Here is a 71,553-nt window from a genome sequence, read left to right as displayed (position 1 = left end):
TGCCACCTGTAACTGAAGATTCTGTGAGTTGGGGCTCTCGGATCGGGTGTGTATGCCATCAGGAGAGTCACACTCCCAGCAAAGTGACACTGGAGGATCCCTTGAGCCTCTCCACCACCCACAAGGCACAGTCCACAGCGAAGGGCCTGGGGAGAGGGAATCAGAGGCAACTAGTTGCTGTTCTTCTCTAGTCCTGGAAACTGAGGGGCCTTCACAGGAAGCTACTTCACACAACTCTGACCCATCCAGTTGAAAATAGACAGGCCTCAGCCCAGAAGGGAGCTGAAAACGGCCATGAGCAACCCCTGTGGAGTGCACAGGGGTTTGTAGTTTACCACATATTATTTTCATATCCAGTGTCTGCTGAGGTCCCAAAGCAACTCGATGAGGTTGCCTGGATTGGAATCACTAATGCCCCCATTTTACAAAAAAGGAAACTAAGGCTGGGATAGGGAGATCAATTCTTCCAGACACTCCACAATGTCTAGAGGAGCTGGACTCAGTCACTGCTATCAGGAGCTGGCCTGAGTATTCCCTCTGCCTACTGAAGGAGGGGCTGAGAGCTCTTTTTTTTTATTTTTTCACATCAAGGACATCATTTTCTTCTGGCAGATACCTACTGCTTGATGAAGCAGGCGTATGGTGTGTTCATCAACAATGTTTAAAGACTGCTCCCCATAACTATAAAAGCAATAAAAAGGAGAGAGAGAGGGAGGAGAGAAAACAATACATCACCCAGGAAAAGAGGGGAAAGAGGAAAGCCTTCTTCTGAAGCACTAAGTTCCTGACCCCACTGCAATGCGAGGTGTGTGCATCCGAGGTAGCCAGCAGCAAAGCACCACGCATGTGATCAGAGTCACTGCTGAGTGGACCTGAGGCCAGAGCTGGGAACTAGCAAGGGCCAAGTCCAAAAGGAAAGGCGAAATGTAGCCGGGAGAGTAAGTGCCAGGTCAGGTGGTGGGGAGGAGGATGCTGAGGACAGGTCCGGAAAGCCTGGGGGCACCGGGAGTCCCCATTCTGTGGTGTTTGTGCAAGTTTGAGGACAGGTGTGGTGGCCACAGGGGCCCTGAGGGCAGGGCGTAGTTTCCTCTTCTGGCCGATGAAGGGGTTGACCCTGGCTTCCTCTGCTTGCCCCCAGCTCTGACGTTGAGATGGTTTTTCATGAACCAAAAGCTTTTCGATTCTCGATCTCTAGACCACTGAGGGCTGTGTCACATCCAGACTCAGAGCTAACCAGCAAGCACAGGAACCGTCACTGCGCTGTCCCCTTCATACCTCCTGACCCAGCAAGGAGAACAGTTCATGCCTGCCATACTGATGGGGAAACTGAAGCTTTAAGAGGCGAAGGTTGGCTGGGCGCGGTGGCTCAAGCCTGTAATCCCAGCACTTTGGGAGGCCGAGGCGGGTGGATCATGAGGTCAGGAGATCGAGACTATCCTGGCTAACATGGTGAAACCCCGTCTCTACTAAAAATACAAAAAACTAGCGGGGCGTGGTGGCGGGCGCCTGTAGTCTCAGCTACTTGGGAGGCTGAGGTGGGAGAATGGCGTGAACCTGGGAGGCGGAGCTTGCAGTGAGCCGAGATCACGCCACTGCACTCCAGCCTGGGAGACACAGCGAGACTCTGTCTCAAAAAAAAAAAAAAAAAAAAAAAAAAAAAAAAAAAAGAGGCGAAGGTGCTTCCCGAAGTACCACAACTAGGAAGTGGAGAAATTTGAATGCATTCCCAGCTGACTGCAAATCTCAGGTTATTTCTACTGCATCAAGCTGCTTCCTAAGTTCAGAGTGAAGATCCACCCAGGGCCACAGTCCCCTGGGATCATTTTGCAGAAAGTTAGCCACCTACATGAACGAACTAAAAAAGAGCGGTGATAAGGCTCCATCTCTTCCCTTTCCTTTGCCCAAACAGAATGAGCACTCATATCAAGAGCAGCGGTGCAGAAAGCCATTTGCCCCCGTGCCCTTGCCAGAGACAAACAGATAACCCTTATTTGCAAGCTGGGTAAAATATTAGCTCAGCACCCAAGGGCGCTGTCCAATACAAGCAAGACAAAGTCCTTGGCTTTGGTTTGGGAGCTCAGAACTAAGCATCTACCCTACTGCGGTCCTCCCACCCCTCCCCCCCGGGTGCAGGGTCCCTTTCCCTCACCATTACAGCACTGCAATAAGGCAGCACAATGCCTCCGCAGCCTGGAGAGGCAAGGGAGAGCATAGTCCTCACGTCAAACTAAAGGTTCCCTAAGGTGCAGGGCTGTGTTCGCACCCTCTGCCTGCTCAGACAGCCATTCCAGGAAGTGATTTTGCTACTGCACGTACTCCTATGGGTGCCACCCACCCCCACTTTTGGTCTCACCCACTGTGACCAGGCAGAGACTCCACATCATGATGGCTTTCAAGAGGAACAGCTCCCACTCTCCTGGCTGGCTCAGGAGGGGAGTGGCCTCTCCCAGATGTACCAAAGTGTCTGTTCTCTGGGCCCTCAGTGGCATCTCCACTGCTGTTGTCTGCCCATTGGCTAAGCACCACATGCCCCAAGCCTGTGTCCACCACTGCTGTGGACATGCTCAGGCAACCAACTAGAGGGGAGCAGGCAGTGACAGATCTCAGATGGTGCTGGACAAGGGCTCTGGCCATCTCTTAAATACGCAGACATGTCAATTTTCAGTCACTATAGGGGCCAACTCGCCTTTCCAACTGGTTGATAAAACAAATGACCTACCTGGAAATTGACTTCCCCTCCTTAACTCGACTGATGTTAAAATCTTAGGAAGTAAGACATTGGTGCTGGCAATAAACCTCACCCACCAGAGCACATGAAGAATAAAAACAAACAAACCAAACTCTTAGGTGGTTGGCAGTGTAAGCACAGCAATGACTTTTGGACTGATGGCTCCAACCACAGGACTGGAACCTAAAATAACCCAGGCAATGAGCCCCAAATAAACGAAACAGGCAGAAGATCTCTCTGGTCTGTACTTACTAGTCATGTTTTGAGGCCACCTGGGAATACACTGTCACTCTGTTTGTACTTGTTAGACCCTGGACTAGCAGCCACCCCAATCCCTCCACCCTATGCCTCAGAGCCTTTGTTTATGTTGTTCTCTGTCTAGAAGGACCTTCTCTACCTCATTCATTCCTGCATAAGCTCAATGCCACCCCCTCAGTGAAGCCTCCCGTAACCTACACAGCCCTGAACTTCACAATCACAGTTACTTGTTTTTTCTCTAATCATCTCCTATTTTAAGTGTGGCTATTGGACAGTACTTGCCATGTTTTACTATACTTAGCTCTTTGAAACATCAGATTTCTAGAATACTTCAAATTATTTCTAAGGAGAGAATATATTTTGCAAACCCCAAACCTGTCTTGTTGTAGCTGTTGGGCAGTTTATTGCATAAATTAGTGAGAGTCTGGATAAAATACCTTTATAATTATAAACTACTTGATCCTCAAAGCATCCCTCCAATAGGAAAGGACAACTATTACTACTCCCATTTAACAAATGAGATCCACATCACAGGCTGACACTCATTCACTCAAGTTAAATGTGTGCAAATTTCCAGTCTAGAAAAGTGCTTCTCGATGTGCACACGAATTTCCTGGGGAGCTTGGAAAGATGCAGACTCCGATTCAGCAGCTCTGGTATGGGGCCTGAGATTCTGCATTTCAAACATATCCCCAGGTGACATTACGCTGCTGGCACGGGGGCCACATTGCCAGTCTCACCTCCCTAACAGGGTGGCTGAGAGGAAGAAAAGACCCGGTTAGTGTGAGTACGTAGCTGGAACTGATGTCTCTGAAACCTTAGGAAGGAGGATGGATACACATCATTATATCCACTTCACAGAGGTGAAAACTGAGGGTCTGAGAGACAAAGTGACTCCTCCAAGATCTAACGCACCCTCTGATACCAGTTCAGTACTGTTCAGACTGCCGTCTACTGCTCTGCATTTCAGGGGGATTCCGAAATGAAGGTACCACATCCTGTCCTCAGCAAAGTGACGAGGGTGACACACCTGCACCTGCAGGGACTATAATACAAAATTGAGCGAGAGAAAAACCAAAAGTCCAGAGGCGGGTGAGCACGTGCCAGCCAGATCTTATGCAAATATGTGCCGCATCTTTTGTTTCCTACCCATGGCTCAATTAGACTGGAGATGGGGGTCTTCTTGTATCAACCCAATCCCTTTAAAAAAAAAAAGAAAGAAAAAAATAGTGGCTTTAGGATTTTTCTTTTAAGCACTGAACCTCTTCAGTGGAAAGTGCTGCCCTTCCGACCTGTTGATGTAATTGCCATAATTGAAGATTCCAGGCTCCCATGTGAGTGGACAGGGCCCCATTCATCCATCGGGTCAGCGAAGTGTAAACCTGCTGAGTCCTTCAGATGCCCTGGCCGCAACCGCCCCCCACAGCCCCCTCCAGCCCTGCAGCCTGGGCTCCCCGCAACGCCAGGGCAGCCAGGCCCAGGCCGGTCCCTCCTGCAATCTGGGAATGGTGCCTAATTAAGGGGTCTGTTCTCATCTCCATGGGGCCGACTTAACGCCTTCTGACAGTAATGAGAGCCACACGTGTGGGGGTGGGGGGTGGGAAGGACGGCCCACCTGCTGTCTTAGCACCCTATTAAACAGCAAGTCTAACACACACACACTCACACACTCACACACACAGACACACATTGCAGTCCTGCAGTAACCACCATCAGACCTTTAAAGCTACAAGGAGCTGCTCCAATTCTGAAAGAGGAAGGAACCAAAGAGAAGAAATAAACTGCCCAAGGGCACACAGTGAGTCACTGTCATTGGGACCCAGGTGTCCTGTTGCACCTCACAGCACAGACTTCCCCTGTGGAGGGTGGGGCCCTCCACTGCAACCCCAGGGGAGCACATATGAGTGTTGGGGCCGAGGAGGAGGCAGTCTCGACTACTCTGGAGCAGCCAGTTGCAGAGGGCCGGGCACAGCAGAGCAGAAAGGAGCTCTGAGAGCAGATTCCACCAGGGGCTTCTGTCTCCAGGACACCCTTTGATACAAGACAAAGCCAGCCTCAGAGGGGGACACTCACTGCTGCTGGTGGATCCTTCCGGCATCCAAAAGGAGTTGGTCTTGGTTTCCTTCTTGTGCATGCTTTGTGTCCCTGTCTAGCCTCCTACCAGTTTCCCGTCCTCACAGTCCTCAGTTCCAGCCCCCTCTCCTGTCTGCTTCCCATGAGCAGCTTAAGTAGCTACTCTGTGCCGATTCTCTTCTGTTTTCCCAACAGAGCAACTTTGCACAGTGCTGGGCACATGGTGAACACTCAGTAAATATTTAGCAAATATAATAAAAGTCAAGCTGATGTTAGCTCCAGCTCTAAGACATGTTAGTTCATTGTGTTAGTCATAATTTTGTTTATAGGCAGGGCCAGAGAAGCCTGCTGAGATGCAGGTACAGTAAAAATGCTGAAAATAACATGGACCAAATCTCTGCAATACTGGCCCATTAATAAAGATGGTGAATGAATGAAAGGAATGGAATATTTCAGTTATGTTCAATTCCAATTCTAATTCCAATGGCAAGGTGATGAATCCCAAAAAAGAAGCCAACATATCCTGGTTACTAACGATGTAATCTGGATATGCAGACTCCTCCCAGAAGCTCCGTCACTGGCACCTCTGCTACCATCTTTCCTCTTTGGACCTCCCAGTCCTCTCTGCACACTAGCGCTCAGTATGGTGGATCTCTCTACTTGTATTATGTCACACCCTTGCTCAAAAGCCTTCAGTGGTTCCCTGTTTCCCCCTGCATAAAATCTGCACCACCCGGCTCTCGGGGACCTTGTTGGTCTGGTTTAGCGTCAGCTCAATACCACAGTTTCCCACTTCTCTCCAGAGCACTGCTTCCCTCTGCTTTGGTCAAACTGGTTTCCTTACCCAACTCAGACAGTATACAGTAGGGAGGGGGAGTAACGATAAAATTTGCAGCCAACAAAGCCAGGTATGAGTCTCCCATTCACCATCGGATCTCTCTGAGTCTAGTTCCCCAAGGGTAAAATGGAAATGATAATTATATTCACTTTGTAGAGTCAGCATGAGGATTTTGTGATATAATGGATGTTAAAGGACTTTACAAACTGTAAAGGGCCAAAGGACTGTTGTTCATATCTAGCCATGGATTATTCCCAACTCCAGCACTGTCTTTGATCTCATGACTTACTTTACCTTGCCCTTCTCCGTATCTTACACCCACTTAAACCCAACTCCAGCCCTGCCACCCATAGAAAACCATACCTGATCACTACAGTTCTCACTGATCCTGGCTTTTAAAGTCATCCCCATAAAGCATCTTGATTTGCTCACTGTATCTTATGCATGTTCACCTTAGAACTCCAAGTTTATGATTATTTACCTACAGATGATATAAAAATTCAGGTTGCTTACAGTTAAAAAATAAGTACATTTATAATAGCAATAGCAAAGGTCAAGATAAAAATTAAGCAAAGGTCAAGCAAAAATAAAGTGCTTAGCAAAGGTCAAGATAAAAATAAAGTGAAAAATCAGAAATGTCAATTTTTTGGCTAAGGCGTATTAGTTTGCTAGGGCTGCCATTCCAAAACACTGTAGACTAGGTGGCTTAAACAACAGAAATGGATTTTCTCACAGTTCTGGAGGCTGGAAGTCCAAGATCAGGGTGCCAGCAGGGTGGGTTTCTGGTAAGGGCTTTCTCCCTGGCTTGTAGACAGCTGACTTAACTTCTAGTTATGGCCTCACATGGCAAAGAGAGAGAGTGTGTGTGGGCAAGCTGTCTAATTTCTCTTCTTTCTTCTTACAAAGGTGCTAATCCCATCATGAAGGCACCACCCTTAGGAATTCATCTAAGCCTGATTACCTCCCAAAGGCCTCATCTCTAAATACCATCACATTCGAGGTTCAGGTTTCAACACATGAATTTATGGAGGGGCACAATTCAGTCCATTGCAGGGAAAAAAAGTACAATAGTGCCCCTTTTTAAGAGACAGGTTAAGTGACTACTGCAGCTAAGTATCCTTGGAGGATAAACTTCATTTCCTCTTGCTCACATTTCTACACAGGGGAGACTTGCTCTCCCCAGAATACGAAGTAGGAGGGTTGGAGTGAGCCTTTCCCATCTCTCTCCCCTTGGGGAGGAGGAATAACTAACAATGGGTGACCCGTAGGTGTTCACGGAGTGAGGGACACCAGGAGACAGTCACTGCCTTTTGCTCCTTTGGACTCCTCAGAGCAGAGCAGGCGCCTGCTTTCCAGCCTCTCTTAGAGTTCTGTGATAAGCTGCCTGCTGGGTGAATCACCCCTCTCGGCCACCCACCACCACTACCAGACAGGATGGTCACTATTCTCCTGCTGCTTCTACCCCACTGGTTTTCTAGAAGCAGGCCCATAATCTTTCCCCTGTGGTAGCTTGAAAAAGTGGACTCACGGTCTGCACGGAAGAACACGCAGATCCCAAAGTCTAGCTCAGGGAGGAAGTGTGAGGTCCTACCCCCTCCCCCAACACAGTGGTTAGAAGAGAGCCCTGCCATTTTGGAAGCTTACTTGCCATCTGACATGGTTTGGCTGTGTCCCCACCCAAATCTCATCTTGAGTTGTAGTTTCCAGAATCCCCACATGTCATGGGAGGACCTGGTGGGAGGTAATTGAGTCATGGGGGCCGTTTCCACCATGCTGTTCTCATGACAGTGACTGGGTCCTCATAAGAGATGATGACTTTACAAGGGGCTTCCCCCTTCACCTGACATTCTCCCTCCTGCTGCCCCGGGAGAGCTGCCTTCCACTGTGATTTTAAGTTTCCTGAGGTCTGTCAGCCATGCAGAACTGTGAATAAATTAAACCTCTTCTCTTTATTTTTATTTTTAATTTTTTGAGAAGGAGTCTTGCTCTGTTGCCCAGGCTGGAGTGCAGTGGCGAGATCTTGGCTCACTGAAACCTCTGCTTCCGGGATTCAAGTGATTCTTCTGCCTCAGCCTCCTGAGTAGCTGTGATTACAGGTGCCCACCACCATGCTCGGCTAATTTTTGTATTTTTAGTAGAGACAGGTGTCACCATGTTGGCCAGAGTGGTCTCGAACTCCTGACCTCAGGGGATCGACCCGACTTGACCTCCCAAAGTGCTGGGATTACAGGCATAAGCCACCGTGCCTGGCCCCTCTTTCTTTATAAATGACTCAGTCTCAGGTATCTCTTCATAGCAGTGTGAGAACGGACTAATACACCATCAATCCAGCTGATGCTCTGAAGTGCATTCGGCCAATGGTCTTGAGTCTATTCTCAATCACCCCTAAAGGGAAGGAGAGATGGCTTTAGACAATCCAGCAAGCACCAGTGTGAACTACGAGCTTCTTGATAGCCAAATATCACTGACAAAAAGTAGAAATATGACTAACGTGAAAGAGAAAAACTATGGCCTGATAGAAGGGACATTGAGTAACATCATGAATGAGGTCCTCAATGATGGCTTAGCAGAAGACGCCAAGATGGCCAGCTTTTGTAACAGAGTGGAATAAAAACTAAGGGCAAGGTATTTGTTATTCAGTGTAAGGGATCTAGACTAATACCATTCAAACCTCTTGCTTTCTGTTGACCCAATCAGATATAAGGAAAGGGCTTAATTTATTGTCTCAATCATGTTGGGGGCAGGAAAGAAATACCAGACAATTTAAAATTAACCTTTACACTACCATAACCATGAGAATAAAAACTCTTATGACTCTTTGGAAAGTAATTTTATAATATTTATTGAGAGTCTTAATAATGCCCTTCTCTTTAACTAGAAATTCCACTTCTATAAATTTATCCTGAGAAAAATAAAATGTTAAAAGGTTAGATTCTTAAACATATTAGGAAAATCATGGTACATAAGTGATGAAAAATTATGCAGTCATTTGAAATGAAACATGAGGAATTTATGTTGCTGTAATGTTATATGACAAAAGCATGTAATAAGTTATATACAAGGTATATATTGTACATACAGTGATCATAATCATGTTAAATCATAAAGAAAAGGAAGAAAAAGGGCAAGTAATGAGTAGTTATCTTCTTTCACCTTATCTGTATTTTTCTATTTTTTTCCAGTAAGCATACATTATTTAGAATTGAAAATAAAATAAACCATAAACCATAATTTTATATATATATATCTCATATATATATATATCTCTCTCCTCTTTCTTCTTACAAAGGTGCTAATCCCATCATGAAGGCACCACCCTTAGGAATTCATCTAAACCTGATTACCTCCCAAAGGCCTCATCTCTAAATACCATCACATTCGAGGTTCAGGTTTCAACACATGAATTTATGGAGGGGCACAATTCAGTCCATTGCAGGGAAAAAAAGTACAATTGTGCCCCTTTTTAAGAGACAGGTTAAGTGACTACTGCAGCTAAGTATCCTTGGAGGATAACCTTCATTTCCTCTTGCTCACATTTCTACACAGGGGAGACTTGCTCTCCCCAGAATATGAAGTAGGAGGGTTGGAGTGAGCCTTTCCCATCTCTCTCCCCTTGGGGAGGAGGAATAACTAACAATGGGTGACCTGTAGGTGTTCACGGAGTGAGGGACACCAGGAGACAGTCACTGCCTTTTGCTCCTTTGGGCTCCTCAGAGCAGAGCAGGCTCCTGCTTTCCAGCCTCTCTTAGAGTTCTGTGATAAGCTGCCTGCTGGGTGAATCACCCCTCTCGGCCACCCACCACCACTACCAAACAGGATGGTCACTATTCTCCTGCTGCTTCTACCCCACTGGTTTTCTAGAAGCAGGCCCATAATCTTATATATATATATATATATATCTTATGTATATGATATATATATCTTATGTATATATCTTCATACTTTAGATACCAGCCTGGAAGACAATGGAGCTGTCGTTCTGTTATAAAAATTAAGAGAAGTCCGCAGAACCTGCCTTTTTCTAAATAAGAAGCTTTGGAAGTGACTGGACACTTTTGGCCATTGTAGTTCACAGGTAGCCTCTCTGGGGGCAATAGACAGACTTTTTCACTTCTTCTATTTACTCCCCAAATGCTTGATTATATAGCTTGTCACCTGCCAGTGGGGCCAGCTAGCTAGTTGCTGGGTTGAGTGGTTAATCCAATGATTTGTATAGCTGGCTCACTAAGGAAATCATAGGTACTCGATATATGGCTACTGAATGATTCAATGAATGATTGAATTAGTTATCATTTAACCTATTGGCTGGGAAGTACTGAAAGAATTAAAACACTCTTAATATGCTTCAGGTCCAGCCTGCACTCACTCCCTTCAGGGATCCCTGCTGGACCACTTTGCCCTTGGTCCTTTCTCCAGCAGAAATAATCTCTCCTGTACCCCTGTGTCCACCCCCACATTCCCTTAGGGCCTGGTACAGACCATTATTTGAGTCATTATCATAGCCTTGATGCAATTTGTTTATTTGTCTGACTTCCTCACTTGACTCTGAGCTCTTTGCGACAAGGGTTTGCATGTTGTTCATTTTTAAAAATCTGCCTCTAAGGTTATAAGCAGAGCCCAGGACATATTTATTCAACATGACATTTCATAGGGGTTCAGCAAATGTTTGCAAACAAACAAACAAACAAAATGAATGCAGGACAAGGGTATTTTGAGTACCAATGAGCCATCCAGCCCTGAGCTAGGTTTCAGTCTCTGAGCGCATGAAGAAGGAACCACGGGAGAATTAGCATAACTGTCACCAGCCTTCATGGCCATCCATCGTTTACTTGTTTCTTTTCACTTGTAGATTATAAATGCCATGAAGATAGAGGCTGTCTATCTTCCTGTCTGTCTTATCCACCGAACTAACCCCAGCAACTCACACCATGCCGTGGAAGGCATTCAAAAACTTTATGCTGAAGCAATAAGTGGATGGCAAAGGCACCCCAATTTTCAGTATTGATTTCCTCCAACTGTAGTTACTGAGCAAAACAGCCCAGGCTGGAGTGCAGTGGTGGGATTACGGCTTACTGCAGCCTCGACATCCTGGACTTAAGTGATCCTCTCATCACAACCTCTGGAATAGCTGCAGCTACAGGTGTGTGCCACCACGACTAGTTAATATTTATTTATTTATTTATTTATTTATCTATCTATCTATTTTTTGAGAGAGACAGAGATCTCATTTTGTTGCCCAGATTGATCTCAAACTCCTAGCTTCAAGCAATCCTCCTGCCTTGGCCTCCCAAAGAGCTAGGTGTGAGCCACTGTGCCTGGCCCTCTTGCTTTCTTATTGAGAGCCAAGTATAGTTGGAGACTGGTGGAGGTTTTCTCTCCCCAGTGGAAGGTTGCCTGGAGACTTTGGCAAGAGCCACAGCAGTTCCTAAAAGGAAAAGAAACCTCAAAGGAGAATGCTAATCTCCCCAGTCAGGTGAATGAGCAACAACAGGTAACAAATAATTCACCCCAATGATCCCTCACAATTACATGCCTGTCTTTAAATCTCCTTATACAAGCTGACTTCCTTAGAAAAAACAGGTAAAATCAGAAAGCAAGAAAGCAAGGAAGGGAAGGGAAGGAAGGGAAGGGAAGGGAAGGGAAGGGAAGGGAAGGGAAGGGAAGGGAAGGGAAGGGAAGGGAAGGGAAGGGAAAGGAAGCGAACGGAAGGGAAGGGAAGGGAAGGGAAAAAAAGAATGAGTCCTTAAATTCTTGAGACAAATTCAGTTACAGGACATAGGGCTCTATCCTGACATTTTGCAAAACTACATCCTAGCCTATCCTTTGCTCAGCTCTACATCAGCCAAAGCCTCAGTTATAAATAAATTCACAAATATATGGAACTCTGGGCTACGCCTCAAGGCCAACGTTCCTCATTCATGTGTGCATTCACTGGCTCCAGCTCTCCCTGGAAACATCCTTTTCGATGTAGCAGCCCAAATCATCCTAAAGAGGACATTCTCCAACTTTAGTGCACCTAAGAATCAACAGGCAGATTTCCGGGACCTGTTCCAGAAACACGGATTCAGTAGGTTTAGGGTGGAAGTTTGGAATCTGCATTTTAACCAACTCCCTGCTATGGACTGAATTGTTTCACCCCCAAATTCATATACTGAAGCCCTCACCGGTAATGTGATGGCATTTGGAGATGGGGCCTTTTGGAGGTCATTAGGTTTAGATGAGGTCATGAGGGAGGGGACTCCATGATGGATGGGATTAGTGCCCTTATAAGAGGACATGCCAGAGAGCTCTCTCTGCTCTCAAGTACCCAGGAAAGACCATGACAAGACACAGCCAGACGAGAGTTGTCTGTAAGCCAGGAAGCGCCCTCACCAAACAGACACAGACCCTGCTAGCACCTTACTCTTGGGCATTCAGCCTCCAGAACTGGGAGACGATTGATCCCTGCTGTGAAGGTATTTTGTTAAGGCAGCAAAAGCTGACTGAGATACTCCCCCGATCATTCTAATGTCCAGTGCCAAGGGCCTGTGCTTTGAAAATCTGTATTCTAGTCTTAAGCCAAAACTCTCCTCCCTGCTTCTCCAACCACTACTTGAGCTTTCTTCTTCCTAATGGCTCTCTCAGGCGTCTGGACAGGCTTCTTCTTGGGTACAAGTCACATTCATGTCACTGACCTGTGACTTTGTCTTTGTTTCCCGAATGCATCACACAGTGCATGGACCAGGGCAGGCATTCAGAAAGCGTTCATTTCATGATTGAATAGGTGAATGAATGACTGAGCAAATGAATGAATTTATAACACATAGAATAAGTAACTTCCCTTTTAGTATCTCCCTAATCCTTCCAACTCTAACTTGAGGAAGCTATGACTTGCTTTCAAGATCATTTTCCAGGCCTGGCGTGGTGGCTCATGCCTGTAATCCCAGCACTTTGGGAGGCTGAGGCAGGTGGATCACCTGAGGTCAGGAGTTCAAGACCAGCCTTGCCAACATGGTGAAACCCTGTCTCTACTAAATATACAAAAATTAGGCAGGCTTGGCGGCAGGTGCCTGTAATCCCAGTTACTCGGGAGGCTGGCGCAGGAGAATTGCTTGGACCCAGAAGCAGAGGTTGCAGTGAGCCAAGATCGCACCACTGCACTCCAGCCTGGGCAACAAGAGCAAAACTCTGTCTGAAAAAATTAAATAAATAATAAGATTATTTTGCATTCATTCTATTACTTTGTGGGAATGTTTCAGAGTCATTGCTTGGGAATCCAGCAGTGAAAAGTGGCCCACAAATACAATCTAATGGAGGCCCTCCGGTTGTTCACTAAAACTCAGAGAAGATCATTTTCCAATCAGAGACATGCACAGGTGGAATGGTGCTGGGATCTTCCCTTCCCTGCAGGAAAGCCCTGGTCAGCCAGGTCAGATGTGGGTAGATGGTACGCTCTTCTCCGCCGAGTGCTGAGCGAAGCCTTGGGCTGGAAATCCAGATACGGAGGTTGAGGACACATTTGGAATTAAAACACAATAAGCCCCTTCATTCCTTCCCCATTCACATCTTCCATTCTTAAGGCTGGAAAAAAAAAGACCCCTTACTCCCTCATGCAAGACTGCCCCCAGGCTTAATCAGAGCCTTAACTGCTGTCTCTGGCTGTGTTGTAAGCACCGTGACAATGTTCGGGTTAGGTGTTTAGAACAGTATGATGTCAGTTGGGCTTGTGATGAAAGAGTTGCTGACAGAGAGTGCAAGCCAACACCATGAGAACAGCTCAGGCTATGAGGTCATTCAGTCCAACAGGTAGGCAGTTCTGTTTTCTTAGCCCTGACATTCGATGCCCCGCCAGTTATTCAATAACCAGAAATGAGGCGACTCCTACAAATTCCTGGATCTCCATGGGGATGGCGAAGGAGGGGCTGCGCTTTGTCTGCCAGACTGTGGGTTTGATCAAGGGCACCGGAGGAGAAGCCAGAACTGGCAACCTGCCCCCAGGAAGATGGGTAGATGGAAGAAAACGCAAGAAAGATAATCAGAGGCAAGTGGGATCATTTCTGCAGAGGTGAAAAATGATTCTGCATCCCATTTAATCCAATCATGCCCTGCTCCGAGAGAGGAAAGTGAAACACCCTCAGACCGAACTCAGATAAACGAAGCAGCCAGTTCATAGCAAATTTGCTTTTCAAAAGACTGGGAGATAGGGGAATTGGTGGAGCTTTTTTTCTGTTTGTTGAGGAGGGAGATTATTTATTAACTTGTTTATTTTACTACCCAATACATACCACACATAGGACCCTACATGCAAAGATTTCATAGCTTTAAGAACATGAAATATTTTAATGAGAGACTGTAATTAATGTTTCAAAATGTAAGTTCAAGCCAAACCTACTTTTGTTTGAACATTTCATAGAAGTTAAAGGAAACAGAGGTTGTAGGTTTTGTTTTTTTTATTTTACGTGTTTATTTACTTAGAGACAGAGTCTCACCTTGTCACCCAGGCTGGAGTGCAGTGGCACCATCTCAGTTCACCGCAGCCTCGACCTCCCAGGCTCAAGTGATCCTCCTGCTTCAGCCCCAAGTAGCTGGGACTACAAACGTGCACTGCTATACCTGGATAATTTTGTGTAGTTTTCATAGAGACAGGGTTTCGCCGTGTTGCTCAGGCTGATCTCCAACTCCTGAGCTCAAGCAATCAGCCCACCTCGGCCTTCTGAAGTGCTGGGATTACAGGTGTGAGGCACTGCATCCAGCCTTTAGATTTTGTTTTTAAGCATAACATTGGAGGTGGAGTGATCTTTTCGCTTCTCAGGGGGCTGCCATAACAAAGAACCATAAATTGAGTGGCTGAAAAGACCAAAACTTGGCCAGGCACGGTGGCTCATGCCTGTAGTCCCAGCACTTTGGGAGGCCGAGGGGGTGGATCATCTGAGGTCAGGAGTTCAAGACCAACCTGGCCAACATAGAGAAAACCCGCCTCTACTAAATATACAAAAATTAGCCAGGTGTAGTGGCAGGTGCCAGTAATCCCACCCACTCAGGGGGCTGAGGCAGGAGAATCACTTGAAGCCGGGAGGCAGAGGTTGCAGTGAGCTGAGATCGCACCGTTGCACTGCAGCCTGGGCAACAGAGCGAGGCACTTGTCTCAAAAAAAAAAAAAAAAAGACCAAAAATGTATTATGTCATGGTCTGGAGGCCAGCAATCTAAAACCAAGGAGTCAGCAGTACCATGCTTCCTCCGAACCCTGTAAGGGAAACTCCTTCCTTGCCTCTTCCTAGTCTCTGGTGCTTGCCAGCAATTTGCAGCATTCTTCAGCCAGCAGCTACATCACTCCAACTTCTGCCTCCATCGTCACATGGTCTTCTCGCCTCGTGTGTCTCTGTCTCTGTGTCTCATCTACTTTTATGACACCACTCATACTGGATTAAGGGCCCACCCTATTCCATTATGACCTCATCTTAATTAATTACATCTGCAATGGTCTTATTTCCAAATAAGGTCAATGCTGAGGATCTGGAGGTGAAGACTGAATATCTTTTTAGGGGACACAATGCAACCCCCAACAGCTATAATCAGACCAGCTCATAAAAGAAAAACACAGAGCTCACAGCCTCCAACTAGCTCGTATCAGCACTGGCAAGGCCGTTTTGCATCAGCAAAGTTACTGATACATCAGTGATTCTTTCCAAAGAGGGGAACAAACCATTCATTCATCAATTATTTTTATTAATAGTAGTAGAACTAATATACTAATACTAATAGTACTACTAATAGTAAAAATAATTGAGGACATGCGGTATATGAACAGGTAAAAGCCAAACTGTTGTGGTAGAAGGCTGAGAGGGCTTATAAGAGCCCCTCCTGCTCAGCACCACCCCAGGCCCTAATCCCACATTCCCTGGGGATGAAAGGCCTTGAGGCATGGTTTAAAAGTCGTTAGACTACCCATGGAGAAACTGAGGCCCAGAGGGGCAGCAGTGAAAACCTTCTCCAGGGACACACACAGTAAGTCTATGGCAGGCAGGACTGGAACCTGGGCCCTTCCCTGATTTCTAGTTCAAAGCCTTCTGTACACGCTCATGTTCTTGGGGTAAAGAGAACAAGAAGATGGAGTTTCATGCTCTCTGGTCTTCCTTTTCAACCAGACTGACTCTCTGTTCCTGCAACCTCCTCTGTGTCCCCACACTGCATTTCCTGGCAAGGAACATCATTCATATCCAGCCCTAGGCCCCGGGTATGTGCTGTGATTCTCATCCCAGGGGCAGGGGAAGGGACTCGATGACTCTCTGGGTCTTTTCCAGTCCAGGGCTACTGCAGCCGCAATTAGGCTTCCAAATTCTGGTTCTAGTCTGCCACTTCCTTGCTCTGTAACCCTGATGAGGTCCAAACTCTCTGGCAGTTACCCCACTGCCACAATGGCCCTTCCATCCCTCTCTGGAGGAGGAAAATCAAGGTTCACAAAACACAAATGGGGAGCTGTTTTTTCACAAGTTTGCTCTGAACCCATCTTTTCCTGATCCACATAACTGACAGAGACAGAATGAGTTGGGGTGTGTTGGGGGGCGATGCATAGACTTCAAAAACGAAAAAAGCCCCCAAGGACATTTCCAACTCAATCTGGGACAGTTGAGAAATCCATACGCAAAGAACCACCCCTGAAACCCAGGTTTTTTAGTCCAACCAACTAAACCCTGGGAGGACCTTCCAAGGAGGCAGAGGTGCCATCATGAAATGCCCTGTTCACATCAGAGGTCAGTCTGACTTCTGTCCATTAAAATTACTCTCTAGAGACTCATTGCAGCCTTCAAGGGTGTTGACTCTGGAGTCACTCTCCTACCAATCAATGGAAGGGCAGTAGTTTGGAGGAATCTCCAGAGAGTAGTGCCTCTAGGAGTCACAATCGGCCTCGATGTGTGGATTCAGGACATCTGCATTCCAGCCTGGGCTCTGCTACTTACCAGCAGATAACTTGGGACTAATCTCTTAAGTACTCTTGAGCCTGTCTCAGAGCTGTAAATTGCAGCAGCATTCATTCTACACTAATTGGGCACCTACAACGTGCCCAGTGCAGTGCAGAAGGATGGCATATTTTGCCCCTCTCTACTTCACAGGCTGCTGTGACTATCAGGCTATTCGGAGTCTGGAAGTGGCTGCTACATGGTTGTGATGTGTAAATATTGTTTCTACTATAGGCCTCCCATGGAGTGGGAGACCCCTCCTCAGCATGTCCCCTACCCCTCGGATGTTCATGCTCTGATTTCATATCAAAGCAATGTGATTAGCTCTGAGGTTTTTCATGATTTTCCTTCATAAGACCCATGTTGAGGGCTAAAGTGACACCTGAAAAAGTAGGATTCATGCAAATAGGCATTCTCTAATTTATCTTTTAAAATGGTGAATGGTTTGGACTTTGCCTTATTCATCCTACAGGGTCATGCACACAGTACATGCTCAATGAATATGTTGAATGAATAAATTAGCGAATGAATGCATAAAGGCAAACCTTGCCTCCAAGAAGGAGAATTAGTAAAATGGAATCAGAAGGAAGGAAAAATTTTCCATGAGTTTATTTTACCCATCTCCCAGGATACCAGCATCCTAACCCTCTCCAGCTCCTGTGAATGACTCAAGATTTTGCATTCCCTCTCCAGCTATGACATGAAAACCCTGCATCCAGTGATCTTCATGCACTGTCAGGAGGCCAGGTGCAACTCCAGGAGCTCAGGCTGCCGACATCTTATTATAGCAGTCGTACGAAGGAAGTGGGCGACGCGGGTGTCCCCCACCACCCTCGCACTAACTGCTAGCGCCAAGAGGAATATTTTCATCCAGTCTTTCTCCCCCTTTCTTTCTTCTTTTAAGCTTCTTCCAGTGATAAAAGCTGGAGCAAATTGAAATTGGCAGCTCTATGGTCTTCAAGCAATAGGAAAAGTACTAGAGATCATGTGAACGACACTTTTGAAAACCTTTAAAAAAAATCTAATCTTGCCTCAATAAAAACGACATCATGTCACTGTAATCGGCAGGGGAAAGGCTTGGAAGTTGCTGGCAGTGGCCCAGCAGAGTTCAGGGGTTATGCTGGCGGTGGTGATTTCCCACGGGAAAGGTAGACAAAGAGTACTGCCTCTCAGGTGAGCCTCTAGGCCTGTCAGGTACAAGGCGGAGTGGGGAGGAATAAGGCCCCCCCGCCCCCCACCATGCCGAAGTCTTCCCGTAATCTCCGGCACTGCTGTAACAGCACTCAGAGGCGGGCTCCTCCACCCTCCTCTCCCACCTGCCCTTCTATCTGATGGAGCTTTTGGCTGTGCTCCTCCCTCTGGTTGGATGACTTTAAGGGAGAGATGAGACAACAGCTAACCTGGGAAGTCTCGATGACAATAAATCTCCTGGTGAGGGCACAGATCTAGAGCCAAGGAGGGTGGCACTAAATGCCCCAATTGCACTCAAGGGTGGAGTCCTTGCAAATTCACCCCTATGTGGTGTGAGCCAAGGACAACAATCAAATGGCAGGTTGACCACGCTGTAGCTGGCCATTCTGCACGGCGGCTGCTTTAGCCTGGGAAGTGCAGTGCTCAGAGCTGGTTTTCACAGCACTGCCGCTTACTTTCCACGGGTACTTACTGTCTACTACTAGCCAGTAATCCATTAGCATGGATGGGTACATAAGGGACAGGCAAGAATGGCTGCTGCAGGGTTTGAGGGACAGGGGCCACAGATGGAAGGGTTCCTTTTCATGATCTACCCTTTTGTACTGGTTGACATTTTTAAACATGTTTTTAAGTTCAATCATTCAATAGATAAGGAAACAAATCCATTAGCAGCAAATGAGCCCTCAGATGATGCCTGCCTCTCCTGCACCCCCCTCATCTCCCTTCTCAGACTGGGGGACACAGGCCCCTTCAGGGCTACAGAGCGGCCCAGCGGGGGGAGATCTGGAATTTCACTTTTACTCGAAGGGCAGAGGGAGAGGCAGAGACATTTCTTTTTTTTTTTTTTTTTTTTTTTTTGAGATGGAGTCTCACTCTGTTGCCCAGGCTGGAGTGCAACAGTGTGATCTCGGCTCACTGCAACCTCCTCCTGGATTCAAGTGATTCTCCTGCCTCAGCCTCCTGAGTAGCTGGGATTACAGGCATGTGCCACCACGCCCGGCTGGTTTTTGTATTTTTAGTAGAGACGGGGTTTCACCATGTTGGTCAGGCTGGTCTCATACCCCTAACCTCAGAATCTGCCCACCTCGGCCTCCCAAAGTGCTGGGATTACAGGCGTGAGCCATTGTGCCGGGCCAAGACATCATTTTTATATAAAAAGAAACATGGGTGCAATAGCTCACGCCTATAATCCCCGCACTTTGGGAGGTGGAGGCGGGCGGATCACTTGAGGTCAGGCGTTCAAGACCAGCCTGGCCAACATGGTAAAACTCCATCTGTACTAAAAATACAAAAATTGGCCAGCGAGGTGGCACGAACCTGTAGTCCCAGCTGCTCAGGAGGCTAAGGCAGGAGAATCACTTGAATCCGGGAGGTGGAGGTTGCAGTGAGCCAAAATGGCACCACCGCACTCCAGCATGGATGACAGAGTGAGACCCTGTCTCAAAAAAAAAAAAACAAGAACCCATGTGGAGTACAATGCAACATGTACTTGCATGAGTAAGAGGAAACATAATACAGTGTCTCATCCTTACCATATGCCATATACCAACAAGCCAACCATCGAGCCCGGGATGCACTCAGTGCTGGCTCTTGTGTTTAAGGGCCTCTGAGGCTGCAGGGGAGTTTGAGGTTGTACCTCCCTCCAGGGGCTGCACACGTGAAGCAGAGCCTAGTTGCCGTCCATGACCTAGACGGCAGGTGTTCAGAGAGCTGGTGGAGGCTGGAGTGATGGTTGCCTGGAAAGGCAGGAAGGATCTTGATTGGCTGAGGCCACTGAGGGCTAGGAGACTGTATGAGCAAATGTCGGCGGTGGCTTGGCCTTAGAAGGTTGGTCCTGGGACAGAGACAAGTATGAGGGGCAGCATAGAGACAACAAAAGTGGACCCAGATTATAGAAGGCTCCCACGGGGGACTCACAGAGTTTACACTCCATGTGGCCAGCGAGTGCCACCCAAACTTGCCTCTGCACCTGCCGTGTTCAACCCTCACAATACGTCCAAAATCCAACTACCTCTTTCCTGCCATTCTATTCCAAGCCACCTTCACTTCTTACCTGGATTAAGGTTGCAGTTTACCTCTATCCTTGCCTACACAGAGCGGCCAAAGTGATCCTTCACAAAGATGAAGCATGTCAGCCGGGCGCAGTGGTCACACCTGTAATCCCAGCACTTTGGGAGACTGAGATGGGCAGATCACGAGGTCAGGAAATCGAGACCATTCTGGCTAACATGATGAAACTCCATCTCTACTAAAATACAAAAAAGTAATCAGGCATGGTGGCACGCACCTGTAGTCCCAGCTACTCAGGAGGCTGAGGCAGGAGAATCGCTTGAACCAGGGAAGTGGAGGTTGCAGTGAGGTTGAGTGGAGGTTGCGCCACTGCACTCCAGCCTGGGCAACAGAGCAAGACTCCGTCTCATAAGTAAATGAATAAATAAATAAATAAATAAGGAGCATGTCATGTAACCGCTTTGCTCAAAACTTTGCAATGGCTCCTGCCTCCCCGAGAGCAATAGCTAGATCTTTAGAATGCTCCTTCCCACCAGCCTGCACCATCAGGCCCCAATCGCTCTCACTCTCAGCTCCATCTCCCTCCTCTTCCCCTTGCTCACTTTGCCCCGGTCACTCTGGCCTTCTGGCTGTTCCTAGAGCAGGTGGTCCTGCCTCAGAGCCTCTGTGCCTGCTGTTCCCTCACTCTAGAAAGCTTCCCCCAGCAAGCTTAAAGTCAAAGTCATCTCTCTAAGGCCTTTCCTGAGCATGCAATTTAAACCTGCACCCTCCCGGCACTCCCCTTCGCCTTTCCCCATTTAATGTCCCTCTATAGTACCAATCACCTTGTAAAATAGCATCCAACTCATTTATTTATTTTGCTTATCTATCTCATCTAAAATGTAGGCTCCACAAGCATACGATTTTTTTTTTTATTTCTGCTTTGTCAGAGTGTAATGTCAGGCAAATTCTTCCTTCGGAAGAGTTCCCACTAATAAATGTTGAAGGAATGAGGGAAATTTGAAAAAATCCCCATTAGATCACCACAATAACAGTTGCTACAGGCAAGATCCTTTGATGGATTCTAAATTTAGTGGACAGAAGTGTAAGCAGAAATAGACCATTTGCATAGTCTTGAAGTACTCCCCTCCACCCTCTACAAAAAATACTTAGGAAATACAAAGGGAAAATTGTAACTTTACAGTGAATCATCCTTGCAGAAACCACTTCAACCGAGTGATCATGGCTAACATCGGCCGTGAGATAAAGTGGCATCATGGAACCCCTGACATGCCTGGAAAGGGCACGTTCTCTCTGTGATGTCCTTCCAATAAAGCAGCTCCTTGACACAATCCTGAGAAGACACCAAACAAACACAAATGGAAGAGCAGGCTACAAAATCACTAACTAGTCCCCTAAGCCGCCACCGAGTGCAGGAGAGTAAGGACATGGGACCTCTACATGCACTGTGGAATCCCAGATGGAATCCTACAACAGAAAAAAGGACTTGAGTAGGAAAAAGTGGTAAAATCCAAATCGAGTCTGCCATTTATAGTAGCAAGATTATTTTCTTAATTTTGATGACTATTCCATGGTTGTGTAAGACTAACATAAGGGGAAGCAGGTTAGAGGGTAAAAGAGAGTTCACTGTACTATTTTTGCAACTTCTCTGTAGATCTAAAATTATCTCAAAGTAAAACATTTTGAAAAAGAGTCATCAGAGGTAACTGCAAATTTGTCAGTCTTCTTTCACAGAACTTTATACTTCTCAGCAGAGAGGAGGGAAACTCAGTCTAGAGATATCATTATTAAACGTGGAATTTGGAAGAAGGGTCTGCCAGTTAGTTGCTCAAGTAACAAACCTGGTGTCTTTTTTTTTTTTTTTAAAGGTCTCACTCTGTTGCCCAGGCTGGAGTGCAGTGGCACAATCACAGCTCACTGCAGCCTTGACCTCTTACAAACAGGTGATCCTCCCACCTCAGCCTTTCGAGTAGCTGAGACCACAGCTGGGCACCACCACACCCTGCTAATTTTTTTTTTTTTTTTTTTTTTTTTTTGCAGAGATGGAGTCTCCCTATGTTGTCCAGGCTGCTCTCAAACTCCTAGGCTCAAGCCATCCTCCCACCTTGGCCTCCCAAAGTGCTGGGACCACAGGCACAAGCCACCACAACCCACTCACTCAGTGTCGTCTTTGGACCCCTCTTTCGCCATCATGGTCCAATCCAGTCACCAAGACTTGTCGGGTCTCTTAATCTCTTGAATCCCTCCTGCTCTCCAGCCCCACCAGCCCCTCAGAGGCCAGCCTTTCTCTTCTCATCCGGGTTACTGCTGCAGCCTCCTCTGGAGTAAGGGGAAAACAGTGAAACTCTAGGGAAGGGTGCCCTTTGCAGACCTGGAAAGGCTCTTCCTTGCAAATGAATGTCATGGAGTCACCTTGAAACCAGGGAGAGGGAAAAGCAATGTACATGATACGGAAACCGGGATGAAAAACTGCCTCAACCCTACCAACAAGTGCAAGGAAAAATCTACAAAACTGAAAAGTCCATCTTGGTCATTCTACACAGTCTTTATTCTGTGAGAGAAAGCAGTGTCCCCCACTCAGGATATCAAAGACTGAGCTCCCACGTTATCTCCAGGTTTTACTCAAAGAACTCTGCATATTTGGGTATTATTTTTATCTCTCCCTTTTGTTTATTGTCTCAGGGTAAACACTTGTGATTCATAAATGCCTTAAGAGTGAATCAGTATTCTCCTGTTCAAACCAATAGAGGCCACATCAAACAATAACCTACAAGGTATTATTAATCATTAAATAGCACATATATGAGCACTCAGGCAAGGGAGCCATTTTTCTTTTCTTTTCTTGTTTGTTTGTTTGAAGGAAATCAACAAAGTACAAACCTTGACTTCGACCTATTCAGGAAAAAAGTATGTTTTTTTAACCATTAAAAAAATCAAGGCTAAAAAGGGCAAATATTTCACGTGGGAAAGTGCTCCTTCGTTTGGGAGACTTCCTTCAGCCATTAAACTATGGCCTGGATTTCAAACTGTAGCAGTTACTTTTTCCATAAGCTCACACCCTCGAAAAATGAACATTCTCAACCATGGTCGGTAGAAGCAAGAGTCCATTGTAGAATTTCTACGCCGTAGCCACACCTGGGTGCAAACTGACAGGTAGGCAAGTCCAGAGCACACCTGCTCTACTGAAGAAGAAGAAACCAAGTCATGCCAAATACACTGTAAGCACAGCCGTCACAGGACCTCCCCCTCCTTCTCCCCTATACACACTAAAGGTGGTCCTCTAGGCTCAAAAATGGGGTTCCTCCCTCTATGGATGGTAGATCAACGGTATCACCCCTCACAGATATGGAGGCGCTAAAACATGAATGATTTTTTAACAATATTTCTTCTCCCTGTCCCTCAGGAAGCATCTCTGCTGATACCACGACTGAATGGACACGTGAATCTAGCACGTGCAGTCGGAGGCCCACAGAACTGGGATGGTCATGTATCCCAGCTTATGCCAGTTGTGCCAACATCAGTGTTACTAGCATTATCTTCCACTCTCAAAAGGGTTCCAGTTTGAACCCTAAATGATACGGTCACCTCCACAGAACTGGAGCAGGGAGGGTCTTGGGCGTTCATCTTTCCCACCAATCTTATCTCCTACAAGTGAGATGGGGGTCCAAGGAGGGTCTGCCCACATTTATGCTTTTGATTTGCCCCTCCCTCTGCAGCCCTTCCCATGCCCTCCTGTCCCCATGAGGGAGGGAGGACCACCCGCGCATCCTGCACGCCAGGCCCATATTGACGCCTGATGCTTTTGCCTCCATTCAGATCTCTTCTTTCTGTGAACCTGAGGCTCGTTTCAATTATTCAAGGCAGGACCACAACAAGCTCTGCATCTGCCTGCACACAAAGCCAAAATCACAGTGCTTGGGTGGTGGGGACCCTTTTACCTGAAAAAGAAGGAGTCAGATCATTTTTTAAGGTCTCTCCCAGCCCTAGAACCTGTGATTCATAAGAAATTGGCTGAAGCTTTTGGTTTGCCAATATACTCATGAACCAGTTTACCAGGGTGGTTGCCATCCATTTCTTTGAAAACATTAGCACCTTGTGAATTTTCATGAGATGAACGAGGGTACCCATCTTACGTATCAGAGATGTTTACTATACAGTAATAATAAAGGTAGCTGAGAACTTATATTGTATTTACAAAATGCCAGGCACTGTAGTAAGCACATTACATATATTGGTCCTCAGAACACTCTTATAAGGTAGGTACAATGAATATCTCCCCATTGAACAGATAGGTAAATCAAGGTACAGAATTGTTATGTCATGCAGCTAGAACGCAAGTAAGTGGAACACGAACCCAGGCAGTCTGGCTCCAGAGCTGGCCTTTTCGCCACCCTGCTATCCAGTTTCTTCTGAATATCTACGTAGATATATGTTCAGCATTCCTAACCGAAATAATCAGCAGGCCAGTCAAATCTCAGCTGTAAAACACTTGAAGTTCACAGAGCAAGTCACTATTTAAATCTTGGAGGGCATTTCACCTCCGCTTTATAGCCCCCTTTACCGATATCACTCAGCATCGTAAAACAACCAGGTGTGCTGGGGTGCTCTGTCAAAACAGGTGTTTCTGTGTGCTGTGTTTACACTTATTTAACCCAGGTTGTCTGGGCACAATTGCTATTTATTTCTTAGTTATACAGACTCTTCCACGGGGAGCTCGTATGAAAAGAGGTGTGAGGTGGGAAAACAGGTGAGTAACGGCCCTACCGCCGGACCTTTGGCTGGGCTTGTGTACTACCCTGGCAACTGCCCACTGGGCTCACCTGTCCCAGGTGCCCTCCACACTTTCTTTTCCAGTCTTCCAGAAGGACCATTGATCTGCCTACTGGCCTTTTTTCCCTTTCCATCTGCTTTCCAGCAGTGGAACCTGCCTGCTTAAATCTTACTTATTAACTACACATAGATATGGCAGACTGTGATTACAGTAGAATTGTTTGGGAGCTCAGTATCTTGCCTCTTCCCACGTACCTTACCCTGGGAATTGCTTTGTACTTGCATATTGCCATGTGGTGGTGTGTCTTTAATAACCATCAATAAAGATAGGCCTGGGAAAACTGGGACAGCCACAGCCACCTGACTGCACAGAATGGAGCTGTCTGCAGAGGTATCCCGGCTACCCAGAGGTGGTCACCAGGAGCGGTCAAAGTAAACCCACCCCCTTTGATTCTGCAGCCAAAAAGAATTTAGAAGAATATGCTCACCATCTGAGGGTTCCCTGAATCCAATAAAACCTGTTCTTAAGTCTAAGTTCATTTACGAATTTATTCTCCAAATATTTGAGAGTGACTGTTCTGTGAAAAGTATTCTACCTAATACTATGAGGTGTTTCGTAGCTTCTTTAGCAGAAAGGCAAAGGATGTGGGAGGAAAGGAGAATCTTTTTTTTTTTTTTTTTTTTTAGACAGGGTCTAGCTCTGTCATCTAGGCTGGAGTGCAGTGGCACAATCTTGGCTCACTGCAGCCTTCGCCTCCCGGGTTCAAGTGATCCTCCCACCTCAGCCTCTCAAGTAGCTGAGACTACAGGCACGTACCATCATGCCCAGCTAATTTTTGTATTTTTCTGTGGAGATAGGATTTCGCCATGTTGCCTGGGCTGGTCTTGAAATCCTGGGCTCAAGTGATCCAGCCACCTAGGCCTCCCAAAGTGCTGGGATTACAGGCGTGAGCCACTGTGCCTAGCTGGGAAATTTTTATAGTATAAGCCTGGGGTGTCACACTCTGCACAGATTAATAGCGCTTGAAGAGCAGGCAGGGATGGAAGGAACTGTCAAAAGAGGTATGTAATTTTGCCTTGCATGTAGTAGGTGCTCAAGAATATTTATTGAGTGGAATTAAGTTAAAGAGACAATTAGAAATTGGATGGTCTTAGCCCCTGACTATACTGTCTGTCATCAGTGCAGGTTCACTCAATACAAAGAAAATGAGCTGAGACTCTACCCCTCCATCCAGGTGACAGATGGTTTTAGATGCCGAGTCTAGGTCTGCCCCAGGTGCCAGGGCTTTGAGGGCAGGGGAGGAGATGAGTAGCCACCCACAACAAGGAGACCAAATTCTTGAACTTGAGTACTGGGGTGCCTCCGTGATGGTGAGAGCCTATGGAGATAAAGGTCACAGCTGGATACATGTATGATATATGCACAGCGTGGCAACCTCCTCCAGGAGCCAGCGACGTGCTTGGACTTTATCAGGAGACCTCCCATCAGGTCAGGTGAGCCTGGCACACACCAGCACGCTGCAAGAGAGCCCGCTCTCCCTGAGTCCTCTCAGATTTCAACCAGCGCTGGTCTGTGGAGGTCCAAGCCCACAAAAGGACAGACTCCTTTTCCCTACTAAACACAATGTCAGTACTCCGAGTGGGGCTGAGGGAATCCAAAAATGAGCTCTGTCATGTAGACAGTTGCCCACAGTGGTTGAGGAACTATGGAGATTCATGCTCGGTCCTTTCTCGGAAGCTCCAAGGATTCGGCGTACTGCCTCACCCTTTGTTCTGAGCCACTGTCTGCCAACCTCCTGCCCCAAACCATCACCCCTAAAATGAGTAGCAGGGTATGGTCCCCGTAATTCCCCAGTCCTGGTCTTCATTTCCAAACAACCCCACAACCTTTTCCAGCCTATGGGATTATATATGCATATACACACACACACACACACAAATGTGTATATATATGTGTGTATATATATAAAATGTGCATATATACACATATACATAAAAAGTGTGTGTGTATATATACATACATACATCAGATAGATATATATGTATTTTTTTACTTTAAGTTCCGGGATACACGTGCAGAACGTGCAGGTTTGTTACATAGGTATACATGTACCATGGTGGTTTGCTGCACCCATCAACCCATCATCTAGGTTTTAAGCCCTGCATGTATTAGGTATTTGTCCTATTGCTCTCCCTCCCCTTGCCCCCCACCCTCTGACAGGCCCCAGTGTGTGTGGTTCCCTTCCCTGTGTCCATGTGTTCTCATTGTTCAACTCTCATTTATGAGTGAGAACATGCAGTGTTTGGTTTTCTGTTCCTGTGTTAGTTTGCTGAGAATGATGACTTCCAGCTTCATCCATATCTCTGCAAAGGACATGATCTCAGCATACGTATGTTTATTGCAGCACTATTCACAATAGCAAAGAATTGGAACCAACCCAATGCCCATCAATGATAGACTGAATAAAGAAAATGTGGCACATATACGCACCATGGAAGCCTACGGGATTTTATGTTACACCTATGGCAGCACAAACAGCATGGAACGAACAACTAACTAGTACAAAGTGATGCAGCTTCCAGAATTCTACAAGGGCCCTCATTCTCAAACCTGGTCTTCTTTTCTGACATCTTCCCAGAAAGGCTTTCGGCACTAAATGCTGAACCAGGCAGCTCTACCCTCAGTTCAGGGAAGCCTAGGACCCTACCTCTGTGTGTCATTTCCAGAATCTGCTCAGCCATCTTTTTGCTAAGTGGGATCCTTCCCCTATGTCTCTCCCTTCTGATTTTCCTCCACAAGAACAGGACCTTCCTCACTTCCTCTTCCCACAAACATGTGCCTGTCCTCTGGATTACTGACATTCTTTACCAGCTCAACAGACATCTCTTTTGTCCTCTCTGTTCCAGTTTCTGGAAATCTGATTCTTGTCCATGGCTTTCCCTAAGAAAGAGAAGTCAGCACTCTCCTGGCCTGTAAGCTCCTTTCTCCACCCTGTCTCTCTAGAGGTAGTATTTTCCAGAACGCCTGTCTATCCCATATCCGGAGTCCCCAACAGCCCGCAGTCCAGCCAAACGTCTCCTGCATTGACCACAGAAGTCCAGTCTCTCCCCACCTGGGATGCCCAACAAAGCCCTTCCAGCCTAGACAGTCTAGAACAAATGGCTATGTATGAGGACAAAATGCTACAGTGGACTTGAAAGTGCCTCCTCAACTGTCAAGTAATACCATGTGGGCGACACGTACCTTAGGTACCTCCCACTCTGTGGAAGAGACCAGAAGTCCCAGTCATGCTAGAGCCCGTCAGTCTTTCTTTCTTTCTTTCTTTCTTTCTTTTTTTTTTTTTTTTTTTTTGAGACACAGTCTCAGTATGTTGTCCAGGCTGGAGTGCAGTGGTGCAATCTCAGCTCACTGCAATCTCTGCCTCCCGGGTTCAAGTGATTCTCATGCCTCAGCCTCTGAGTAGTGAGGACTACAGGCACGCGTCACCACGCCCAGCTAATTTTTTGTATTTTTGGTAGAGACGGGGTTTCGCCATGTTGGCCAGGCTGGTCTCAAACTCCTGGCCTTAAGTGATCCACCCGCCTCAGCCTTCCAAAGTGCCGGGATTACAGGTGTGATCAACCATGCCCAGCCCTATCATCTTGAGCTCAGCTGTGGCGGCTGCCCGGACCATCTTCTCTTCTTCGCTATGCCTGACATCTAAAAGGAAAATACATATTTCATTTGCAAACATCATCTCTCCACCACTTGGAAGATCCATTATTTTTCTCACTTCTCCCTCTCCTAAATGTGAAGCTGGCCAGCAGCAGTGTCTTGGTGTTCCAGCCCCTTCGCTGTATTCCTACCATCATGTCTTCTCTGGTCCTGAGATAAAAGCTCAGCACCACTGGAGCACTGATTCCAGAGCTAGAATTATTGCCTCCTCTAATCCGCCTTTCAGAGCACAAATCAGGGGAACACACTGGCAATTATAAGGAGAGAGGACATGTGGCTTGGCTTGGTTTGGTTGACTGAGAGGCAGCCTGCCTATCCTGGACAGACCCTGCAAAAGGCTTCCTATGTCCTGGAGCTGAGAAATTAAGATCCCTTCTTTTTCAGAGAATATAGGGTGAGGAGCAAATCTGAGAAAGGAGAATCACAGCACAGCAAACCTGGGACTGTGCTCTGTGACCCTACCAACATCACTCACCAGCAGACAGCTCAGGTTCTTAGCTGTAAAATTCATGTTTGGTGGTAACGTTAGTCACTTGCTGTAGATGATACTTGAAAATGTTTTTCTCCTATAGAGGGATATAGTAAAGAGAGCTTCTAGACTGGCAGGCAGTTCTGGTTTTTGCTATTTCCCCTCTGGGAGGCCGCTTGACCCTGTGCAAGTCGCTTCTTCCTGGGCTCAGTTTCCTTATCCATTAAAGGAGTGGGCTGACTCGGTGACCTCTTAGGTCCCTTCTGCCGTCTCTTCCAGCTTCCATCTTTCTATAATCTGTGAGATAATGCAAGAATGCTGATGATGATGATTGTAACTAAAAATATGTTGTGGCCGGGTGCGGTGGCTCACGCCTGTAATTCCAGCACCTTGGGAGGCCAAGGCAGGCAGATCACCTGAAGTTGGGAGTTCCAGACCAGCCTGACCAACATGGAGAAACCCCGTCTCTACTAAAAATACAAAATTAGCCAGGCATGGTGGCACATGCCTGTAATCCCAGCTACTTGGGAGGCTGAGGCAGGAGAATCACTTGAACCCAGGAGGCAGAGGTTGTGGTGAGCCGAGATTGCGCCATTGTACTCCAGCCTGAGCAACAAGAGCCAAACTCCATCTAAAAAAAAAAAAAATGTGTGTGTGTGTGTACACACACACACATGTATGTATGTTGTATGGCCAGGTGTAGTGGCTCAGGCCAGGTGTAGTGGTTCATGCCTGTAATTCCAGCACTTTGGGAGGCCAAGGTGGGCAGATCACTTCAGGTCAGGAGTTCGAGACAAGCCTGGCCAACATGGTGAAACCCCATTTCTACTAAAATCACAAAAATTAGCCAGGTGTGGTGGCGCGTGCCTGTAGTCCCAGCTAGTTGGGAGACAGAGGTGAGAGAATCGCTTGAACCCAGGAAGTGGAGGTTGCAGCGAGCCGAGATTGCGCCATTGCATTCCAGCCTGGGCGACAGAGTGAGACTCCGTTTCAAAAAAAGAAAAAAGAAAATACGTTGGTTCATCCCAAATCACTTTCAGGTCCTGAGTTTTACCAAATGGTTTTTCTGGATAGCTAAGTTTTTCTGTTTTTGATTTTTGGAGAAATTTGGTCTGATGTTACCATTTGAGCAGCTTATCAGCAAGGCAAACAAATGCATGCCCTGAGTTTAAAGGGGATGGGCTTCACCCCACATTCCAGAGGCTTCTTGAGGTCCCTGGGCCTGCCCCCACATGCCCCAGCCCCAGCATGGCTCTGACCCTTTCAGGCACAAGGGTACAAGTTAGCATCCCTGTGATCCCTCAGGGATACCCTCCTTCATCCCTGGCCTTGCAGGTTCGCGCCTCACTGAAGCTCTGCTCAGGTTAGGAGGTTAGCAGGGAGCACATTTAGAACCTTCCCACAGCCGCTGCTGTGGCTGGGCCAAACGTGTGAGTTAAGCCATTCCAGGATGCCCCACCCCCACCCGACTGGGAAAGGCTTTCTTGGCAACCATCCTCTTTCAGAGCCCATTAGAAAAGTGCACATTCCCTTGGTTTCACTGGCTCCAAGTGAGTGTGGGAGGGTGGGGGGAGTATTACAGGCTGCCATTCGCCCATGTTGAAAGCTTCTGCTTTCCACCCCCACCTCCAGTTTGCAGTGCAAGGTCCTAGCTTGGCCAGGAATCAACCAGGCGTTTTGTTCAGAAGTAGCAACTTATTTTTATCAAAGATGGAATGCAGTTGCAGTTGTTTCTAATGCCTCTGCATGGAAACCAGGGCTCCTGCTGCAAGCACTCCCGACTCCTCTTCTCTCAGCAGACACTTTGCTTTCTCACCTATCCCTTTCTACATCCAAAAATTGGATGCAGAGCTGCTCAAGTGCCTCAGAATTTGCGAGTAAAAAGTTGTAGAAATTCAAAGTGTCTTTATTGTCTATTTTAAATGCAGGCTTTGGTGATCACAACTCTATAAACCCAATCTAAAATTACCCAAGGACCACAGCAGTGTGGTGTGGCAAAAAGAGCTCCCAGCTGCCTTCTGCCCACCCTACGCCCCCGCACACCCCCAGCCTTATGTTGCTGTGGGCAGCTGAGCAAGTCCCTTCTCTGCCTGGGGCTTAGAGTACCCACTAGTAAGCAGAGATTCCCTGATCAGCTTTCCTTAACCTTTTTTGATTGCACAGAGCTTTGCAATTCTGCTGAAAGCCGTGGACCCTCTTCTCAAGGGAAAAAAAGTGACGCATCAGTTTATGCATTTGGAAAGTATCTGTTAAGCTCCTGTTAAATATGCACATATAGACACACGTTGAAATTCCATTTCAGGGGCTTTACAGGTAAAAAAAAAATCCTGGTTATGAATCCTGTGAACAGCATATACAGACTGCTAGCTAGAAAGACTATGATACTAATTCTAGCAGAGGGTTCTCAAGCTACCAGCCAGCACATGCCAGAGAACCGGGGCAGCAAGGTGGTCATTACAAAGGTGACCTCTACTTGCCCCCCCTTCCCAGCACCCCCATCTGGCATGCACCCCAGCAAACATGCGAGCACAACCAGCCTGGAATGTGCTGTTTCTGGGCACTCGGACTGCTGGAAGCTGGCTGCAGCCCTGGAGAGACAACAAACATGTCTTTCTACCCTGGGCTTTATTTTTCTCACGGTCCCTGAAAGGGCTGTGATCAGGTGATATGTGTGGGACTGCTCCCTGTACAGGTGCGGAGCAGGTACCAAGGGGAGGAGAAAATCCGCCCTGTGTGTACTTACTCAAAGCTCTTTCAATAGCCCTCCCAGGATAGCTCTTGGCAAGGCAGCTACCACGTCTCTGGCAGGCTGGAGTGAATCTGAGTGTGAGAAAGTCAGTCATGCGGAGGAAAAGGGGAAAAAAAGCTTCAAATCCTCAGGCAAAATACCTTTTTTCTTCTTCTCTTGCTCTCTCCTTTCTGTAGCTTTAAACCAAACCCACAAACCACTCTGATACCAGGGGACAAAGGGGAGTTTCACTAGAGATGCAGTTATTTGTTTTATGGTTTGAAAGCAAACAGGTGATGCAGTAAGACAGAGAAATCACCCTTCCAGGGGCCGGGGTGGGGAGACAGCGTGGGTGGAGACAAGCACGAGAGCCCCTGGTTCTATTTATTGCACATGACACGGTGAGAACAATTCAGAACGATGCTGGTATCACAGTGGGATCAAAGAGGTGATCTCCTCTGACAAACTGGGCTCCAGTTTCTCTTTGCTTTGGGAGTCGGGGGAAAAGGATGACTGAAAAATAAAGGCTGTTTCTATCTATCTAAGAGCATTCTTCCAAATCCAGATGTTTCTTCCTGAGTTGAGGAGCTTACTGTCTCATTTGAGAAGGGGTGGGGAGAGGACAAAGTTGGGTCCTGTTTTCACTGCCTAGGATAACTTTTCAGTTCCCTAGAAACTGAAAAGTCATCTATGAGCCCATGTGCAAGAAACTCTTCTTGAATGGTTAGAGTGGAAAGCCAGAGAGTTCCTGGAATTTATTTTTATTTATTTATTTATTTTTGGTCCAGACACAAATTCATAGTTTTTTTTTTTTTTTTGTTACTTGAGCCTCTGTCCCCCTATCGAAAACTGTGTGAGTTACTTGCCCATTCTCCCAGTCCAAGCACTCCCAAAGTGGCAATAAACGAGTTGATTAACTATTTGGCCCATGAGGCTGCTTTAGGCACTGCAGTGAGACCCTAACTTGACCATATTCCATTCCCCATGTACTTTCAGGGCGCCAAATAGTGGGGAACAGAATCAGATGAAAAAGTCTCTTAGAATGGGCGGAGGTGGCACACCCCAATAGTTAATGAAGGCCAACCAGCAGACGGCAGTCAATGTCATGGCAGAGCTTAGCAGAGCAGGCACTGGTTCTGAAAGATTTGGGGGGAACCTGGGAAGGGTTAACATGCTTCCCTGGGAAGGGTTTAGTTCCTCGGAAGAATCCGGGTCAATGTATTTGGGAAGTTTTTAAAAAGTCAGACACTCAGTAGAAGCATTTTAAGAAGCTTGCAAAGCTTATTGGGGCCATGGCAGAAAGGAGGGTAACTTCACAGGCTCACCACCTTTCACAGAGAGGATTTTAACCACACAGGAAAACCCACGTCTTCCAAAAGCAACAGACAATTTTCTGTCATCACCACTTTTCCATCTGTTTAAAATAAGAAAGAAAATTCCTTCCCCATTGGCCCCAGGTTGCAGGTCAACAAAGGAGGCATTGTTCACCATTTCTTCAGAACATGACAGGGCACAGCTCACTCTGCAACGTAAGAAAACATTAAAAAAAAAAAAAATCTCAGAGTAGCCCAAGGGGCAACAGTGAGTAAACCAAGCCTGCAGTGAGGTAAATGTTTGGTTGCAGACTGGAGGACTGTCCTGGAAGGTGGAAATGAGGCTTAAGTTAATACGGTCAGAGCCACGATTCCTTAGTTAAGACTCAGGAACTAAATCTGAGTTCCTGAGTTCCTGGTCGGGAGTTGGGAACACTGCATTAAAGCGGAGGCAGGTTTGAGTTGAACTCAGGTCCCAAGAGTGTGCAGTCAATGTCCAAAGGAGCTGATGTAGACAGATGCCTCTGGGAGTCAGTCTGCACCTGCGTGCTAGGAACCTTCTTCACTAGCTTGAACCGCGTAACTGCCCTTTCTGCCTCCAAACCCTGCAATCTGCTCTCCCACTTTTGCCAGAGCCAACTTTCTAAAGGGAAACCCTGATACCTCTTCTTTGCTCAAGAATGTTTCATGGCTCTCCATTGTCTAAAGATAAGGTCCAAAGTCCTTTAGCAAGATGTTTAAGGAGCTTATGACATGGCCTCAAGCTGCCTCTTCTAGTCCTTCACATTCCCTAGGCTCCAGACCATGTTCTCTGAATAAAGTCTTCAAGTTCCAGGGTCTTGGCCTTTAATGCCATGGGTACCTGCATGCTCTCCGGCCCACGACTCAGCACATTCCCAATGCCCCAATCCTACCTATTTTTCAAGGCACATAGGCCAATCCCTCCAGGAAATATTCCAAGGTACCCCAACTTAAAAGTAATTTAATTCTCCTGAAACTCCATAGCATTTTACCTCTATCCAGACATATGTCTCTCTTGAACCTAGGACCCCCCAGAGGAATTTCCTGGGACATCCGTAGATGTCAGCTGTACACGTTCATATGTATCTCTAGAGTGCTGGCTTCCAGAGGGCAATAACGGTCTTACTGACTGCTGTAAACCCAGGTAGACCAGCAATACTGTTATCCATACAAGTGTGGTTTCGTATTTTGTTTCTGTCCTCCTCATCTCTCAGGCCACCACCTAACTCAGAAAATAAAGGAAAAATAAAGGAACGTTCAGTCATCAATCAGAAAATCAGCGTCTGTCTGTCCCTGCAGTTTACTGTCACCTTCTTGCAGGCTGCCACTGTATCTCTCATCGTGGAAATCCCAGGGTTTAACACAGTGTCTGACACTGCGCGTGTGTTCCACAATGAAAGAAAGAAGGGGGCTTGCCCAAGGGTCACCCAGAGTCAGGAACCACTGAATCTCATCCGGGACGAGATCTGGCGAAACCATTGACAACATTATCTCAGTAGGGAGCTGGGAGGCAGGAAGGAATGAAGTGTCTGAGAACCGTGCTTCAGGCCTCCGGGACGCGGGAAGGGCTGAGGGGGCGGGAGGCCACATCAAACAAGACGCTGGGCTCCCGGGCTGCCCGGAGCCGCGAGCCGAGCTCCCAGGCGGCGAGAAGGGCGGAGGGGGGGTTGGGGCACGGGGGCCAGCGACCCGGGCAGGCGGGAGGGAGGCGGAGGAGGCGGCCGGCCCAGGCAGTGCGCGCCGCCCGCCCGGCTCGGCAAATCCCCCAGGGAGGCCGCCGCCAGAGCCCTGGCGCTCCCGGCCCGGCGCCCGCCACGTGGCACCCGGCGGCGGCGGCGGCGACTCCTCCCGGCGCGCGGCCCGGCCAGCAGGCAGCACGCAGCCGCCCGCGCCGCCCGCCTCCTCCCGGCCGCCCGCCGGCGGCCTCCCGGGCGCAGTGAGGGGGAGCGGCCCGGCCGCCGGGACCCGGGGAAGGGGCGGGCGGCGCGAAGCCGCTTTAACCACAGCCGCCGAGCGGAGGCAGGAGGCTGACCCGGCCGCTTCCTAAGTGCGGTCAGGCATCCCGTGACCGCGGCGGGCGCCCAGGGCCCCGCGTGGGGGAGGGCGGGGGCGAGGAGCAAACTCGGAGGCCCCCACCTCGCCCCCGGGCTGTTGCAAATGCGGCTTTCAGCCGAGTGAAAACCCCAAGCCCGAAAGTGAGGGTGGGGCGGGGTGGGGGGGAAGAATCCCCACTCTCCAACCCGGGTGTGCGCTCCCCGCCCGGAAGAGCTGACCTTGGCCTGGGGAGGCGGGGGTGGGGAGAGAGGGTTAGCGCCGGGGCTCGGCTCCCAGCCCGCCGCCCCTTCGGATTCCTGGCCCGGCGGGGCCGGAGGAGGGGGCCCCGGACACACACACACACCCCACACGCAGCGCGCGCCAATGAGCCCGGGCCAGGCGCAGGGGGCGGAGTTTTCCCAGGCTCGAGCACAGCAGCTGCTATTTACCTTCTTGGCTTCTCCCGGGGACCAGGAACCGGCCCCCGCTCTCCGCCGCCCGCCGCCGCCCCCCGCCTCCCTGCCCCCGGGGCGCGCGCACACACACTCACTCACACACGCACGCACACACACATCCTCCCGGCCCGGCCGCAGCCGCGGCGGCAATAAAACATCCTGGCACGTGCTCCGGCTCCAGGCGCGCCCACGCCGGCCGGCTGATGTCAAACTGCAGCTCGGCTGGTGTAGCTCTTAAAGGGCCCGCGCGCGCCGGGGGCCGAGGCCGCCCGCGGGGCGAGGAGGGAGAGGCTCTGCTTCCTGGCCCGCCACCTCAACGCGCCGCAGAACCTGAAGCCTACGGATGAAAAGGGAAAGGGTGGTGAAGGCGGGCGCGAGTCCCTGAGGCATTGCCCTCAGAGCCCCCCTTGTTCATTTTTTCATTTGAAATACCATTTCCTTCCACCCAGTTGGAAATTATTCTGATTGTTTCTTGGGGAAGCGCGGGGTCTAAGGCCCCAAATCCAGAAGAGGAATTTCTGAAAGACGGGGTGGGGGTAGGGGGGGTAAGGGATTCAAGAACTACCTTACTCCGAAAAACCTGCGTTTGTAAGGTAGAAGCCAATTTTTCCTTTTAATGCATGGAAAAAGGAAAAAAAATGGCCCTTTTCCTGCATGATCTACTTTCACCCTCATGAATGTGTAAAGTCTGAGCGGGAACTTCAGATATGTCGGTAACTCACACCTTTACACGAGTCCCGTCCCCCCCCCCCCCGCCCCCTTTTAACCACTGCTAATGTTTTTCTCTGTCCCTTTATACCTTTAAAAAATGTGTTTCAAATGAACTTATTACAGTCAAAGCAGCTCTGTTACATATGAGAGAGGGCATAAAGGGTAAAGACCCTGGCTCCAAAAGAAAGGGACAAGACCAAAACCAAAGCGGAAAGAAAAAAAAGATCACCTCTAAACCAAAGCCCAGAGGGAGAGTAGCAAAGGGTTAAAATCCTTTTGATTGACGTTGTAGCCTCCGGTGCCCTGGGCTCAGGCGCGCGCCATTGGCCGCCAGACCTTGTGCCTGGCGGCCAATGGGGGGGCGCGGTCCACGAGCGGTGCCGCGTGTCTCCTCCTCCCATTGGCTGAAAGTTACTGTGGGAAAGAAAGTTTGGGAAGTTTCACACGAGCCGTTCGCGTGCAGTCCCAGATATATATAGAGGCCGCCAGGGCCTGGGGATCACACAGGATCCGGAGCTGGTGCTGATAACAGTGGAATCCCCCGTCTACCTCTCTCCTTGGTCCTGGAACAGCGCTACTGATCACCAAGTAGCCACAAAATATAATAATAAACCCTCAGCACTTGCTCAGTAGTTTTGTGAAAGTCTCAAGTAAAAGAGACACAAAGAATTCTTTTTCGTGAAGAACTCCAAAAATAAAATTCTCTAGAGATTAAAAAAAAAAAAAAAAAGGAAAATGCCAGCTGATATAATGGAGAAAAATTCCTCGTCCCCGGTGGCTGCTACCCCAGCCAGTGTCAACACGACACCGGATAAACCAAAGACAGCATCTGAGCACAGAAAGGTAAGGGCGGTACCTGTATCTCTCTGCAGCCCCTCAAGATTAAGTAGGGGTTGGGGGGGCTTCTTTCTGTGTTGAAACCCCGGGATGAAATGGCAGATCCCATGGGAACACAGAACTCTTTTTATTTATTTGCAGTCATCAAAGCCTATCATGGAGAAAAGACGAAGAGCAAGAATAAATGAAAGTCTGAGCCAGCTGAAAACACTGATTTTGGATGCTCTTAAGAAAGATGTAAGTGGGGAAATGTTGTTGCTCTTTCTTTTACTGAGAAAGCAAACACTTTCTCAGCTACTAAGAGTGAAACCCCCCGCCTGCGGGGTCTAGCACTAGCCGGTACTGCGTTCTCCTAGGCGGGAGGGCCCGGCGTTATTCTCTGGGGTCCAGAGATATGCTTGCGCTCCGTGGCCGGGAGAAGGGATCCCCAGCACTCTGAAGCAACTGACACGGGGTTCACTTTCTTTTCTTGCCTCCTCCTATGCAGAGCTCGCGGCATTCCAAGCTGGAGAAGGCGGACATTCTGGAAATGACAGTGAAGCACCTCCGGAACCTGCAGCGGGCGCAGATGACGGGTGAGGGCGGCTCGCCGCGTCCCCCTGTGCGGGCGTCCCGCTCGCCTCGCGGTGATTTCTTCCAGACTTCCGCCCGTGGTTGTGAGAGGCATTCAGCTACATTTTACTGCCTTGGCTCACTCTCGCGTTCCCACGGTCTGGGGCTTATTTATAGCCACAACTCCAAGTTGTTACTGTTCCGGAAAGGGAGGGAAAGAGGTTGCAGCCGCGAGGGTGGCGGGCGGCGAGTAGGGGCGAAAGGACTTAGGACTGTGGCGGTTTGGAACTGCGTGGAGCCTGGGGGTCACTGGTTTAGCACTCCCTCCCGTTGCAGAAGGGGAAACGAGGCTTGGATGATGGATTGGGAGGCATTGTCCAAGGTCACATCGCGCGCGGGGGTGGGGGTGACAGATCTGTGGCTGAGATAGATTTAAATGCAGCGACAGGGAATCGGGAAGGAGTGGCTCGGCTTTGGCAGCCACGCTAGTGTGTAGAGGTGGCTTTTTTTTTTTAAAACCCATCCCACCCTCCCCGCCGGAGGCAGTTTTACGGGCCCATGGTCAGGGAGGCGCGCCACTGGGACCTCCCAGGGCGGAGGCAGTGGCCACGGGGCCAGGGCCGTTCGGTGACCCGTCTGTCTCCTTCTGGCCCGCAGCTGCGCTGAGCACAGACCCAAGCGTGCTGGGGAAGTACCGCGCTGGCTTCAGCGAGTGCATGAACGAGGTGACCCGCTTCCTGTCCACGTGCGAGGGCGTTAATACCGAGGTGCGCACTCGGCTGCTCGGCCACCTGGCCAACTGCATGACCCAGATCAATGCCATGACCTACCCCGGGCAGCCGCACCCCGCCTTGCAGGCGCCGCCGCCGCCCCCACCAGGACCCGGCGGCCCCCAGCACGCGCCGTTCGCGCCGCCGCCGCCGCTCGTGCCCATCCCCGGGGGCGCGGCGCCCCCTCCCGGCGGCGCACCCTGCAAGCTGGGCAGCCAGGCTGGAGAGGCAGCTAAGGTGTTTGGAGGCTTCCAGGTGGTACCGGCTCCCGATGGCCAGTTTGCTTTCCTCATTCCCAACGGGGCCTTCGCGCACAGCGGCCCTGTCATCCCGGTCTACACCAGCAACAGCGGCACCTCCGTGGGCCCCAACGCAGTGTCACCTTCCAGCGGCCCCTCGCTTACGGCGGACTCCATGTGGAGGCCGTGGCGGAACTGAGGGGGCTCAGGCCACCCCTCCTCTTAAACTCCCCAACCGACCTCTCTTCCCTCTGGACTGTAAACAGGAACTTGAATACTGGGAGAGAAAAGGACTTTTTTGATTAAGTGGTTACTTTGTGTTTTTTTAATTTCTAAAAAGTTACTTTTTGTAGAGAGAGCTGTATTAAGTGACTGACCATGCACTATATTTGTATATATTTTATATGTTCATATTGGATTGCGCCTTTGTATAAAAGCTCAGATGACATTTCGTTTTTTACACGAGATTTCTTTTTATGTGATGCCAAAGATGTTTGAAAATGCTCTTAAAATATCTTCCTTTGGGGAAGTTTATTTGAGAAAATATAATAAAAGAAAAAAGTAAAGGCTTTTATGTCTTAGAACTGACTCTTCCAGGATATGTAAAAAGGCTCTTAGTGGAATTTGAATTACATGTAATTAGTCAATTCAAGAATTGACTCTTTTGTTATTAAAAGAACATTTTTAAAAATCCATCAAACCTTTCACCAATCCTCCGTGAACTAAAAAGACTAAATTCCATTTACTTTACAAGCAGCCATCTGGTAAGGCTTCCCTGATAAACTTGTGGTCAGTCTCTTAAAGGATTTCCAAAAACTTGTTTTTAAGTTGCAGTCGGGTAAGTCTGCAGCCCTTGTTCTTCTATCGCCTCCTGAGAAAGACTGAACAGGACTACATTCACGAAGTCAGTGGATCCAATCCTATTGCCCATTGCACGTTAAGGGTGGTTCCTGCAGCTCTCCTCTCCTAGGGTAGCTCACCGACATCCAAAGCAAAAACACTTCCAACTGCTGCGCCTCCTTCAAGAGTTGGGGTCTTCATTAATTAGCCAATCCTTTGGTTCAAATAAGACGTTCCCTAGCACCCAAAAGTTTGAAATGCCTCTCTGCACCCTCTTCAAGCAAGCTGAAAAGGTCAACAGATTCCTTCTGCCAAGGGACAGTTAGTTAAGACTCCCAAGTGGAGGCTGAGCCCAGATGATTAACACCAGACATGTGTTTTTGATAAGTTTCTGTGCTTGGCTCTAATAGAGAAAGCATGTGGGAGCTGTGCTGGCAGGCACACAGGCCATCTTCCCCTTTTAATACAAACAGCAAGCGACCCCTTCGCTTGGTCATGCCCCATTTCCAGGCGAGATGTGGGCTCCAGATAGAAGCCAAAGGGTTGTCTCGGGTTTCAGCTCACATAACCCTCCTTAACAAGTCCTAACTCAAAGCGGACAGCTTTAAACTGTGCCAGGATCTGCAGGGAATTTCTTCCAAATCCCATCACAAAGGCTTGTCAGATTTTGTCAGATTTGGCCAGGTGTTTGACTGCATCCAGGTGTTGGGGAAATGAAAACCACGAGCCCTGCGAGACCAGACACATCAGCCGCGCTGTGGGTCTGGCGGGCGCGCCCTCCTCCCCCACCGCCGGCCAGTCCTCCTCCCCGCCCTGGCCCCTCCCGCCAGCCTCCTCTCACCCCCCTTTTCTTAGACCGGCTTCTGGGAGGAGAAGGATGAGGCGGGAGAGATCAATCTTTGAAGCTTTCCTAACAAAGATAAAGCCAACGATTTTCTGTCTTGTTTCAAAAGCTTTACCTCTCCCCCGCCCTGCTCTGGCCTTTCCCACAGGCCAGTGTGGAGAGCGGCTCTATCACGGGAATGATCCAGGAGACAGCAGTTTTCCACTCAAGATACCTTCGGACCCAGCTTCCACCCCAGAGGGAGAGATTTAAAAGAGACCTTTTTGAATTTGTCTCCTTTTTGCCTTATTTTGTGTATAGGAAAGGTGTCCAACACACCTTCCGCCAAAGAAACACACACACACCCTTCTTTATCATTTTTCCACGTTTTCCCTCCTGTTGAAACAAACAAAATAACAATTGTTCATTAAGACACCCAACTCAAGCACCAGTGTTTCATTTGGTAAACCTGTCCTCTGGCCCCACTAGCAGCCCTTAACTGTCCTGCTAGAAATAATCAGACCTCAATGTCTTATTTTTATACAAGGAATTCCTTTTACATTGATGTCTTTAAAAATCACAGGAAAAAAAAAATCTCAACACCAGTTGAAAATTAAATGTCCCCATGTTGAAGGGGAACAATTTTAAAAGTGCATTTTTATTAATATCACCGAGACTACATAGATATCTTCCTAGGGAGGGGGACTAAATCAAAGGAAAAATACACATCTGTGTTTTGTTTTGTTTTTATAATTGGTGATTTGAAAACAGCACGTTTTCCCCCCTGAAAGCTGGGTTTAGACTATTCGATGAGGATTTTTTCTGTTATAATAAGGGGAGAGGGTGGAAACCCCACTAGTCTCCAAACCGGAAAGGACACTTCCCAGTTCTTGCTCCAGCTATGCCACCAAAGTCACTGTGTCACCTTGGAAAAGTCATTTCCCTTCTCCGGGTCATTTCCAAGTCTGGAAGACGAATGGACTTATTTCTAAGACGCTGTACCCTCCTGCACTTTGGCTGTTTCTGGAGTAAGTAGCTGAGGGAGAGACGAAACTTCAAAAACGACTTCAATGATGTTGCCTCCCTGGGGGTCCCTCAGGCCTGGCCTAATTATACGGCCTCGGGCACACCAGCAGCCCCTCTCGCCGGCCCCCGGCGGTGCTGATCGCTCCGGGAGATAAGGCACAGCTCCAAACTGCGTCCGGATGCGGGCCGCGGGCCTCGGCTGCCGCGCGCATTAGCCTCTCAATGGAGCCCTTCCGGGGCCCCGGCCCCCCGCCGTCTCCAGCAGCATCCGGAGCGGGAAAGGCGCCGAACTGGAAGCGGGTGGGAGTGCTCCTGGGTCAACACGAGAGCCCTCTCCAAGCGCTGAAGCGCGACTCCGGAGGCTCGCCCCTCCTCGCGCCCCCATCCCACCCCACGCGTTTCTGGAATGGGGACCCAGAGGTTTAGCTGGACCCCCTGGTGGTCACCACCGTCCCGGGAAACCTGTCATTAAAGTCAATTAACTTTTCCCACACCCCTTGGCCGGTAACAACCCGCTCCTAGCTTCCTCCCCGGCTCCTAAGTGCAACCAGATGGGCGGACAGGCTGCCCCCGCCGCGCGCCCGCCGGGCCGGCCCGGGGGTTCCAGGGAGGCCGCCCGAGGCCCGCCGCCCGGGCGGGAGCGGGCCAGGGCGGCCACGCCGGGCCAGCCCCGGCGGCCCTGCGGCCAAGGTGGTTTGCTTAGCAGGCCCGGCTGCTTTCTGGCAGGAAATGAATAGCTCCCAGATGAGCTCAGGCAACCTGAGAGGTCGTGAGAACGGCGCGAACCCCCGCCTGTGCAGCCGGCAGCCTGCCAGGCCGCGGGGGGAGCGGGCGGCGGCGGCGGCGGGAGGCCGGGAGGCCCGGCGGGCGGGCGGGCGGGCGGCGGCGGGGAGAGGGGCGGGAGCCGCTGACACACGAGCCCGCGCCCGCTCCCGCTGACAGGCAGGCCGCCGCCCCCGCTTCCCCCGCCCCGGGCCCCAGCGCCTCCCAAGCAGCAGGCCCAAGCCGCAGAGAGGCGGCCGCGCGGCCCCGCCGGGCCTGGGGGTGGGGCCGCCTGCCAGTGTTTTTCCAGTTCCCCCGGTAGCTCCGGGCCGCATTTAGTAGCTGGGGAAACTGGGCCGAGGCCAGGGCCGGGGCACTAGAGGCCCTCGCGGCCCGCAGAGCCCTGCCAGGCGGCAGGCCACGCCGGGGCAGGAGTGGGCAGAGGGGCGGGGTGAGGCCATCGCAGCCCACAGAGCCGTCCCAAAAAAGACCTTGCCAGCAGACAGCAACCCTGAACGCCTTAAAAAAAAAAAAAAAAATCTCATTTCTGAAAACCCTGAGCACCTACTGAGTGCTCAGCAGGCCCAAGAAGATAATACGAATTCCCACCAGCCTCCGCCCCACCGAGCTCTCTATGTAGCTGGGGAGATCCACGAGCACCCTCGTGACTCATCCCAGGCTTGATGTGCTGAGTGCCAGAACTGAAGTTTAAACAAAGGGCACCTAGAACAGAGAGATTAATTCTGCTGAGAGGAAACCAGGCCAGGGAGGTTTTCAGAGTTGGCACTTGAAGCCGAGAGGTGAAAGATGAGTTCAACAGGAAGGGTTAGGAGCAGAAGGGTGAGGGAAAACGCAGAGACGAACATATATACGTCCAGTTTGGGGAAATGTCAGTATGTTTACCATGGTGTGGTATCTAAGTTTTCAAATATACAAATTGGCTTAGAGGTCAAAAAAAAAAAAAAAAAAAAAAAAAAGAGGGATAAGCTCTGCAGCAGTGGTTGGCTCAAATGCAATATAGCCCAGGGGTTAGAAGCACATGATCTGGCTCCTGGCGGCTTGGCTTAGGTTTTGAGCCCAAGGGAAATTACTGAACTCCCTGCCTCAATTTTGTAACTCTGTATCTCATTTGTAACTTAGGGCTTGTCAGGGTAGTGCTTCACAGGGTTGAGAGGATGAAATGAGTACATGCGCTTAAAGTATTCAGAATAGGGCTGTCAGCTCTTCGGATTCTTAAACAACCACAGTGAGGGACGTTCACCAGACAAGAAAACCAATCCTGGTCTTTGCCCGGTGATGGCAGGATCTGCTTGTAATTGCACCAGGCCCTAGGTGAAAGGACCACTCCTTCTTAGTTCCTGAATTTCATGCATTCATTTGATAATTATTGAACCAGGCGCTATGGGAATAAAGGGAGAAGAAAGGCATAGTCTCTGTAACCATAGAGCTATCTGGTAGGCAAGACAGTCAGCTTAAAAACAAGAACAACAACAAATTGCTGTGTTGAGTGCCATAAGGGAAGAGTCATGCACAGTAATGGTACAAAAGAATATTGTACGTCACAACAGGTAACTTTCTTGGTTCTCCAAATAATGATTAATCCTTGTGATCATTCACAGAAATTACTCGCATAGTAAATAACTAGTCAAATTCCACCTAAGAAAGGTGATTCCCAAATGGTTAATTTCAAGGGTAATCATTTTACAATACTAGTATCTTCTGAATGAGCATCATTACCCAGATATGGTCAAGAAACTGAACTGAGAATCAGGAAATCTGAGGCCTGATCCAGTTGGACGGCTACCTGTGAGATGCTGGCCAAGTCCCCTTATGTTTCTGGGCTTCGATCTCTGTGTCAGCACAATGAGAACGTTAGACCACGAAGCCTCTGAAGTGCTTTCAACTCCAGTCTGTGATTCCGTGTCCTCAGTGTGCTTCTGTGCACCTCTACAGTTAGACACATGCTCTGTGGCTCTAACAACCTATATCAGGCGTGTTTCAGACCTTACAGCCAAGGCCTTGGCAGGATTGTTACAGACAAGTATTTTCTTTTTTCTTTTTTTTTTTTTTTTTTTTTTTGAGATGGAGTCTCGCTCTGTCGCCCAGGCTGGAGTACAGTGGTACTATCTCGGCTCACTGCGAGCTCCGCCTCCTGGGTTCATGCCATTCTCCTGCCTCAGCCTCCTGAGTAGCTGGGACTACAGGCACCCGCCACCACGCCCGGCTAATTTTTTTTTTGTATTTTCAGTAGTGACGGAGTTTCACCGTGTTAGCCAGGATGGTCTCGACCTCCTGACCTCATGATCCGCCCGTCTCAGCCTCCCCTCCCAAAGTGCTGGGATTACAGGCGTGAGCCACTGCACCCAGCGACAGACAAGTATTTTCATCTGCAGTTAAAGATGTGGAGACCAAGACCTGAAGGATGGGCATTGTAGTTCACTGTTAACAGAAAATAGCCCACATATTAGATTCCTGGAGACCTGCCATGTTAGTGAGAATCATAGCCACTGCAAAGCACATCGAAGGCAGACTGCATGTGCCAGGATTTGCTCACATATCTGCTACCGAGATCTTATCCTTTGCTGTGATATCAGAGCAGCAAGAGTTAAAAATACCACTTTCTGTCTTCATCCTAAAAAATCCCCCCCCCCTTTTCACTTGCTCACTTCTTTTCTGAAAAGAGAATGTGATCTGTTGGTTCTTGGGACTCTCTCCATTTAAGAAATATACTTCCCCAACTAGGCCAGGTGAAGTGGCTCACACCTGTAATCCCAGCACTTTCAGGGACAAAGGCAGAAGGTTGCTTGGAGCCTGGAGTTCAAGATCAGTCTGGGCGGCACAGTGAGACCCTCATCTCTATGGGGAAAAAAAATAAAGAAAAAAAAAAAAATATATATATATATATATTTCCCCATATATATATATTTCCCCAACTAGCTAGAGTTTTTCCAAAATAGTACATTTGCTGAGTTAAATAAGCTAACTGGTTCCCCATATATATATATTTCCCCAACTAGCTAGAGTTTTTCCAAAATAGTACATTTGCTGAGTTAAATAAGCTAACTGGTCTAGTCTGGTTAAAGAAGAATGTCAATCTGAATTACTGGAAAATCTGAGTTTTAAATATCTGTTAGGAAAAGTAGTAACTTTGCAAATACTTGTACTGGGTCTGAATTCATAGCTTTCATAAAACTAATGCATTAAAGTCATTTAAAGAATGTGTTCTCTTATTAAGCAGGTTAAACGTGGCTCTGGCAATATTATTTGTACTATAAATCTTCCTTAAAATAATCAAAGGAGCCAGAGTGCAGCCCAAGTAAATAATTGCAATCTAAATTAATAATAAGCCTTTACTGTAGCTATTGTTTCTATGTTTAGACATGTTCCCAATCCTAATTTGTCTTTAGTCAAGCAGGGATCAATATATTTTTTTCTTAGAAGTCCGAAGATAACTTAATGATAGCCATGTTATTTAAGGAACCCTATTTGTTTCTTAAATATTTTGTTTTTCACAAATGTGATAGTTTTCGTGTTCAACTAACTTTACTAGTTTTGTCATCAATGTGAGACATGAAATGTATAATTAGTTTACAAAAAACTCCAGCCTACAGAAAAACTATTGCAGTTGACAAACACTACCCCAAACTTCATGTTTTCTGCAACATCGTCTTTTCCTCCTAGCTTTATGGTTATAACATTTGTCTCTGGTTGGGCGCTGTAGCTCACACCTGTAATCGCAGCGCTTTGGGAAGCCAAGGCGGGCAATCACTTGAGGTTAGGAGCTGGAGATCAGCTTGGCCAATACGGCGAAATCCCGTCTATACTAAAAATACAAAAAATTAGCCGGGCATGGTGGCGTGCGCTTGTAATCCCAGCTACTCAGGAGGCTGAGGCAAGAGAATCTCTTGAACCCGGGAGGCGGAGGTTGCAGTGAGCCGAGATCGCACCACTGCACTCTAGCCTGGACGACAGCGAGACTCCATCTCAATAAATGAATAAATAAATAAATAAAAATAAAATTTGTCCCTAAAACATCAAAATTTAAAACAAGAATATGATTGCTTAACAGGACCAGGAGAGAGCAAATGCAATGTGTCACCAGGTGAGGTGGCACACACTTGTAGTCCCAGCTACTGAAGAGACCGAGGGAGAGCATGACTTGAGCCCAGGAGTTCTGGGCTATGGGATGCTATGCCCATCACATGTTCGCACTAAGCTCAACATCTAAGTTCGCACTAAGCTCAATACTAAGTGACTTTCTGGGAGCAGGGGACCACCAAGTTGCCTAAGGAGGGGCAAACTGGCCCAGATTGGAAGCAGAGCAGGTCAAAACTCCTGTGCTGATCAGTTGTGGGATTGCGCCTGTGGACAGCCACTGCACTCCAGCCTGGGCAACATAGCAAGACCCTTTCTCTTAAAAAACAAAAAACAAAAATCTGCAGTGTGTCAAATCTGTTTCAGAGCAGCTCCCATAAGGGACATTTAAGATGCATTAATAGCCACCAGAGTTGTTTCCTGAGATAATACAAGGAAACATCTGGTATAAGTTTTTCACTTAACTTTTTCCCCGTTTTCACAGGTAAGTGTAAAAGTGCACTTCTTCATTTTAGTGAATATCCAATAAACATCTGGGGTAGGGATGGGATAGAAAACTTGAATGAGGCTTCTCACACCTCAGATTTGTAAAGAACAAATGCTGTCGAAGCACAAGTTATTCTTTCCTGTGTTCTGTTTCATAATTAAGACCGTTTGATTATATTCATACAAATAGAATCCTGAAGGATCAGATAGGTATTTATCCTAAGACTCATTATTATTGTTGTTGTTATTATTATTATTATTATTTTGAGATGGAGTTTCACTCTTGTTGCCCAGGCTTGAGTGCAATGGCGCGATCTCAGCTCACTGCAACCTCCGCCTCCCGGGTTCAAGCAATTCTCCTGCCTCAGCCTCCCGAGTAGCTGGGATTACAAGTATGCGCCACCATGCCCGGCTAATTTTGTATTTTTAGTAGAGATTGAGTTTTGCCATGTTGGTCAGGTTGGTCTTGAACTTTCGACCTCAGGTGATCTGCCCGCCTTAGCCTCCCAAAGTGCTGGGATTATAGGTGTGAGGCACCATGCCTGGCCTTACATTATTAATCATTATTATTATTACTTTATTAAGTAACTGTGGAATTGGCCATTCATACCTTTCAGGTGAGAACAAGTCTTCAAAAAAAATGATGAAAATGAAGACTTTTTTGTGGTATTTTTGGTTTTGTTTCCTTATTTTGGAGGCGGGGGATGCCCAGGTTGAAGGCAGAGCACAATCACATAATTGTCTCAAGAGCTCTGGAGTTGCTTCAGTGTGTTTTGTAGTCTCTTTCTGGTTTCATCTTGAGTTCAGAACAGGGAGATTCCATCCAAAGAAGAGACACATGAGACAGTTTAAGGCCAGGAGCAATTCAAAATGGATAACTTCAAATGTTCTTGCCTCAAATATTCACACCGTTCCTGTATCAAAGACCTAAGCTATCATCACATTTACACATCTATACTGGTTTAGAAGTGTAAACTTCTAAAACTAGAAGTTTCATCTCAAGCAATCAATTGTCTTAAGACACAGCCGTCAATTTCTAGCCGGCAGATGGACTGAATTCAACTTAATTTTTTAAAAGCCCAGTTTCCATACTTGGCATACAACTTCCAGGCAGGGTCCAGATCTTGCTCTCCTCTGAGGGGAGCCCCTCAGCATGTCCCTGCTCTCTATGGATACATGTTCCATTTTAAATAAACATCCCTTTACATGCAGCCCCTCTGTGAGCCACTCACTTCCTGGTTTGCTTTTCCTTTGAGCCTGGCAAGTGGATGATGACGCTGAGTGCAGGTGGCCAGGGAGCATGCGCACCACGGGCTAGGGAGTGTGCCTCTGGACTGGGCATTCTCTGCCTCCCTATACCCTTGCCAAGCCATTGATCCTCCTTCCTGAGATAAAATCTGTCCTTGGTGCCATCCAGCACTCCACTCTTTCAATTCCTACTTCTCCGCTTAAGCTTGCCTCCCCCCGATTCCATCCCTTCCTCCTTTCTCAGGGTCTGTGCTCCGGATGCTATCCTTACTCTCTTCATCAAGGATGTGGCCCACAAAGCATCTGCTATTCCTAAATCTTCAACCTCCCTTACCGTTTTGAGCTTTCCCCCTCAGCATATGAGCACATTTATTTCTTTACAATCCTTAAGAGCCACGCTGCGACCTCTCTCCTCCCTTCTCACAGAGAATGCCTGGGTTGTGCCCGTGGCCCACACTGCCTCACGACTCTCTCCTCCCCACCCTTGCAGCCAGCCTCGCTCTGGGCCCTGCACTCTGCTACAGGCTCTGGCCTGGACGACTCAGGAAACAAACCAGACGGTCATTTTTCTGTCCTTTCCTCTGTCAGCATTACAACATTTGTAAAGTGTTGACCATGTTCAAACTCCATCCTTGAAATTCCCTCCTTCCTAAACCCCTGCAGCATCTCTTTCTTCTGAGTTCTTCCGACCTCTCTGGCAATTTCTCAGTACCCACTATGGGACTGTCTCCTTTTACCTTCTATCAGTATCTTTGTCCTCTTGTCACTCGGCCCCCCGGAGTAGTGGTGAGCACCTACATGCCCAAAGAAGACTACCCGATCTGGCATTTTCAACCCATAGTTCTTTCCTGAGCTCTCAAGTCGCAGACTCAGCTGCACACGGGACATCTCCACATACATGGAAGTCGGCATGTCTTAAACTTGATTCCATGACCCCAGCCCTCATCCCTACAGAATGCCCCACCCCTGTTTTCCTAGGCTCACCCTGTATCTCATCCCTGTATCTGTCTTATGAATCTCAACCCCATTTCACTGCCTCGGTACAGAAGTTTCAAGCTTTTTACTTTCATCTTCCCCAGACTGATCTCCTCAACTCCGGTCTTGCCTCCCTGCTATCCATTGGCCATGATCCAGTCCAAACAACCCTGTCTCTGTTAGAAGATGTCTCAGGGCTTCCTGCTGCCTTCATGACTGCAGAAACTGGCTTGCTTTGCTCCCAGCCAACTCGCCTGCCTCATTCCCTGCAAGCAGGCCTCATCCCCCCTCCTTCTCCCCACGCACAAAGCTGCCTCAGTGCCCAAGCCCTCCATGCTCTCTGTTTTCTGTCGCTTTGCAGTCTTTGTGCCCGTGCTGGAAGTTTCCCTCCCCCGCATCTCTACCCAGAGACCTCCTACCTCGCACGTCCTTCAAGACTTGGCTCAGTCTGCTTCGGAAAGCCCACCCTGCCCAGTCCCATGTTCTGACCCTTCCCCACCCCTCTCGCCCTCTCCCTGGGACATTGTTTGTTTGTTTGTTTGTTTTTTGAGAAACCCAGGCTTTTCTGCCTCAGCCTCTTGAGTAGCTGGGTTTACAGGCATGCACCACCATGCCTGGCTAATTTTTTTTTTTTTTTTTTAGTAGAGACGGGGTTTCAACATGCTGGCCAGGCTGGTCTCAAATTCATGGCCTCAGGTGATCTGCCCTCCTCGGCCTCCCAAAGTGCTGGGATTACAAGCATGAGCCACCACGCCCGGCCTCCCTGGGACATCTAACACAGCACTGCTGACATTGGACTGTAGTGTAGGTTTATCTGTCTCCCCAGCTCAGGCTATGCATGTTTTGGAGGCAAAAATGATGTATTTTTCTGTAGCCCCGGCACCTGGCACAGTGGCTGGCGTACAGAAGTCGTTCAGGAAGCTGTATGCTACCAGTGTAGTAAGAACGGTTGATACTTAAAGGTTCACAAAATGCTTCCACAAACACCATTTCTTTTGATCCCGAAAGCAATCCAGACAGGTAAGTATGGCTGGTGATGTTACCGTTATATCAAATGTGGATATTTACGCTCGGAAAGTGTAGGTGAACTGGCCAAGGTGACAGCTAGGAGGTGACAGATGTGGAATCTCTGGAACCCACATCTTCTGGCCATGAGCGCCATACTTAAGCTAGTCTCTATGGTTGCACGAGCATCCCTTCCCTGCCACCTGCCAGGGGAAATACACCTAGTTTTGATCTCTGTGATTCATGCATTTTTGCTGCATATGTAACCAGAACCAATTTGCTGGAAATCTGTTCTCATCCCTGATTTGCTGGTGTAAAACATGTGGGGACTGCGGGTACCTTTCTTCTGTCTCTCAGATGGCACAGAATTAATGTAATCAAATTCCTTTTTTTTTTCTGAGATGGAGTTTCGCTCTTGTCGCCCAGGCTGGAGTGCAATGGCGCAATCTCAGCTCACTGCAGACTCCGCCTCCCGGGTTTCAGTAATTCCCCTGCCTCAGCCTCCTGAGTAGCTGGGATAACAAGCATGCGCCACCACGCCTGGCTAATTTTGTATTTTTATTAGAGACGGGATTTCGCCATGTTGGTCAGGCTGGTCTCGAACTCCCGACCTCAGGTGATCTGCCTGCCTCGGCCTCCCACGGTGCTAGGATTACAAGCGTGAGCCACCACACCCTGCCAATCAAATTCTTTTTAAACATAAAGATTAATACTCCTCAGCAAAAATGAATTTCCAGTTATTTTTCAGAATCAAAAATTCTGTACAGAGAATGGGAAAATAAATCATAAACTTTCAGGAGGAAGAAAAGTATCCAATTTTGAAAATCCTATTTGTGAGGCTGGTTTGAAAAAGACTTGTCTGTTATAGGTGAATGAGTCATAACGTGACCTAGAGAAACCACTAACTAAAAGCATGTAGGGTGTAACAAGCGAATTCCAAAGCACTAGGACTGAAGGCACACCAGAAAAGCCACAAACACAATGTGGCTGTTTGTCACAAGATCAATACAATCTCTGTCAGCAAAGTGTTCTCCACCCACAAAGAAGTTGGTGACTTTCCAGATAAAATTTTTTTGGCTTTTTCTGCCGATCTGTGACTCCTGGTATTTTGCATTCCAGTTTTGCGATACAGCAAAATAAATATTACCTGAGGAGTTTACAGCTTCTTCAGGTCACCTGCAGCCAGGGTGCAGTGCCTGATAAGAAGTGGGCCCTGCACCAGCGTGGGTCACTGGCCCACAAAACACTTCCCAGTGGGGCTGACTAGTCATTTGTGCACCAGGGATTAGTGCAACTTCTGCTCTGCACCATTCCAGGTGCCCGAGTTTCTACAATAAACAAGTCAGGCAAAGCGCTGGCTCTCGAGAGGCTTTTATTCCACCATCAGGAAGAAAACAAATAAAGGAGAGAATGGGCCAGGTGCAGGAGTTCACGCCTGTAATCCCAGCACTTTGGGAGGCTGAGGCAGAAGGATTGCTTAAGGCTAGGAGTTCAAGATCAGCCTGGGCTGATCTGAGTGAGACATTATCTCTTCAAAAAAAAAAAATTAGCTGGGCACAGTAGCACACACCTGTAGTCCCAGCCACTCAGAAGGCTGAGGTGGGAGGATCACTCGAGCCCAGGAATAAGGCCGCAGTGAGCTATGATTGCGCCACTGCATGCCAGCCTAGGCAACAGAGTGAGACCCGGTCTCAAAAAACAAAAAACAAAAAACAAAAAAAAAAAAAAGAGAAAGAAAAAAAAGAGGGAATGTAAACTCATGGGAAACACTGTGAAGAAATGAAATAGGATGTCATGATGGAAGGGGTCAGAAGCAGGGTGGGGTCTAATTTAGAATGGACAGAGAAGGAAAGGCTTACTGAGTAGGTAACTCCTGAAGCCAGGAAAGCCAGTAAAACAAAGCAAGTCTAACAAAATGCCCAACCTGATTTTGAAGAACTAGTCAATGATGGTGGAAAATGTCACCTCTGGCCAGCCTGGGCAATGTTCATAAATGGCTGGTGCTTGGGGCCATAACTTGGAGCAGGGTCATTTGCTGCTGTTTTTATGATCACACAACTACTAAAAACCTCTCTACAGGCTGCAGGCCGGGCGCGGTGGCTCATGCCTCTTATCCCAGCACTTTGGGAGGGTGAGGCGGGAGGATCACAAAGTCAGGAGATGGAGACCATCCTGGCTAATATGGTGAAATCCCGTCTCAAAAAAATACAAAAATTAGCCAGGCTGTATTTTAGCTCCCGAGCCTGTAGTCCCAGCTACTCGGGAGACTGAGGCAGGAAAATGGCATGAACCCGGGAGGCAGAGCTTGCAGTGAGTAGAGATGATGCTACTGCACTCCAACCTAGGCAACAGAGCAAGACTCTGTCCAGAAAAAAAAAACCCTCTCTACAGTCTGCAAAGCACTTTAAATATTTGAAGTGGAAGTGAATTCAGAGACAGTGAACTTAATCTCTTTGTTTGCCACATGAAGAAATGGTTATGGCCCTGGTTGGCTTTGCATCCACATGTTCATTCCATAGGCACCCTCTGAGTTCTTGCCTTGCACACAGTGATGGGCAGGGAACCACAGGGGATACAGAAATAAACAAAATTCGAAAGGCCTTCAAAGAGATCCCTGTCTAGCAGGGAACACATTATCTAAGCCAGCTAGGAGGAAAACAGTGCTGAAAGCAGAGTCATCCCCAGACCCCACCCAGAACTAGCAAGGCGCAAGCCAGAACTGGAACCCTGGACTCCAGACTTCTCGTCTGGGATTTTGTTTTCTGTTTCTTTCTTTCCTTTTTTTTTTTTTTCCTGAAATTTCTCAGTTACTTCCACCTGGAAAATCTCCCTGTGTCCCCAGGCCAACCTCACCACCAGTCCCTTTGGCTAATAATTAGCTTTCAGGTCTCAAATTAGATGGCCCCCTCTGAAGCCTTGTGTGAGCCTCTTCTCCCTGAATTTCCTTCTGCTGTGCCCTCACTATGTGCTGTGCTGCCATCAACATTGCCCCATCAGACCTCTCATCACATGGGCCTATGAGCTGCCCTTCAGGGTCACACTGCAACCTTGGGACCTGACACAGTGCCTGCCACACAGTAGGGGGCTCAATAAAGTTCTATTAACCAAGTAGACAGATAGACAACTATACAGAGCACGCTGCCACCACTCTCACCCTAATGCAATATTTTCTCTCTTTTTTTAAGATGGAGTCTCACTCCGTCACCAGGATGGAGTGCAGTGACATGATCTCAGCTCACTGCAACCTCCGCCTCCGGGGTTCAAGCAATTCTCCTGCCTCAGCCTCCTGAGTAGCTGGGATTACAGGTGCACGCCACCACGCCCAGCTAATTTTTGTACTTTTACTAGAGACGGGGTTTCACCATATTGGTCGGGCTGGTCTCGAACTCCCGACCTCATGATCTGCCCACCTCAGCCTCCCAAAATGCTGGGATTACAGGAGTGAGCTACGGCACCCTGCCTCTCCTTTTCTTCTTTCTCACCTCTCTGCCTCCTTTTCCCACATCCTGGCACCTCCTCAGACCCCAGTGTACCTACTTGCCTCACCGGGGCTCCACCCAGACCTCCTTCCCAGGAAGTACTGGGAGTCCATTCACACTGCACTTACCTACCTCCGAGCGCGAAGCGTCCTGGCTGAGGAGCAACAGGACACCCAAGAAATGCCCTGAACCAGCCTGTTTCTCTCTGGCTGGATCCTTTTGCAGGGGACTGGGAAGTCGTCTCTTGTACGCTGAGCACAGATGAGCTCCACAAAGCCATGGTTTCTTAGCGGTTTCCCAAGTCCCCTCACAGGACCCTCTGACAGACAAGACCGGGAGGGAATAAATACCCGGCTGTGTCAGGGAAAGAGGATATGGGTGATTTTTTCCCCTTTACTTCATTTTCCAAACAACTCCGTAAAGTACTTATGCTACTTTTATATCCAAAATGCTTACATTTTTTAGAATGAGTCTTTGACAACAGCTTGGAGAACATGTTTTCCTCTTCTGAAGGCCGGTTATACTGACAGTCATTACGGTTCAGCTCAGCATGTAATCACCCTCTTCCTAAGTCCTGAGTATTGTTGGATCTCGCATGGCTAGACTGTCACACGGAGACAATTCGCGCTGCTTTACTCTACATCTCTCTACTAAGATCATCCCGGGGTCTGCCTGGCATGTTGTGGCTGCTCATAACTTATTATTTGGCTTTTTTGCTCAGGCTGCAGGTTTTGAGACAGCCCAGGGCTTCCACTCCAAGACTGAGGAAAAGGCTCTCCTCCTTCTCCACCCTGCCTGAGCACTGGTTCCACTCTCTTCCCTGAACTTGATGACTAACAAGTATTTCAGTCTCTGAATTCAGCTCTCTGGTGGATTAAGGTGGGAGGCAAATTTATTGTCATGCTCCCAGTCAAGAGGTGGAGTTTTTCTCCTCCCCGCGATTCTGGTCTGGCCCTGTGACTGCTTTAATGAATAGAAGGTGCAGAAGTCATACTGGGCCAGTTCCAGGTACAAGCTTTAGGAAAGCCTGGGAGATTTTGCTTTTGCACATTGGAGAGCCCTGAGCCACCATCTAAGAAGTCAGCTACACTTATGGATAGACCACATGGAGCAGCCACATGGAGAGAGGCCTGGCCATCCCAGTATCATGGCTGAGCCCAGCCTGCCAGCCATCACTGCCAAGGCACCAGACATGAGGAAGCCATCTTCGGTGTTGCAGCTGGTAGAGTCCGAGGACGACTGCAGCACAACCAATGCTATGTGGAGCAGAAGAGTCGCCCAGCTGAGCCCACTCAACCCTCAGCATGATGAGAGATAATACAATGTTGTTGTTTTAAGCCTACCAAAAGTTGGCTCCCAACTGTCACCAACACAACCTATTGGTGAGACAAAGCTGAGCTCATTGCTTATTGCGGTAAGGGAGAATGCCACCTGGCAAAGCTTTGGCAGTGTTTCCAATGGGGAAAGGAAGGTCAGAATGCACTAATAATTGGGAACTTGGTTTAAGGCAGTCTTTCATTACAGGGACTTGATCAGGACTGGGCAAGAATCACTATGCAACACTCCAAAATTGGTGGAAACAGCAAAGTAAGGATTTTGAGATGAAAGATTCACAGAATCTGAGGGCACAAATTGTCTGTGGATGTTTTCCATGGAATAGTTGATGGAAAGTTTCTTTAATGAACAATCAAACCACTTACCTGGGCAGGAGGCATCTGGAAAAATCAGTCATACTAATGAAGACAGAGAAACAGCACAAAGTCATGTCACTACAGGCAACAGGATATGGTTTAGGTTTCCCGGGTGCAGGCAGAGCATGGAGCTAGCTGGTTTTGGTTCTCAAGCCACTAAGTTTTGGAATGCTTTGTCACAGCAATTAATAATTAAGACATTTCTGTAACCTTTCACTTCTCAATATTTCTGTATTTCTCAATCCATTCATTCATCAAATACTTGCTGTATACCTATTATGTGCCAGGCACTGTGCTAGGCTGGTGATACAAAAGAGAGTAAGATAGACCAGGTCCTCCCTTTCTTGGAGCTTAAATCATCATCAGGAGGAGAAAGACAATAAACCATTAAACGAAAAAGTTAACAAGATAATTTTTATACTGATAAAGTGTTCTGAGGAAAATAAAATAAAGCAATGGAATAGAATTGGGGGGGGCAGTGGAGAGTTGGGACGAGAAGATAGAGCTGTGTTAGAAACAACAGTCAATGCTAATCATGGTGGTTCATGCCTGTAGTCCCAGCTACTAGGGAGGCTGAGGCAGGAGGATCGCCTAGGTTCCAGTGATTCTCCTGCCTCAGCCTCCTGAGTAAGTGGGATTACAGGCGCCCGCCACCAGGCCTGGCTAATTTTTGTATTTTTAGTAGAGACAGGGGTTTCACCATGTTGACTAGGCTGGTCTTAAACTCCTGACCTCAAGTGATTCACCTGCCTCAGCCTCCCAAAGTGCTGGGATTACAGGCGTGAGCCACCATACTTTGGAAACATGTTCTCCAAGCTGTTGTCAAAGACTCATTTTTAAAAATATAAACATTTTGGATATAAAAGTAGCAGTGATCCTCCTGGGCTCAGGAGTTTGAGACTGCAGTGAGCTGTACTCCAGCCTGGGTAATAGAGACAAAAAAAGAAAAGAAAAGGTGAGGGAAGGGGGGGGGGTGGGGAGGGGAGAGAGGAAGGGAGGGGAGAAGGGAGGGGAGGGGGGAGGGAAGGAGAGGAAGGAAGGAAGGAAGGAAGGAAGGAAGGAAGGAAGGAAGGAAGGAAGGAAGGAGAAAGAGAGAAAGAAAGGAAAAAGCAAGAAAGAGAGGGAGAGGGAGGGAAGGAAGGAAGGAAGGAAGGAAGGAAGGAAGGAAGGAAGGAAGGAAGGAAGGAAGGAAGGAAGGGAAAGAAAGAAAAAAAGAAAGAAAAGAAAGGAAAAGGTGAGGAAAGGAGAGGGAAGGGGATGGGAGGGGATGGGAGGGGAGAGGAGGGGGTGAGGGAAGGAAGGAAGGAAGGAAGGAGAAAGAGAAAGAAAGGAAAGAAAGGAAAAAGCAAGAAAGCAAGAAAGGGAGAGAGATGGAGGAGGGAGGAAAGAAGGAAAGAAAGAAAGAAAGAAAAGAAAGAAAGAAAGAAAGAAAGAAAGAAAGAAAGAAAGAAAGAAAGAAAGAAAGAAAGAAAGAAAGAAAGAAAGAAAGAAAGGAAGGAAGGAAAGAGAGAGAGAAAGAAAGAAAGAAAGAAAGAAAGAAAGAAAGAAAGAAAGAAAGAAAGAAAGAAAGAAAGGAAGGAAGGAAAAGAAAGAGAGAGAGAGAAAGAAAGAAAGAAAGAAAGAAAGAAAGAAAGAAAGAAAAGAAAAGAAAAAAGAAAAAAGAAAAGAAAGAGAAAGAAAAGAAAAGGAAGAAAGTTGGTCAAGGTAGTCCACTTGAACAGATGACGTCTGAGCTGGATGATATGCGAACGGTGGAAAAAGCCAAACAGGTAAAGATCTAGGGTGAGAATATTACAGGCAGAGGGCACAGCACAGGCAAAGTCCCTGAGGCAGACAGGAGCTCAGAGTGCCAGAGGGACTGAAAGACCATGTGCCTGAAACACGGCAACCAAAGAGAATGTGTTCCAAGTTGAGACCAGAAAGGCTGGCAAAGGTCAGTTCACATAGGGCCTTGAAGGCTGGCGAAAGTCAGTTCACATAGGGCCTTGACGGTATCACAAGGAACTTGGACTTGAGTCTAAGTGCAATGGGAAGCCCCAGAGCAGCGTTGCCTAAAAGAAATAAGATGTACCCGGGCAGCGGAGGTTGCAGTGAGCCGAGATTGTACCTGTGCTTTCCAGCCTGGGCAACAGAGCGAGACTCTGTCTCAAAAAAAAAAAAAAAAAAAAGAGAGAGAGAAAGAAAGAAATAAGATGTGAGCCATGGAGCCTTGTATGCACTTTTAAATTGTCTAGTAGCCAAATTTTTAAAAAAAGAGAAAAAAAGGTAGAATTAATTTTAATTATATATACTTCACCCAGTATATCCAGATAGTATGATTTTGACATGTAACCCATATACAACATTATCAACAGGCTATTTCACATTCCTTCTCTGGTACTAAGTCTTTGACATAGGTTTGGGTGGTATCGTTACAGCCCATCTCAATCCAGAAAGTTGCCGTAGCCACATTTCAAGTGCTCAGTAGATTCCTGGGTCAGTGGCTACCATACAGGCCAGCTCAGCACTGGAGGGTTTAAGGATCATTATCCTCCCAGGTAGGTTAAAGCTGTTTTTCATTTCTTCTTTTATCTCCTACCTATCTGCCATTATCATTCCTCAAGAACTTAGAGAATTCCATGTAAGTACTTCCCCATCTATCTCATCCTCTTTACCTCAGCTCACGTGTCTTCAGTATTTTGTACATCAGTTATTGCTACATCCTCTGAATTGGGCTTTTTGCCTTGTGTCCACTTCCTCCAATCTCTCTCCACCAGGTTACTGGTGTGCTCTGCTAAAGCAGAGACCCCACCTTCTCCCGTTTCCCCTTCAAAATCTTCTGTGGCTCCCACTCCCTGCTGAAGTTCAAACACTGAGGCCCTCAAGACCCCATCAAACAGTTCCACCCTGCTTTTAACCTTCTTTCCCCCTGCCCCTTTTATGTGACGCAGTTAAAACCCAGGTCTCAGCTCGGTCCACTTCATCACACTTACCCCAATGACTTATGAAAGTAATGTTATCTTATTTCCCAGAATTTCCTTAAACACCATGGAACAATTGTAGCTAAACACTGAAAGCTTTTAGGACCTGTTTCTGTTTCTATTTCCACTAATAATAATTTTCCTCTCTATAAAAAAGTGTTTCATATTTGTCTTATTTGATCATTTTTATTTTGTAATTTTTTTTTTAATTTTAAGGGCAATTCCAGTGGTCCACAACATTTGGATATGAGATGTCTACTTGTTTAATTTCTCAGTAGTTCTCATCCCACAAGAAAACTCCTAGCAAAAGTGATGCAAAAAATGTCAGTAATCAGGCATCATACAAGGTTCATGTGTGTGTATGAAAATTGAAGCTAGGCTGAGCGTGATGGCTCACGCCTGTAATCCCAGCAGTTTGGGAGGCTGAGGAGGGTGAATCACTTGAGGTCAAGAGTTCAAGATCAGCCTGGCCAACATGGTAAAACCCTGTTTCTACTAAAAATACAAAAATTAGCCTGGCTGGGTAGTGGGCACCTGTAATCCCAGCTACTCAGGAGGCTGAGACAGGAGAATCACTGGAACTCAGGAGGCGGAGGTTGCAATGAGTTAAGATCGAGCTGTTGCACTTTAGCCTGGGCAACAAGAGTGAGAAAAAGAGAAGGAAGGAAGAAAGGAAGGAGGGAAGGAAGGAGGGAAGGAAGGAAGGAAGGAAGGAAGGAAGGAAGGAAGGAAGGAAGGAAGGAAGGAAGGAAGGAAGGGAGGGAGGGAGGGAGGGAGGGAGGGAGGGAGGGAGGGAGGGAGGGAGGGAAGGAAGGAGAAAACTGAAGCTAAAGCATACTTAATTGCCTTTGAGCAACCTTTGACATCACTTCAAATTATAAGAAACACTATGGGATATTGAACGTGTAGGCTAGGAATCTTTAAAATCCTCTTTGGCTTTAGTTATGACATAAAAGCACCTTGGCTGCCATCTTTGAAGTATGGTTGAAAGGTTGGTATTTTTCTTTTTCCCCTTATTTGAAAAACTTAAGTAACTGAAGATGTAATTTTGTAGACTCTGCTCCAAAAGAGCCATCGATAAACAATTCACAGGATGTCCACATGCCAGTGAGGTTACAAGCTGCTCTTGACTGTTTATGGATGTGAGATTTAACTCCTGAATTAGACTGGAAGTAAATTGAGTCATAGATTAATATTGAAGGAAGTTTGCATTTGCATATCTAAAAATTAGTATTTAAAGACAAACGTCTCATAAGGTTGTTCCAGCTGGGGTTTCCATTCCCTAAGTCTGTCTAACAACTTGATTTTAGTTTCACTTGGGAGTCTACTTTAGTCCTCTGTACATATTTGATATAAATGAAGATCGAATAGCAAACACTTTTTGCTTGGCTAACAGGCACATAAAGGCAGTTCTTCTCCTTGCCAGACCACCCAGTTTGGGGCTTTGCTGAGAAAACTCACAAACAAAGCTCAGTAAAGCTCAGGGCTCCCCAGACTGCCTAGAGTTCTGTTCTCCATCTTTTTCCTACCTCCTCCCAACACTAAACTCTTACGGAGCCCTACTGTGTGCTGTGTCTGTGGAAAGACGAATGAGACCCTGGGCTGTCACAAGTGTCTCCTGAAATTGGGTGTAAATAATTAAAATAAAATAGGGGCCTGCTGAGGTGATTCAAGCAAAACAAGTGCTTCTTCTTTAAAAGGCTGAGGATTCCAGGTGGCTTGTAGGCAGTGCAGTTGGAGAACTAGAGGATAGGTTAGAAGAGGCTCCAGGGCTGGGTGTGATTGAAAGAGGGTGGGCAGAGCCATGCCAGGTCTGACTGGTTTCATGTGCTAATGAGTCACAGTCAGCAATCAATCTTTATCCAGGAAGAGCTGCCTCTTTAAATCCCCCGGCGGGGACCAGGTGGAGCCAGCAGAACCTGACCTGGAGATGGGCCCTGTTCCAACCCACTGTGACCTTGGCAATGTCACCTGCCCTCATTTAAAAATGGGAGCGTGGGATCATATGGTTCCTCCAGCTTGGGACCAGAGTCCTCTGAACTGCTGTCCCCAGATGCCTGCCTCTTGAATGGGGTCAGGCTGTGCACACATTGTGAGCTATGTAACCATGTATGCCAGACATTGCAGTTAGAAGTTGATGGTTATGTTCATGAATCACATGAATCACAGGTATACATGTTCTGTCCCAAGACACAGAACCCCTTTAAGCCTCTACAATTTACCCACCCTTGTCCCCAGTCTCTGCCCAGTCCTGAGTCCTCCCTCTTTTGTCTCCTCCCTCACTGGTTCATGTTTTAATCATTCATTCATTCATTCATTCATTCAATGAACACCTTTAGCACCTACTGTATACTAGGCACTATATGGGGCACCCTATTCCTGACCCCAGTCTGGGGCAAAGTTTCTAAGTGGAAAGGGAGAAAGAAAAGGCAGGCAGGGGTCCCAGAGACTGTGCCATCCCATGCCGTCAGGCCTGTCTAGGAATATGATGTTCAGCTACCACCCCGAACGTCATATTCTCCAGGCTGGGTGCGGTGGCTCACCGCCTGTAATCCCAGTACTTCGGGAGGCCGAAGCGGGCGGATCACTTGAGTTCCGGAGTTCTAGACCCACCCGGGCAACATGGGGAAACCCCATCTCTACAAAAATACAAAAAAATTAGCTGGGCATGGTGGCACACACCTGTAGTCCCAGCTGCTTGGGAGGCTGAGGTGGGCAGATTGCTTGAGCTCAGGCTGCAGTGAGCCGAGATCACGCCACTGCACTCTAGCCTGGGTGACAGGGCGAGGCCCTATCTCAGAAAAAAAAAAAAAAAAAAAAAAAAAGACAGCTCTCCAGTTCTGGGGCTAGGAAAGCCCTATTCCACTATGTGTGGATCCCTCTGCAGCTGCCACCCGCTTTCTGGATTTTCTCCAGATCTCCTAGAGTAAGCAGTGAGGGGAGTTTCTGTACAGGAGTGTTCTGTCACATCTCAGGTTCAGACTTTTGAGATTAAACCTGTGATTCCCCACCCCCTACATCTCCCCCTGCCCTGACTCACAGGAGTGCCCTCCCTTCTCTGTCCAGGTAAAGCATCTTCAGTCACTCTGGCCACCTTATACTCAAGTACATTTGGGTGCCTGGGGCCCTCTGAGGAGGCAAATGACCTCTGGAGTGGAAGGGCCAGTGTGGCCAGGACAAGTGGAGGCGGCACTGACTGACCTGATGAAGACTGAAGCCACAGCAGAAAGCTGCAGTGGGGTGGGGAGAAGGCTTGGGGTGCATTGGAGGGAGGTCCCTGGCAGACCCGGATAGTAGCTGAGTGGTCTGGGTTTCAGGATTCAGGTTACCTGACAGCGACAGGTAACCTGTTCTCCGCACCTCCGCACCTCTGCCCCTCACTATGGCTCTCTGTACTTGCAATGAACTGGGAGAGGCAGTTCTGGAATCTAACCCGTGCTCCAGGGAGGTAAGACGAGCTCCCCGGGCCACCGACAGAGCAAGCCAGGCCCTCGCTTCTGCTGGGGTGAGGCGCTCCCACCATCCCCAGCCTGTCCTGGAGAGTGACGCCTCCCTCTGGGGTGCTGGCCTTGGCCTTCAGTCCTTGGGGAGGCCACATCTTACCCACATTTTTCTTTGGCCTGAAGAGAGTTCATGTCCATAATTAAGGGGGTGACGAAGGCAGGGAAAGGGAAAGTGGAACAGGGATCCCAGAGCCTCCCGAAGCTGTTCCAGCCTCTGAATGAAGGAAGAAGACGACGTCTCCGAGCCAGGGTGGGGAGAATTGTTCAAAGGTTAAAGGCAGAGATGAATTAAGGTGAGCGTGTAGCAGTGGGTGTGGAGAGAACGAGACTGATTTACAGTCTTTCGAGGGCAAAAAGTTAGACTCTTTTCTCTATCTTCAAAGCCAGATCCCAGGGCTCAGCCTGAGAATCTCTCTCTCTCTCTCTCTGTGTGTCTCTCCACCCGCCCCCCTCCCCCAACCCTCCCTGCCCCATACTCCTTTCTCTCTCCTCCATTTGCCAAGCTTCTCAGGACCTGGCATTTACTTCTGCCAAGCTGTAGGTCTTCCTCCCCACTCCAGGAATTTCACAAATAAATCACTGAGAACAGAGCCTGCCTCACAGCAAACAGCACAGGGATTTCTGCTCAGCCTCTGTGGCCTCGGACCAGCTTCTGGGAAAGAGCCCCTGCCTGGCTACAGGCGCAAACACAGCCCTGCCTTTCACAAACACTCAGGGTGAGAAGCAGTAGGGAGAAACCCCAAGCCCCCAGGTGAAGGAGCTGCGCCCAGGCGCCCACGGTAAGGTCAGGCTGTGCCAGGGCCATGGCTCCCGTCCCTCCCCCCACCACCGGCTGAGCTGGGATCCAGGGCACAAGGCTTCTCCCCCAGGGGCCTGGCCACTCAACTCAGCGACCTTGACAAAGTTATTTTAGCCTCCCTAGACTTCCCTTTCCCTGTTTTTACATAGATCAGAGGTTTACGCTGCTTAATTCACAAAGAAACTACAAGGAAAAAAACTGATTTGTTTTGAAGCATTCTATCTTCCTGAGAGGAACGCAGGTTCTAGCAAACTCTTCGAACAGACACAGACACATATGTACACACATGCACGATATATTGACCTGTCCACACACTTACACTGCACCCATTCATGGACTGGGCTGCAGCTCCCCTGGTATAGGGACACTGATGCACTGCTGTGTCCCCTACTATGTGGTGCTTGGAGCAAAGCTAATTCTTGATAAATATTCACCGAATGAGTGTACTTGACAACATGCACAGGCATCCTCTCCTTATGCCAGTCACTGTGCTCGGGGCTGGGGGACAGCCCTGCCTGCAAGGTGCTTATAGTCCAGGAGGGAGACTTGCACGTACACTCACACAGCCAATGTGGAGTATTAATGGGCACCAGGACAGAAAAGAAAGGAGAGGCCAGAGCAGCTCAGAGAGGGGAGAGCCCGGCTCTGTCCCATGGTTTGGGGGCTTGGGGGACACCTGGGGAGGATGTCAAGAGGAAATACCTCAGAGCACTGAAGGAAGAGGGAGACGAGGTGGCTGCAGATGTCTCCCAGCAGAGGGAACGCATACTCCAAAGCACGAAGCCCTGAAGTGACACAGTAGAGTCAGGAGACCACGAACTGCTTCTGGTGGTTGGACTGTAAAGAAGCAGGCAGCATAGTGAGACCCCATCTCTACAATCAAATAAAAATAGCCGGGTATAGTGGCACATGCCTCCCACTAGTCCCAGCTATCCAGGAGGCTGAGGTGGGAAGATCGTTTGAGCCCAGGAGTTCAAGGCTGCCGTGAGCTAGGATCGTTCCCCTGCACCCCAGCCTGGGTGACAGAGCAAGACTTTGCCTCTAAAAATAGTGGGAAGGGCAAGGCGGTGAGTTGTGGAGCCACAGGCTGGGTGAGGAGTGCTGAGTCTGCAGACCGTGCGTGCTTTCTTTCAACGATCCCTATCCTTCCCTCCAGCATTCCTCTTAGACTCTTAAGATATGCAGCTTCAGTATCTTTTATCCTAAATGCTTGGGACCAGAAGTGTTTTGGATTTCTCATTTTTTCAGACTTTGGAATATCTGCATTATGCTTACGGTTGATTATTTCTAATTCAAAAATCCGAAATCCAAAATGCTCCAATGATACTTCTTTTGAGAGTCACGTCAGTGTTCAGAATGTTTTAGATTTTGGAGCATTTCAGATTTGAAATGTTTGGATTCGGGATACTCAACCTGTCATAGTTTTACTTTTCTCTCTGCTGATTGAGAAACTAGATATGCATAGGAGAGCTTACAGACCTCTCCCAGCAACTCAGGGACAACCCACTTCTGACGTCGTTCTTCACCCTGGAGTGCCTCAGTTGGAAAGCGTTACTTAGGTGACCATATACTTTACTATGTAACTGGTTCACTTTAGGGAGTGAAAGAGGTTATTACCAATAATGAAACCCTGGGGAAAAAACAAGAACCACTATTCTTTGCAAACCAGGATATATGATCACTCTAGGTAAAGATATTGGGTTGAGGCCGGGCACAGTTGGCTCATGCCTGTAATCCCAGCACTTTGGGAGGCTGAGGCAGGAGGATCACTTGAGCCCAGGTGTTCAAGACCAGCCTGGGCAACATGGTAAAACCCTGTCTCCACAAAAAAATACAAATATTAGCCGAGTGTAGTGGTGTGTGCCTGTAGTCCCAGCTACTGGAGAAGTTGAGACAGGAGAATTGCTTGACCCCAGGAGGTTAAGGCTGCAGTGAGCGGTGATCATGCCACTGCATTCTAGCCTGGGCAACAGAGAAAGACTCTGCCTCAAAAAATAAAATAAAATAAAATGAAAATATTTGGGGTTTCCATTAAAGGATTGTATAGAGGTAAGTGGTATCATCAGATTCACATTATTAGAATTGAGCTACCCCGTCTCACCCTAACTTCTTCATAGAACAGTGAGTGTAAGAGGACAGGATGGTTTGGATGGTCTCTGAGGCTCTTCCCAGCTTCAGCCTCTTCTATAAATCTCTGTTTGGCAGGCATTTGAGCTGCAAGAAGGGTTGAATAAAATGTAACCTCAAGGAACTTTTGGGGGCAAACTGCAATTTAACCTAAACCGTGAAGATCCTTACCAATATCCTGTGTTTTTAGCTGAAACCCTATAAAAGTGCCCAAGAAAAACACTCCCAAGGAACCTCCGCTCATCCACCCAACCAGGAAGGGAAAGGCGATGCCCATGAAAACATTCCATTGAAATTAAAGCCCTGCTGCCACTCAGCCTCTCCCGCAAGTCCTAGCCCTCCCTTCCTCTTTCTCCCTCCTCCCTTTCCTCCTCCTGACTCCAATAGCAAGCAGGCAGGGTGAGATTGGGTCCGTAAAAGCATGTGAGCATTCAGTAGCTTTAGTTAGTGCCATCATTTCAACTCCTGCAGCAACCCCCTCTCTCTTAAATAAAATCCTTCATGGCTCTCTAGTGCCTTGAGAACTAAGCACAAACTCTTGAACCTCTATTTCAAGATCTTTTACTTTGTCTCCATCTTGTGCACCCTTTCTTACAACTTAATTGGAATTCTTGCTAAACAAACTTTGCATATTCTCTCTAGGTGCTTACTCATGTTCTATCTACTCCTGACTTATCTAAATTGTGCCAATGAATTTCATCTCTCCATGAAGTTTGGCTTTTCTCCTTTCGGTCTTTTCTTCCAAGTTACTCAAACACATATCTTTCAAGATACTGTGCTTCTAAATAAAGGTAGAATTAATAGTGCTGGTATTTGTCTCTGAATTGTCTTGCTAAGGAACTGAATACTGGTGTGGCTTAAAGCACAGCCTTGTAAAGGGCATCTGCATTAAGTTCAGCATCAATATAGTGAACTTCTGGGAGAGGGGGACCACCAGGTTGCCCTAGGAGAGGTGAATCTGCCTAGACTGGAAATGGAGCAGATCAAAACACTCACGCTGATCAGTAGCGAGACTGTTCCTGTGAACAGCCACTGCACTCCAACCTGGGCAACATAGCAAGACTCCATTCCTTAAAAAAAAATTAAGACCTTCTCTTCAAAAGACACTGCCTTGAGAATAAAAAAACTTCAGAGAAAAAGAAAATAAATGGAGAAAATATTTGCAAATCACAAATCTGATAAGGGAATTGTATCCAGATTATATGAAGAATTTTCAAACTCAATAATAAAAAAAGCAAACCAATTAAAAAATGGACAACACATTTCAACAGACCCTTCATCCCTAAATAATATGATGGTACATAAGCACAGGAAAGGTGTATACCATGGGTCATTTTGGAAACTGCAATTGAAATCACGAGATACGAACCCAGCATACACACACCAGACTGTTTAAAACTGAAAAGACTAACCATGCCAAGCATCGGCAAAAATGTGAAGTAACTAGAACTCTCACACACTGCCGGTCGGAATATAAAATGGTACAAACTATTTCAAAAAATGATTTCTGAAGAAGTTAAACATATGCCTAACATATGATCCAGCCACTTCATTCACAGGTACTTACCCAAGAGAACTGAAAGCATATGTCGATACAAAAGACCTGTACATAAAATATTCAAGGCAGCTTTATTTGTAACAGTCAAAAACTGGAAACGGTACAAATGCCTATGAATAAGTGAATGGATGAACAAAGGGTGATAGGTCCATCCGATGGGTTACTATTTAGGAATACAATGAAATAAACTATTGACACATGCAACAACATGAATGGATCTCAAGATGATTATGCTGAGTAAGAAAAGCCAGAAAAAGAAGAATATGTCCTCTATGATTCCGTTCATTTACAATTCTCCAAAATGCAGACTAATCTACAATGACATAAGCCAAATTACTTGTTGCCTAGAGACTGGGGGAGGGAAGATAGGGTGCCAGAGTGGCAGAAAGGATCCTAAAGAGATGTGAGGAAACTTTTGAGGGAAGGGATACATCCACTATTTGATCGTGGTGATGGTTTTACAGTTGTACACATATGCCAAACTTACCACTTGCACACTTTTTGTGCAGTTTATTTCATGCCAATCACACCTCAATAAAATTTAATGTTAAAAAATAAATGTAGTATGTCATCTAGGAGCTCAGAGTCGTGGTCTCGCTAAAGAGACGCTACTCATAGAGAAGGGTTTTTGTCTGCATGTTTGTTTTGTTTTAACATCATCTAGCCCAGCATTGCCCACAATCATCACTCAGCATCCGGCCCGACTAACTCACAAGGCACTGCTATCCCTACAAAGTGTCCACACCTGCTATTTGATCATCTGGGTGAGAGGAGGGAGTCAGTATCTATCTAAGTCGGATTTCCTGAGGCTTGTATCAATTGCTTCTGAACTGCAAGTGGCCCCATGGGGTAGAATTGAAAGACTGGTCCACAGGACCTTCGAGCTAGAAGGGCCCTAGGGGTCTTCTGGTTCCCACCTCCATCCAGTGCAGCATTTAATCCACTGTGCCTTGGAGTGATCACCATCTAGTCTCTGACAACGTCTCCTGGGAAACTCCTAGTGTTCACCAAAAGTCAAGAAACTAGCTGCATTCCAATGGGAAGAAGCCAGGGTAGGACAAGAGGAAGTAAGAGAGCTGTCCCTGAAACCCACCAGGATCTTTATCCCTCCTTTCAATGTGGTTCCTTAGGAATCTCACAGTGGGAAGAAATCAATATATTTCAATAGACCAGTGCATTTCCTTTGACCTGTGATGAAGGAGGGTTGGGGAGAAGGGAAAATGAAAGGATTTGATGAATGAGACACATTTGCCAACAGATTCTTTTTTTTTTTGGAAAAAAAAAGCATTTCTGGCTGGCTGGGCTAATTCAGTTTGGTTGGAGTGGTGTATATGTTAGCTCTGACATACTTTGGGCACATCTTTTAATGTTTCATTGCCTTTGCTTTCCTAATTGTGTGCATTTAGGACCAAGAGCCTGGGTTTCTTCCTTCTGATTAGTAACAAGACTCCTCACAACTTTGGGGGTCTAGGAAAAAAAAAAAAGCCCTGCATTGCCAGACAAAACAGGACTGTACCCTTTCTGCTGCTCCGTCACACCTTCTCAAGCTTGGTGATTTCAGCTACTTCTCCGAATGTAATAATCTTATAAACTCTGTACATTCAATCTGCTCCCAGGCAGGAGCTTAAACTCTCCCCCATTCGAAGTTTATCGGACAGATCTACAGAGGCTTTTCCGGGAGGATGTTTACAAAGGATTGTTAGTGTTGCCAAGAAAAGAGAGAAGGGGGATGATAGGATTTCTGTAGGGCAGTTTCAGAGGCAGTGAGATTTTAACATAAAGAGGACCTTTCTTTACCTTCTAACACGTCCAAAGGCAGAAGGCAACAGGGGCCAACAGCGTCCTGGTGGGCGGGGTCCCTCCTAATCACTGGAGCCAACAGAGTTTGCCTATTAGGTTAGAATCTTGCTCTCACTTACTGCAGCTGGAACCATCCCAGAGATTAGAGCCTGTAGCTCCACACTGCCCCACTCCTCTGCTTCCTGTAGAATCACTTTATTTCATAGGGAAGGGAAGGAATCTCTTAAAAGGTGATGTCTTGTTGCAATAACCATGTAAGAAAAAAATGTATTTTCTCCGGGGAGGGGGAAATTCTAGAACATGCTAATCACCACATCTAATAAATCATGTGACAAAAGCACAGGGCATTTTGAATATAAGTTCAGTAATATCGGAATGATTCTGAAGTTGTGTATCTGTTAAGGTATTTACAACTCTGAAAGTCCTAATTGTAATCAATTTAAATGCATTTGGTATTTGGTTTATTAAGCTTGGATTCATTACGTGAGACATTTCCCCCCGGATTCAAACATACATCAATACAGAGCTAGCTCTGGAGAACAACTTAACTTAACAAATCACTTTAGAAGCTTTTTCTTTTTTAAACATCCTAGAAAAATACTGCTGCAGCCAGCCTTGGGAAACATTTTTTTTCTCTCTCTGATAAGGATGACATCATTTTATCCTAGTAAAAGATGAGTTTTCATCATAATAATTAAGCAGGAGAGAAATGATTCCCAGTGAACTGCATGACAAGTTGTGTAACTGTAGTTAATTTTAATGAACAAGCTCCATTTTTGAATTGTTAATCTCCATTTCTTTCATTTTAGTCGAGACTAAAACTAAATGAATTTCAACAATGAGTTTCCCCCTCCCCTTTCAATGAGCTCTTACATTTCAAGTACCTTATGGAGGAGAAAATGAATTTATCTCATTTTTTTGAAGCTGAAGTCTTCAATTGTAAGAAGAAAGACTTCTTATTCATGGCAGCCTCTCTGTGTGATGAAAAAGAAAATCTAAAAGAGACCTTCTAAAGAGAGTCCATTGCAAAGTGAGTGGGAGGTAGGGCTGTGTGTTGGGAGGAAGGGGAAGAGGTTGACGTTCAGCCGGAAATTTCTACAGGAGTTCAATACATAGGGAAGCCATATTAGGCACAAGCTCTAACCTTCGAGTTATGTAATATATGAGCATGAAGATATCTTGGGCACCAAGGTTTTATATTTGACAGCGCTGTTTTCAGCAGAACAAACGCACACCTTTTTTTTTGTTTCAATGAACGATTTTTAGAGCAGTTTTAGTCTCACAGTATCGTGTGTGTGTGTGTGTGTGTGTGTGTGTGTGTATGTGTTTTAAAGAAGAAACACCATGTGTCTCAACATTTTGGCAAGAAAGAGCTTCCGGAACAAAGAGCAGCAGTAAGATTATTGAATATTAAGCCAAATCCGGGAGCAGGCTCCATGGACCCAGGCTATTTCCACCCACCACTGGGTGGTAGTATGACTGAAACCCTCATTCCCAGGTAAATCCTCAAATCTCCCCCATTCTCTGCAGGTCACTGATGTCCCTGTCTGGGGAGCGTGTGTGTGTTTGTGTGTGTGAGTGTGTGTGTGTGTGTCTTTTGAATCACTAGAATGCTGTCACGATTGAATGTGAGCTGCAGCCATCGTGACAGAGGGTATTGTTCTGACCTTTTCAATCAACAGTTTTCAATCTAGGGCACACAGAGGTGGCTTAGAAGGAGGTCACCACGGGGCATGCGGCCTGAACTATGGTCCTAGGCTTGAGTTTTCGGACACCACAGGATATGCATAATCAGCCAAAGGGAATGAAATGAAAGTTTTCCCTTTAAACTTCAATCATGCACATGCGTCCACTCCACAGCCCCACTGAAAAGGAAAAATTTGGGGTCACCTGGTGTAGAGGGTCCCGACCTTCACTGCCTAGAACCCTTCTGGGCTACAAGTTTTAAAAGGTCTTTGCCCACCAATGGGTTACTTTAAGTAATCATTCCATTTCTCATTTTCATTAATTAACTATTCACAGCTGCAGCTACCTTCTATCGAAGGCTCACCGTAGACCTACCCCAACGGCACCCTGAGGTTCAGATTCTTGTCCTTATTTTACAGGTGAAATCATTGAAGTTCACAGAGATCAAGTAGCTCCATCAAAGTCACTCTGCCAGGAAGCAGATGAGCACAGGCTTGACCCCAGATGTGTCTGCTGTCAAAACCCAGGCAATGAATCACACTTCTATTTGGCCAGGCAGACCTTCTTGTGTGCATGAGGTAGTCCCCAGGGTTACCACACAGCCAAAAGCAAAGAAAGGAGGCATCTGCATCAGACTGCACCCCCCCATATCCAGGCAAATGGAAGATTGCCATGAAGCCCTTTGAAATACTGAAAATTGCTCACAGGCCCATTCTCTTTCTGTGGGTTCAGAGATAGATAATTGCTTGCCATATCCCAGTCTCTCACTTATGAAACAAGGACACAGAGAACAGGGCTCCCAGCCCTCCTCCACTCTTAGAGACCCCTGGGAAAGGAGAACTCGTAGCTGGGCTTAGGGAAGACATTGCTCTATACTTTCTTTACTTTTCTCCAACGCAAAATTACTTTCCCTGGAATTCTATTCCTCACTGCCTGAGAAGTAAAGGCTTCAGTCTCAACTAGCAAATATCAGAGAATTATGTTTTTTTAAAAATGTCTTCGGTTGAATGATGTTACCAGTATGTGACCCGATGTCTCCAAGATTTTGGAGATCCCACATGCTGACTGCTTCTGGCCACTCTAAAACAATCTGGGAACAAAATCTACCAGCCAAGCAATACAAAGAGCAAGCTGGGCCATCCATCATCAGCAGACACCCTGACACGTGCTCCCTCACACTGCAGAGGTTGGGGTGGGCTGGAAGAGGTGGGGGCATTTCAATAGATCTTCCTGGGACTGAAAACATAAATTCGTACCCAGTTAGCTTTGAGATAAGTCCATTTTGAAAATAACATTTGAGGAGCACCGTGAATCCAGCTTCTCTCTCGGCTGAAAGGGCCCAGGAGCTCAAATTTCTGTTGACTGTGAATTGCTGGGGGCTGGCCGGAGCCTGTTTGTCTCTGTGCCCCCACAGTGCCTAATGTACAACTTGGCAGACCGCAGTATTAAGGAAATACTGGCTTTATTACTAAAAATAAAGCCCAGAACCCCCAGGTTGGCAAGGCGGAGGGATGGGGGTTTGGAGAGGACACTGGGAGAACCTCCTTTTTATACGTAGGATCCCCTTCTCCTGGGAGTCTTCTGAAGCCCACCACTCCCACCTCCATGGTGGTCTCAGGGAACGGTGATACTTCCTTTCATGGGCTGGCTCCAGTGACCTTCCAGGTGTGGTCTGGAGCCTGCTGAGGGGAGGCAAGGACATTAAAAAAAAAAAAAAGATTGCAGCAAGGAAATAAGAAACCACAGAGGGAGGCGACTGACAGACCCAGTGAATGTTGACAAGCTGGCTTTAAAATGGAGCTTACATGTCATCCGCTCTGGGGCACCATGAACCTTGAGAAGCTGGCTTTAAAACGGGCTTACATATGATCCGCTGTGGGCTACCATGGACCCTTTCCCTGCCTCTGTGTGGAAGAGGACATATCTCACCCGTATCTCCCAACAGGGCTGCCTTAGACCCCTACGGTTCTTCATGTCCCCTGGCCAAAGACACCCCTCACAAATAATTCAGAAATTCTACAAACATGACAGTAAAGCCTA

The 71,553-nt window shown here is 47.5% G+C and overlaps 1 protein-coding gene across 1 annotated transcript; it reads left to right on the top strand.

Moving 5' to 3' along the window:
* The first annotated feature begins 36,753 nt into the window (after window positions 1-36,753).
* Window positions 36,754-39,219, top strand: HES1 (hes family bHLH transcription factor 1). The gene is made up of 4 exons (XM_005545365.5): window positions 36,754-37,095; window positions 37,231-37,326; window positions 37,577-37,664; window positions 38,299-39,219. The coding sequence occupies exons 1-4, from the start codon at window positions 36,988-36,990 to the stop codon at window positions 38,847-38,849; spliced, it is 843 nt and encodes a 280-aa protein (XP_005545422.1). The 5' UTR covers window positions 36,754-36,987; the 3' UTR covers window positions 38,850-39,219.
* The last annotated feature ends 32,334 nt before the right edge of the window (window positions 39,220-71,553 follow it).

This window comes from Macaca fascicularis, chromosome 2 (assembly GCF_037993035.2).
Source record: "Macaca fascicularis isolate 582-1 chromosome 2, T2T-MFA8v1.1".
In the NCBI taxonomy this organism is placed as follows: domain Eukaryota; kingdom Metazoa; phylum Chordata; class Mammalia; order Primates; family Cercopithecidae; genus Macaca; species Macaca fascicularis.
Note: the sequence above shows the minus strand (reverse complement) of the source record. Positions and strands in the feature narration are given on the sequence as shown.

What these genes read in the sequence shown, in the direction of transcription:
- HES1 (XM_005545365.5), top strand. Translation starts at nt 36,988, where the DNA reads ATGCCAGCTGATATAATGGAGAAAAATTCCTCGTCCCCGGTGGCTGCT. An exon ending in TGGATGCTCTTAAGAAAGAT is followed by an intron (nt 37,327 to 37,576) that starts GTAAGTGGGGAA and finishes CCTCCTATGCAG; the next exon opens with AGCTCGCGGCATTCCAAGCT. An exon ending in GCAGCGGGCGCAGATGACGG is followed by an intron (nt 37,665 to 38,298) that starts GTGAGGGCGGCT and finishes TCTGGCCCGCAG; the next exon opens with CTGCGCTGAGCACAGACCCA.